Source organism: Cetorhinus maximus, chromosome 18 (genome assembly GCF_964194155.1).
Source record: "Cetorhinus maximus chromosome 18, sCetMax3.hap1.1, whole genome shotgun sequence".
NCBI classification, from domain to species: domain Eukaryota; kingdom Metazoa; phylum Chordata; class Chondrichthyes; order Lamniformes; family Cetorhinidae; genus Cetorhinus; species Cetorhinus maximus.
In genome coordinates this window covers 90,670,191-90,742,100 of record NC_135896.1, presented here as the reverse complement: position 1 = coordinate 90,742,100, position 71,910 = coordinate 90,670,191, and the positions used below count along the sequence as shown (strand labels likewise).

Here is a 71,910-nt window from a genome sequence, read left to right as displayed (position 1 = left end):
TCTTTCTTTTTTTCTTTTATATATATTGTTTGCATTCATTATAATGCCAGCCAACAGCACAATTCTTGCTTTTTTCCCAGCCTTTTTCACTTGCAATGTCCTAAGACTATGTAACAGGGCATATTTAATGCATTTATTCTATAGTAATTGCATGTTATGAGGCCTATGTTCGCTATATTAATGACATAGATGGATTGGATGGATTCTCCCATTGCTTTGAGGGATGAAGCTAGGAGACCAGTTGTTCACTATCTAGGTTGAAAATCTATGTGAATGACTTAGAAAACCATATATCCATGTTTGCCAATGACACGAAGATTAGTAGCATAGTAACAAAAACAAAAATAGCTGGAAAAACTCAGCAGGTCTGACAGCATCTGCGGAGAGGAATACAGTTAACGTTTCAAGTCCGGATGACTCTTCATCAGAACTAAAGAAATATAGAAATGTGGTGAAATATAAGCTGGTAGAGGGGGGTGGGACAGGTGGAGCTGGATAGAGGGCCAGTGATACGTGGAGGCAAAGAAGAGATTGCCAAAAATGTCATAGACAAAAGATAATATCACCACCGTCAACACCCCTTTGTCCTTTGAAGTCGACCAGCAAGTTCTAGAGATTTGCAATATGCTGTATCACTTAATCTCCAAATTTGTGAGCCCACTTGCAGCTTTCTTTGCTGAACATTGTATAGAGACAATTATGTTTTTATGTGTGTTTGCTTTTTGTTCAAAAACAAAACCTATTGTAAATTATTGAAAAAAATCATAGCCTGGGTTATGTTACAAAACACTACCACGTATAAAGCTTGGTACAAACGCACTTCAAGCTTTGCTCTTCCTCATTACAATGTTATCTCAGTCATTGGATTGTTATTATGTACCAAATGTAGTATTCTGTATCAAATTACAGGCTGCCTAATGTTCTGTATACAACGATTGGGTCACAGCTGGGGAGGAAGGAGGGGGAGGGGGAAGGGGAGGGGGAGAGGGAAGCAGAAGGGGGAAGTGGGAGGGGGGACGGGGAAGGGGAGGGGGGAGAAGAGGGGAGAGGGAAGGGGAGGTGGGAGGGGAGGGGAGGAGAGATGAAAGATGTACTGGCATTGGAGGCAGTCCAGAGAAGGTCCACTAGGTTGATCCCGAGTATGGAGAGATTTTCTTATGAGGAGAGATTGAATAGGTTGGCCTTGTACTCATTGGAGTTTAGAAGAATGAAAGGCGACCTTATTGAAACATATAAGATTCTTAGGGGGTTTGACAGGGTAGATGCTGAGATGTTGTTTCCCCTTGTGGGAGAGTCTAGGACCAGAGGGCATAATCTCAGAGTAAGCGGTCACCCATTTAAGACAGAGGTGAGGAGGAATTTCTTCGGAGTGAATCTGTGGAATTCTTTACCACAGAGGGCTGTAGAGACTGGGTCATTAAGTATGTTCAGGGTGGAGATAGACAGATTTTTAATCAGTAAGGGAATCAAAGGTTATGGGGAAAAGCAGGAACATGGAGCTGAGGATTAGCAGATCAGCCATGATCTCATTGAATGGCGGAGCAGACTCGATGGGCTAAATGGCCTACTTCTGCTCCTACGTTTTATGGAGAGGGGAAAGGGATAAGGAGAGAGGGGAAAAGAGATACGGGAGAGTAGGGGAAATGTTTTTAATGGAGGAGAGGTAAAGAGGAAAAGAGGTTTCCGGAGGGAATTTAAGAGCTAAGGGCCTAGGCAGTTGAAGGCACAGCCATTAGTGGTGGAGGAATTAAAATGAGGACTGCGTAAGAGGCCATAATTGGAGCAGCGTAGAGATCGCTGATGGTTATAAGGTTGGAGGGGGTTATAGAGATAAGGAGGTCGTGAGGCCTTGGAGAAATTTGAAAACAAGAATTGTGGTTTTGACAGACCAGGAACCAACATGGATCAGCGAGCACAGGAGTGCTGGGTGAATGGGACCTGATGCAAGTTAGGGCATGGATGGCAGAGTTTTGGATAAGCACAATTTTACGGAGGGTGGAAGATGGAAGGCTGACCAGAGCATTGGAATGATATAGCCTCGAGTTAACAAAGTTCTGAATGATGGTTTCAGCAGAAGATGGGTGATGGTACAGAGATCTAAGTAGGTGGGCTTAATGATGGAGCCAAATTGAAAGGCCAGGTTAACAGTGCTGAACAGTACAAAGATTCAAAAAAGATAATTAAAATCACAAAGTAGTGGCTTATTGATACCAAGTTTATGCTTTAAAAACTAAAATATTTCAGGATGGATTAGAAGACTGCGTAAGTTAGAAGTTTTGATGTTCTGGAAAGCAGTCACTTAGATTCAGAGATGGTGCAATGAATCTTGATTTCATGAAAAAGATTAAAAGCATGATGCAGCATATTTGGAGCTTGGTAGAAACAATAAAAGGCGCCTGGTGGAGAAATGGCCATTGTAGTATCAATAAAATTGACACAAAGATTGCCTTAGAACTGTTGCAGGCTGGACTGTCCAATTAGATTATTTTTTATTGCATTTGTATTTTCTCCAGAGGTTCCGAATAAAGGAGCAGTAGTGAAATCTCTTACAGAGTTAGACTTCATTTTGCCTGGAGAGTTCTGAAGGGGGGCTGAGAGAGAAAAGCAGAGGGAGAGAGCAGTGTCACTGGCATAAAAGGAACGGAAACTGAACTTTGCACAGCTGGGCCCATAGGACAGATGTTGGACTCACACTGGAGATCCGAAGAAACGGTGAGGAGGAAAATAATGCTGCTGGGGTTGGAAGAGGAAGAGGGGATGAAGGGGGGAAAGAGGGGGGAGGGTGAGGAAGAAGAGGGGGGAGGGTGAGGAAGAAGAAGGGGGAGGGTGAGGAAGAAGAGGGGGGAGGGTGAAGAAGTGGGGGGAGGGTGAAGAAGCGGGGGGAGGGTGAAGAAGGGTGTAAGGAGGGGGGAGGGTGAGGAAGAAAGGGGTAAGGAGGGGGGAGGGTGAGGAAGGGGGGAGGGTGAGGAAGAAGGGGGTAAGGAGGGGGGAGGGTGAGGAAGAAGGGGGTAAGGAGGGGGGAGGGTGAGGAAGAAGGGGGTAAGGAGGGGGGAGGGTGAGGAAGAAGGGGGTAAGGAGGGGGGAGGGTGAGGAAGAAGGGGGTAAGGAGGGGGGAGGGTGAGGAAGAAGGGGGTAAGGAGGGGGGAGGGTGAGGAAGAAGGGGGTAAGGAGGGGGGAGGGTGAGGAAGGAGGGGGTAAGGAGGGGGGAGGGTGAGGAAGGAGGGGGTAAGGAGGGGGGAGGGTGAGGAAGAAGGGGGTAAGGAGGGGGGAGGGTGAGGAAGAAGGGGGTAAGGAGGGGGGAGGGTGAGGAAGAAGGGGGTAAGGAGGGGGGAGGGTGAGGAAGAAGGGGGTAAGGAGGGGGGAGGGTGAGGAAGAAGGGGGTAAGGAGGGGGGAGGGTGAGGAAGAAGGGGGTAAGGAGGGTGAAGAGGAAGGGGGTGGAAGGGGAGGAAGAGAGGATGGAGGGAGAGGAAGATCAGGGGAGGATGGAAATCCCCCCCACCTCGGGGTGGTCTCCACGGCGACGGGCCGGCTCGGGTCCGCTGCCCCGCATCCCGGAAGTGACGGCACAGAGAGAGCGCGCGCGATCTCGCTGGGAGCGTCTGCGCAGGCGTGGCCTCCATTTTGAGGTGAGGCTGCGTTGAGACGGGGGGGAAGAGGCATCATCGGCGGAGCAGAGAACCGAAAGCGAGCGAGCGAGAGTAAGAGAGACGGGCCTGGGCTGGATCGGGCCGTGGAGGGGAAGGGAGGAGAGGCTGGGCAACCGGGGATAGGATCGAATGGGACACGAGGCGCCGCCGGTTGAGGGGCCTTATTGTCTGGTTATTGTTCGGCGGTGTGGCCGCCCCCTCCCCCAAGGCCGCACGGAGCTGGAGCGGCCTCGGGGCCAGAGGAGCCGGGCAGGCCAGTGTTTCCAATGGGGGAAAACCAACCACAGCCGCTCCTGAACTCCAGCGGGGATTATTTCTGCCCCGTCTTTCTAAGGCTAATAAATTTATGATGGGGGATTGGGGGGGGAAGGGGAGAAATGGAAGAGACTGGATTGGGGACGTGTTGGTGCAGGTTATGGTGTTATTTTTGCCTTGAGTTTTATTGTAATCCTTTTAATTTTGAGTTGCCACGAACAGGAAAAAAAAACAAGTTCATTTAAAAAATGAGTACTTGGTGCCAAACAAAATCTATTTTCACGATTTCAGGGCTGACAATTATGTCATTTAATTAAAAAATGCAAAATTATTACTATTGCCATTTAAGTACAGTCGTGTGAATATTTTAACCCTTTAATATGAGCTTTAAACATTGATTGTTTTCAAGCAGGACTATTTTTCTGTTCTGGATGTCACATCTTTCATTGTTTTGTGCTTTGTCTGGCTAGGCAGTTGAGGGGTGGGGGAGGGTGTGGGTGGTGGGAGGAGATGATTGATGTTTCTGTGTGTTCCAGTTCAAAGAAGTGTTTTACAGCTTCTGCTATCCAAATGCTGCTCAATTCTCAGCCTGCCCTCAAACTAGATTGATTGGCTCTCTGTCTGTCTCAGACCTGGAATTCCCTGAGCTTAAATCTCTATGGCTTTGTGCCTCTCTATATTAATAATGTACAGGAGGAAAATTCTGCTGAACTCATCATTACCTGGAACTGTGGCCTCTTATCTGCTCTCATCCTTTCACTCTAGCACTGTCGGATGTCACTTTTTGGCATGGCTCATGCCCTAAACTCTGCTAATCTTATCCTTTAATGCTATTTTTAAAACCTGCCTCTTTGATCAAGCTTTTGGTCATTTTCTTTGTCCCTGTCTGTTTTTGTCTTTTGTGCTTCTGAAATGTCTTTCTCTGTCAAAGATGCTACATAAATGCAAGTTGTTGCCTTAGCAGATGGTATTCCAGGTTTGATTTCATTATTTGTTTTGGCAGTTGTATTCTAGGTCAGCAAAGATGAGTGCCCGAGTATTCATTGGCAGACTGAGCCCTTATGCCACTGAAAAAAATGTGGAGAGGTTCTTCAGAGGATATGGACGAATTAAGGAAATTGATCTGAAGAATGGATTTGGATTTGTGGTAAGTTATTTTAAGTGTATACGTTGTAATTGTTCGTGTGTGTGTGTGTGAAGTGACTTAACTCCTCTGCAACCAATTACACATTTATATTGCTTACCTAAGTGTCGAAATCAGTGGCAGATTAGGATTGCCAATGTGATTTTGTTACCTTTGATTTGCTGACGAGTCAGCTGCTCTTGTTTGGAGCTGCAAACCTTTGTGACTTTTCCTGAGAGAAGCGACTAGAAGCAAAGGCACTTCCACATGAGTAGCTGAAGCCTATTTGTCTTCTCCATACAGATAAAAATGTAGTTTTGCTATCACTCATTAGTATGGAGCTTATCTAGTAATTGGGGATTGTTTTGGGGCTAGGTAACATTTTAAATCCACACTGTTGCAACAGTGAAAACCAAGATAGAGATTTTTTTTTTTTTTTTTTTGTTTTCAGGAGTTTGAAGATTACAGAGATGCAGAGGATGCAGTTTATGAACTGGATGGAAAAGAGTTGTGCAATGAAAGGTGAGTGCTCCACTCCCACTCCTCCACTCCCACTCCTCCAGGCCCTCAAAAACAAGAAGGCCGATAAGTTACTGTGTAGTGTTTTCAGATGTGTAACCAGACATTTTGTTTGTGCAGAGTGACGGTTGAGCATGCCAGAGCACGCAATCGGGGAGGACGAGGAGGTGGGGGACGTTATCAAGGTCGCTTTAGCCAGAGCTATCAACGCAGTGGAGGAAGGTGAGTCCATTGACCCAATTTCTTAAATTGAGAATATTACAGTAAAATTATATCAATATTATCTTTAAAGAATCTATAACATCAATTCAAATAGACTTTGACAAATTTAGTTATGTCAAATCATACACGATCTTTTTTCATAACCTGATAAGTTGAATTTGTTAGCCAATTTTATGCTACTCTGTTCAAAAGTATTAATTGGAAAAACGCTTGTCCAGTGTTTATACTGAATGTCATATTAATTAATTCGTTAACAAAGTAAAGGTGTTGCTTACATTCATTCAAGGATCAGCATGGTACTGAGCCATATGAATCTTGAAGATCCCAACTTTAATACCTGGAAATGCTGATCTAGGTTGCAGCAGTTACTACTGTTGGCTTTACAAGAATCAGAGGACAAAAACATTGGTCCTTGCTTGGGTGACTCTACTAGAAACTGAACACTCGCTGGTGGGTGAAGACAGAAATAGTTGCTTTAACATTGAATAGCCCGATGACCTGCAATCTTCAGGCTCACGCTATGATAGGATTACTTGTTTCCATGGACCCATCTTCGTTGCTGCCTCTGTGACAACATTTTGAAACCAGAGTTCTCATGTCTGTTATATGGAGGGGAGGAAAAGGGTCTGTCAATTTACTAAAGGGTAAATTTCATCCTTCTCGCTGATTAAATGCATGATTCACCAACTGAAAGTAAGAATTATATTTTTGAGCATTATTTGGTATTTTAAGAAAAAGCCATGTATTTGAGTTGTGTAAGATAGAGGAAATGTTTAGTTCTAGTGTTTTAAAAATAGTGGGGACTACAGATACATGGAGAACCTTGAAATCTTTTCAATGCTTCCTTGCTATGGTGTGTCCAGAATAAAGTGCCTGTTGACTCAGCCTCTGTAATGCACTATCGCTATCCGTTTCAGAAATGGGCCTCCGGTTCGTACAGAAAACAGAGTGATTGTTGAGAACTTGTCTTCGAGAGTTAGCTGGCAGGTATGTTGCATGTAATATCTAGTCATATGTACGGCAACTTTTGTGTAATTCATTAAAACAAATAAGTGAGATTGAATGAAAGTGGTACTGTTTAATTGTAAGTAGAGCTTTCAAGGTTAACTTAAGAGTCATTTTGCATTGTAGGGTGTAGGTGTATTACTGTATCTGTGCATTTCTGACAAGTTAGCCACAAACGTTAGATTCAAACAATGAATCTGAATGGAATATAAAGAAGCTGTTAAACAGTAACATGATGTAGGAGAACAAGAAGAAGTGGTTCTCAACAAGTTGGCATTAAATCTGTCAGAACAGTTCCTTCCAAAAGGAATGTAACTAGCTAACAGTGGAAACATTATACATGATGTGACTAATTTTGACAGAATAGTATAATAACTTGAGCTGCTGACAAAGATAAACTTGAATTTTTATTTTTAAAAGAATCGCCAAGTTTCCTCCAAATACATATGCGGACAATTCTAAAATGTCCATTTGTTGTATATTTACTGTAATGCTAGACCTTTTATTGTGAAAATGGCTCTTAATAAAGTGTTACCAGTTATCTACAGCTAACTGATAAATGTTGCCATTCCTCCCAAGTCTTTCCATAAATTGAAAAACTGCAGTCAAAGGTGCTATACTTAATGTCATTGTCTGGGTCTAAGGTAAAGTGGAAGATTTAAACTTCCTTAGACTTATAGAAAACAATGAATTCTGACTTTCAACTTGTTTATAGTCCTGTGGTATTTTAGAGATTTTGTCACTCCCATGTACCAAGCTGAATTCTTGCCCCTCTTAAAGAAACAATATTTAACAATGTCTTATGAGTGCCCAAGTGGCTAATTTTGGAAGGTTGACATGTGGTTTTGAGCAGCACAGATGGATATACCTGGTCTGTGTTAAGTTAGATGATTGCAGACAGTATACAAGGGGTAATGCTACAATTTTGCCTCGGCTACCCGGCTAGAGAGGGGGAAATATAAGCCAGGGTTCCTGGTCCAGTAGCTGTAAAGTGCATGTGTAGATGTGTGGGAACTTGATGTGGGCTTGGCTTTGATGCCTGCCACTGCGCCCCCACCCCCAACTTAGCCCCCATGATCAAATAGCTTGCCTGCATTTGTCCAGACTTTCACAATAAATGGTTTGCTGGGGAACTACCAGCACATGAAGAACTGTACTCCAGTAAGAGTCAGCACCTTTGACAGAAGGGAATGAAGTTTGGCTTAGGGAATGTCCTATGTTCGCCATTATGAAAGAGGGAATATGCTGAGACTTTCAGTTCTTTTCTTTCAATAAAATTAGCTTTGTCTTTTTTTTAAAAATCTATCGTTGACCTTGATGAGAAAATGAAAATCAGATAATCCACATAAAACAGGCCCATCCTCTGAAACAATGGGTTAAGCTTTAATTGTCTTCCAAAATTAAGTACTGCTCCTTTAACTTGAGAAGTTAACGTTAAATACACAAAAAAATTAACCTTGATTGCCTACTAACCTTGAAACTAAAATGTGTGTTCATTCAGTTTTGTGTTTTTGAAATTTAACCAAGTGTTAAAACCTTTATTTACCAGCCTCTCGTGTCGTTGGCCTTGTGACGTGGAGTGCCGTTGGTTTTCCTATTCGCTGTGCCTTGGTCTCTTGGGCCTAGTTGAAATGCCAATCTGCTCCTACCTTTGTCAATTGATGATCTAAATCTGTGTTGTGGTGGTCTGACCAACACTGGTGGGCACTGGGTTTAGTGCCATTTACCTTGCTGCATCCCTGAAAATGATAACAAGGTGTCCTAAAGTCGAGAGTTCTGAGAGCCTGCTGTAAAATGCGAGGTCCTTGATTGGGAGAAATTCGCTGGTAGGGTTGTTTGGAAGCTCGATTGGAGTGAGGCGAGGAGTCCTTGGTCACGGCGCAAGAGTAGCAATCCCTGTTCCTATGGCAATGCCCAAGTCTGCCTTTAAGGGAGGGTGATGTCCGGGAAGGCTCCCATCGAATGGGTAGTGTCAGTCAAGCGGGTGGTGAAGAGAACCATCTGGTCTTCGGTCGTGGTGGTGCCTCTGCGAACACTTGTTACATTTGGCTGGTTGAATAGCCTAGGGAATTGTACAGGAAGGTAATATAAATTTTGAAATTAGATTTATGTATTTTTTTGCTTGCTTTTCCAGTGATGTTCATTGGAAATTGATAGAGAAAGATGTTAATATGCTTTGATTTACCTAACTGATCTGATCTTGTATAGGATCTGAAAGATTTCATGAGACAGGCTGGAGAAGTTACCTTTGCGGATGCGCACAGGCACAAAATGAATGAAGGGTAAGTTACAAGAGATTTCAAGTAGCTACTGCCTGAAGTCTCTTGATTGCTGGGGATAGAAAGCGTGACAAAATCTCGTAACTATGCAACCATTTTAATTTAGCGATGAAGCTTTGGTTTGGCTGTGAATGTAGATCAATGACTAAGATCACATTTTGCTTTATAATGTACATCTTGAAAAAAAATGCACATTTCGCTATAACAGGACAAATATGAAAAGTTAAAAGGTTTTGAAATAAATGATTGGCTAGTAAAACTTGGCAACCTTTGTACTCCTTCATCTGTTTGATTTTGCTCTTAACATTCTGAACTTTGCTCATTATGCTAAGAAAAGCCCAGTTTTAGTAATTACAAAGTTAATAAAATTACTCTCCTTTTCTGCCTAGAATTGTTGAATTTGCCTCCTACAGTGATGTGAAGAATGCTCTTGAGAAGCTCTCTGGCACAGAGCTCAATGGAAGAAAGATCAGGGTGGTTGAAGAACGTAAACAGCGCAGGTAATTGCCCTAGGCTGTAGTGCAGGTCTTTGGTTGCATTGATTGATGTTTGTTCCAAATACATTTGAAATACATTGAAACCATGTATCTTGGGCCTAATTCAGCATTTGACAGGAACATATATAGGTTAGAGCAGCTGTAATATTAAATATCACAGTGCAGGCGTCAGCATCATTGGTTGTTTTTTTTGGTTAAACATTTGCTTATAATGTCCTATCAATTCGGGGTCATTTGGTTGGGTGTGAACTAGGTTGAACTAAATTGAAAAAAAAATCGTAACAAGTATGTTTCTAGAGTTAGTTGTAAAATAGTGTTTATATTGTGACTGTTCAAAGTTTTGATTTTTTTTCTTTTCACCCCCCCCCCCCCCACCTTTTCAGGTCTCGTAGCAGGTCTCGTTCCCGTAGCCGAAGCTCTTCTAGATCTCGCTCCAGAGGCCGTAAGTCTTATAGCCGCTCCAGGAGTAGGAGCCGCAGCAAATCCCGATCTGAGAGTAGATCGCCTGTTCCTGCCAAGGAGCAGAGAGGCCATTCCTCTATGGCATCTGGGGATCATGTAAGATCACGCACACGTTCACCTTCTGGTGAGAGTACAGACTAAGCATGTTAATGTGGACTTTTACTTGAGTGAGTGAAAGTTTATGCAAAGGAATGAATTAGAGAAACACAAATCTTAAATTTGTTAAAACCGCAGTACTGCATTTACTGAGCTTTATTCATTTAACTTGTCACATGCGGAGTTGAGTTGCTCAATTATTTCTTCTTGACATTGGTTTCTTTAGCTATGAATCCAAATCTTTTTTTTTACTTTTTGGTATTAAATGTAATGGTGTAAATTACATTTCTCTTATGTACTCCTTTGAAATAAAGATTGTACATAGTTAGTATTCTGTGTTGTCGGTTTCATAAATTTCATGTTTCTGAACTTCAACATCAGCATTTCAAACACAGGCGCTCTTAAGAAATGACAATGAGGATAATGAGAACTGTGTGCTGCAGTTGGAAATCTGAAATGAAGGAAAAAGAAAATACTAAAACTACCTTTAGCAGTAAAAAGAGAAGTTAGTAGCTCAAGTGTTGCACCTCTTTTTCCCAGCTTGCTGTGTGTCTCAGTCTTCACTAAAAATTCTATGCCAAAATTATTGCAAGTGGTCAGTACAAATATCCAATATTTAAATTCACCTATGCCCTCCCCCTACCTCTGACGTTCAGTTGCTACAAAATAGAGATCTGTTTATTTGCAATAGCAGATATAGGCATTTCAAAATCTAAATTCTTGACATGTAGAATCATTTTCATCAGGCTGCCTTAATTTTCTGGTCTCCAATAAAACCTGTGCTTTTTTAAATTCATTCATGGGATGTGGGTGATGTTGGCATTTATTGCCTATCCGTAATTGAAATGTTGGTGATGAGCCATCTTTGAGTTACTGCTGCCTGCAGAGTGACGCTCTTCTAACACTGCTGTTAGGCCATGAGTTCCAGGATTTTGATCCAGTGATGATGAATGAATGAAGATATGTTTCCACGCCAACAGCCAGCTTTCTGTTTAACTCTTTCGAGTTATCAACAGTCACATATTGCAACTCATTCGAGTACAATCACAGTTCTTGGTTTCCGGGAGTGGGATATGAACCCACAACCCCCTGATTCAAAGGCGAGGGTAAGTGGGACACTACCTCCTGAAGAATCACAGACCCTTCTATCACAGCTGAGCCTGACCTGCATCAACCAACTTTATAGCTATTTTATTTTGGGTTTCCAGCATCTGCAGTATTTTGCTTTTGTTTTAGCAAGGATAATTGGCCTTCGTAAGGTTTTAGAAACAGGAGCACTGAAACTAATTATAGTGCCCTTGTTAAGCTCAAATAATGGTAGTGGGAATTTAACCTTCTGTTCCCTACAGATGACTTGTAAACAGCAGCTGTGGTTCATTTCTCACTCAGGCTACTGAATCAAGGATGTGGATTCAGGTGTCATTCCAGAGATTCATGCACAGGGCCATAATCCACGAGGGGTTGTAAGCATCTCCCTCTTTGTTCACTGCCATTCTGCATGTCTCCCTCTGGCCAATTTAATGTCCACCTAACTGTAAACTGGATGCTGGAGGAGATTTCCATGCTTGCCCATTGTATACAAGAGATGTGGCTAATAACATGAACAAACATCCAAGTTAATAGCCTCTGGCACAAGGCAATTTGTATGACCAGATGTTCTGGTAAAAGGACACATGTCTTGCTGCAATTTGCATTCTCCTTCAAACATCTGTTTTTAGCTGCAGTGTTTGACTCCAACACAGCCGTTTATGGAGGAGCCATTGTTCAGAAGAGACATTAAACAAAGGCCCTGTCCTCTCAAGTAGCAGTAAAAGATCCCATGGCAGAATGTTCTCCCTACCTTGGTAACATCTATTCCTCAACCAACTGCAAAAATGGATCACCTGGTCATTTATATCATCGCTGTTTGTGGGACTGCTGTAAGTTGGATGTTGAATTTTCCTATGACAGTGATAAAAGCTTTCTAACAGTGAAGTGTTTTAAGCATCCTTTTTGAATGTGAAAGGTGCTACATTAATACTTGGAGCGTGTTCTTGTCAATTGGGTTGTCAGAAATCTTTTTCAATCTTTTACTAAAGATATTTCTAATTCAGAGATAGAGACATACAACATTGAGCTATGAGATTCAGTATAAATGACATCTTGAAATAGCTTGCATGTTCACCCACTACATGTTCATATAGGTGAATACTTTCTTCTGTTAGAATATTATTATCCACTAGACCATATATGAAATCTGCAGTTTTAACCGCTGTAATCCCAGTAGTTTTCATAAAAGGTACGGCTGTTATTGTACATCCATAATCCACGTGGGGCTGTAAGCATCCCCCTCTCTGCTCACCGCCATTCTGCATGCCAGTTTAATGTCCACCCATCAAGTACTCCTCCAACCTGGCCTGTTCTTTCCCGATGTTTTACTTTCTATTGTCGCCAACCAACATCAAATGCTCTCACTGCCGCTTCCACTGGTTGCACTCTCAGTTTTCAGTTCAGCTAAAGCCCATGCGATACTGGGACTCGGATTTTCCTGCAGACAAATTCATTGGCTCTTCACTCTGTCCAGCTGATTCTAAGGACCCTTTGCCAAGGCTGCATTTCAAAAGCTGGAATCCTCTACTCATTGGTGTTACTGAGGGGCCAGCTCTTGCACGAGTACAGCACAAAGCTCCGTACCAAGGATTGAAAATCAGTGTGTATTAAAGTAACTTGGCATGTTTTAGATGTCAGAAATGGCTGTGTTGGGAGTCAAATGCTGCAACTAAAAACAGGTTTGAAGGAGATTGCAAGTTGCAGTGAGTCTCGATAGGTATTTGCATTTTGCTGAACTTGCAGATGTGCAAAGTTTTAAAATTGAGCCTGTCAATGAATGAGGCCCCGCTTTGAGGCATCTATCATGTTAGCATATGGCTTTTAGCCTGGGCTCCCTCAGCGATCTGTTTTGGTCTCCCTCTATAGTCTCAGGTTACCAGTCCATATTAAAGTAGCTGTTGCCATAACGCCCATTGCATGAGCTCTATTTCATTGCCTTTCACCTCTTAAGCCAGCTGGACTGTGGAAAACTTTAAGATGTGCTTCAACTTTTTCTTAAATGCTCTTTGAGAAATTTTTCAGTAGGGCTGATAAGCTAAAAACAATGAGAGTTCATGATTAAATCCAAAAATTATAAGGAATTGGAAAGGATTTGGGTTCAAAAATTCAGTGGCCAGAACTCAAGATACAGCCAACAATTTTTTGTCAAATTTGATGAGACAGGAGGTGAGGAAATGGTGGACTAGTGAACACTACTATCATCAGTTGTCTAATAATTGTCTTGATTAATATTTTTAGGCCAGGATCAATAATCAGTTACCTCTATTTTATAAGAGTGTGAAAAAGTGCCCTAATTGGCAGTACCGTTAAAAGCATCGTTTGCCATCCAAACTGGCGTTTTCTCCTCCGCACAGTGAGTGATGAAATTATTTTACAGTGATCCCGATGGTTCAATGAATAAATGCATGCCATGACAGTCCTGAGCCACACAGGCAAGGAAGGTCCCTTTTCTGTGCTGAGTTAATTGATCTCAGTGGGAAGTATTAAAATCAGACCCCTTGCCTTTGGATAAGGAGGGCAAAAATCAGGCAAGGTTCTTGATAATTCTTCAATGAGAAATGTTCAATCTGACATGGTTTCAATTGCTGTCACTGAGAGGCAGCATGTAGATGAAAAATAGGAGGGCCAAGCATAGATCCTTGGGGAACTCCAGAGGTAATAAGTGCAGAAGCTGGATGAGAAACCATTGCAAGGGATTCTCTGGCTATGACTGGATAGATAGGAATGGAATCAGACAAGCGCTGTCCCACCCAGACGTACAAGGGCAAAGCAGTGTTGGGGGAGGGTGATGGGAAAGGTTGAAGACAGATTGAGAAAAGTGAAGAGGGGCAGATCACCACGGTCACAGTCACACAAATGTTCAACATTTGCCAAATTAGCACATCGGATTTATCAAGCTTATGGAATTGCATAACTTTGCCAAGGCATTATGCACTGCAGAGGAGACAGGTGAGAATGTAACGAGTTCATTGAAGAATGATATAATGAGAAAGATGAAAGGAAATAAACCTGGGGTGAGGTGGAAATGCTGTGAAGTGGGTGGTTTAATTTGACTTCGGCTTGTAAAGCCAAACCTAACTGGATACTGGTGGAGATTTCCATGCTTGCCCAGTGTCTACAAGAGCCATGTGGCTAATAACATTCAAAAAACATAGAACTAAAAATAAGAATCCCTGGCACAAGACAATTGATATGACCAGATGTTCAGGTAAAAGGATACATGTCTTAGCACAATACGGGAAAAACAAAACTATTGGACTTGAGGCTACTACACAGAAAATTGCTGACAAAATGAAGTACACACACCTATGGGCAGCAAAACAAGGATGGTAACCCAGTCAGAATAGCGATTAATATGTGAATGTGAGCTGTTTTGCTGCTGTGCAAAACACAGGCTGTCAACTGATGCCAAAATTTAGCTGGCTGGGTGGAACATAACACTCTTTGTGGGAGGCGGTGGCATAGGGGTATTGTCACTGGACTAGTATCCTAGAGACTTAGGGTAATGCTCTGGGGACCCGGGTTTGAATCCCACCATGGCAGATGGTGAATTTTGAATTCAATAAAAATCTGAAATTAAAAGTCTGATGATGACCACAAAACTATTGCCAATTGTTGTAAAAACCCACCTAGTTCACTAATTCCCTTTAGGGAAGGAAATCTGCCGTCCTTACCTGGTCTGGCCGACATGTGGTTCCAGACCCACAACAGTGTGGTTGACTCTTAAATGCCTTCTGAACATGGGCAATCAATGCTGGCCTAGCCAGCGACCCCTGCATCCCATGAATGAATGAAAAAAAAACTAGAGCACTAACACGATTTGCTTAATGGACCTCAGGCAAAATTCTTGTCTAGCTGGTGTGCGGTATGGTGTATTCTAAGTTTGAATTTTAGGGTTAAATTGTATTGCTACATTTTCTTTTGATGGACATTGAGAGGAAAATAGCACAGTGGCTCAGGAGATTACAGAGCATGAAGTCTAACACTTCATCCAGGAGTCTGTCTGAACTTAAGGATAAAAACAAAAAGCTACTGCGGATGCTGGAAATCCAAAACAAAAACAGAATTACCTGGAAAAACTCAGCAGGTCTGGCAGCATCGGCGGAGAAGAAATCAGTTAACGTTTCGAGCCTTCATGGCCCTTCGGCAGAACTGAAGCATAGTTAGAAGAAGGGAGAAATATAAATTGGTTTAAGGTTGGGGGGGGGGGGGTGGGGGGGTGGGTGAGAGAGACACATTGAGGGTGTGGTGATTGTGGAGATGAGCAGATAATCAAAAGATGTCACAGACAAAAGGGTCAAAGAGGTGTTTTGTCTGAGAAAAGTGCTAATTAAGAATGGAGGACAGGATATTCAAAGTACAGCTCTAGTGGGGGTGGGGTGGAAAGGCTAACAAGGTTTTAGTTTTAGATTTAAAAATAATGGAAATAGGTGGGGAAAGAAGAATCTATATAAATTATTGAAAAAAAAAATAAAGCGGGGGGGGTGGTGGGGGGGTGGGGAAGAAACGGGGTGGGGATGGGGGGAGGGGGAGTTTAAGATCTAAAGTTGTTGAATTCAATATTCAGCCCGGAAGGCTGTAAAGTGCCTAGTCGGAAGATGAGGTGCTGTTCCTCCAGTTTGCGTTGGGCTTCACTGGAACAATGCAGCAAGCCAAGGACATTGTTCCAGTGAAGCCCAACGCAAACTGGAGGAACAGCACCTCATCTTCCGACTAGGCACTTTACAGCCTTCCGGGCTGAATATTGAATTCAACAACTTTGGATCTTAAACTCCCCCTCCCCCCATCCCCACCCCCCCGCTTTATTTTTTTTTTCAATAATTTATATAGATTCTTCTTTCCCCACCTATTTCCATTATTTTTAAATCTAAAACTAAAACCTTGTTAGCCTTTCCACCCCACCCCCACTAGAGCTGTACTTTGAATATCTTGTCCTCCATTCTTAATTAGCACTTTTCTCAGACAAAACACCTCTTTGACCCTTTTGTCTGTGACATCTTTTGATTATCTGCTCATCTCCACAATCACCACACCCTCAATGTGTCTCTCTCACCCCCCCCCACCTTAAACCAATTTATATTTCTCCCTTCTTCTAACTATGCTTCAGTTCTGCCGAAGGGCCATGAAGGCTCGAAACGTTAACTGATTTCTTCTCCGCCGATGCTGCCAGACCTGCTGAGTTTTTCCATGTAATTCTGTTTTTGTTTTGTCTGTCTGAACTTGTCTGATTTGCTCTATAAAACCAGCCTAAAAGTGGTTGTTGGATTATTGTAGAAAGACCTGACAGTGCTAGATACTGACGTTAGATACAAAAGGAAAAATGTTTTATTCACCAGCATAATTATCTCTAATTCTAATAAGCACAGCAAAACAAAACCGATATTTGTCTGACTTCAAGCAGTCTGAGTTTGGATTACTAGATGTTACAGTTCAGAACTACCTCTATACTTCTGCAGTCATCATTTTAACGTGCAACTCTCTACTACAATGTTTAGTTTCCATTCAAATGTCGTTAAGATTAACTAATCTGTATGCTTTTACTCCAAATTTGACAACAAGAGATACTCACCCTGTTTATCCAGAATGAACTTGTAACTACTTATGCGCTAAATTACCGCAATTACTCCCCTTGTTCTAAACTTAATGTCTTAAGGCTGCGTTTTCCTGTCATTTCAGGAGGTGATTAAACAGGGTAATGAGTCCATTCATATTTCTAAAGATAATGAAACTTCACTTCATGGCCACAAAATAGTTCATTAGTATTTATCAATTAAATGTAATTTGGACAATATGCTTCAATGTTTTATCCAATCAGTAAGCACGGAGTTATGCAAGCTGGCTGGAGAAAATTTACTGGAACCCATTGTATGTCTGCAGATACTGAAGTTGTCCGTACCACCATGCAGTAAGACCTGGACAACATTTGCGCTTGGGCTGATAAGTGGCAAGTAACATTCACACCACTGAAATGCCAGATAATTACCAACTTCAGCAAGAGTCTAACCACCTCCATTAGACATTTAGCTTGATTACCATCGCTGAATCTCCTACTATAAACATCCTTGTGGTTCACCTGAACTGGACCAGCCATAAATGTACTGTGGCCACAAGAGCAGGTCAGAGGATGGGTACCTTGGTGGCAATTATCTCATCTCCTGGCTCCCCAAAGCCTGTCCGCCTTCTACAAGGCAAAAGTCAGGAATGTGATGCAACACCTTCCATTTCCCTGGATGAGTGCAGTTCCAACAACACTCAAGGAGCTCAACACCACCCAGAACAAAGCAGCCCGCTTGATAGGCACTCCCTCTACCACCAATGCACCGAGGCTGCAATGTGTACAATCTGCAAGATGCACTGTAGGAACTTACAAGGCTTCTTCGACAGCATCTTCCAAACCTGCGATCTCTGGAAGGACAAGGGCAGTAGATGCATGAGAACACCACCATCTGCAAGTTCCCCTGCAAGCCACACACCATCCTGACTTGGAACCATATCGTATTCCTTCACTGCTGCTGGGTCAAAGTCCTATAGGAAAGGTGATGGCGCAGTGGTATTGTCGCTGGACTAGTAACCCAGAGACCCAGGGTAATGCTCTGGGGACTGAATTCAATAAAAAAATCTGGAATTAAAAGTCTAATGATGACCATAGAACCATTGTCGATTGTTGTAAAAACCCATCTGGTTCATTAATCTCCTTTAGGGAAGGAAAGCTGTCGTCCTTACCTGGTGTGGCCTCACTTGACTCCAGACCCACAGAAATGTGGTTGACTCTTAAATGCCCTCTGAAATGGCTGAGAAAGCCACTCAGTTGTAACAAACAGCTACAAAGTCACAAAAAAAGAATGAAAACGGATGGACCACCCGCCATCGACTTAGGCACTGGAAACGACAACGGCAATCTCAGCCCTGTCGACCCTGCAAAGTCCTCCTTACTAACGTCTGGGGGCTTGTGCCAAAATTGGGAGAGCTGCCTCACAGACTAGTCAAGCAACAGCCCGACATAGTCAGGCTCATGGAATCGCACCTTACAGATAATGTCCGAGACACCACCATTACCATCTCTGGGTATGTCCTGTCCCACTGGCAGGACAGGACCAGCAGAGGTGGGAGTACAATCGAGACGGAGTTACCCTGGAAATCCGCAACATTGACTCTGGACCCCATGAAGTCTCATGGCGTCAGGTCAAACATGAACAAAGAAACCTCCTGCTGATTACCATGTACCGCCCTCCCTCAGCTAATGAATAAGTGCTCCTCCATGTTGAACACCACTTGGTGGAAGCACTGAGGTTGGCAAGGGCGCAGGATGGGTGGGGAAATTCAATGTCCATCACCAAGAGTGGCTCGGAAGCACCACTACTGACCGAGCTGGCTGAGTCCTAAATGACATATCTGCTAGACTGGGTCTGCGGCAGGTTGTGTGGGAACCAACAAGAAGGAAAAACATACTTGACCTCATCCTCACCAACTTGCCTGCCAATGGACAGATGCATCTGTCCATGACAGTATTGGAGACGATATCCCACCTTCACATTGAGGATACCCTCCATTATGTTGTGTGGCACTACCACCGTGCTAAATGGGATAGATTTCAAACAGATCTAGCAACTCAAGGCTGGGCATCCATGGGGTACTGTGGTCCATCAGCAGCAACAGAATTGTACTTTTACACAATCTGTAACCTCATGGCCCGGCATATCCCCCACTCTACCATTACCATCAAGCCAGGGAATCAACCCTGGTTCACTGAAGAGTGCAGGAGGGCATGCCAGGAGTAGTGCTACGCATATCTAAAAATGAGATGTCAATCTAGTGAAGCTATAACACAGGGCTACTTGCATGCCACAGCATAAGCTGCAAGTCATAGACAGGGCTAAGCGATCCCACAACCAATGGATCAGATCTAAGCTCTGCAGTCTTGCCACATCTAGTCGTGAATGTTGGTGGACAATTAAACAACTCACTGGGGGAGGAGAATCCACAAATATTCCCACACTCAATGGTGGAGGAGCCCAGCACATCAGTGCAAAAGATGAGGCTGAAGCATTTGCTACAATCTTCAGCCAGAAGTGCCAAGTGGATGAGCCATCTCGGCCTCCTCTGGAGGTCCCCAGCATCACAGATGCCAGTCTTCAGCCAATTTGATTCACTCCACATGATATCAAGAAACGGCTGTAGGCACTGCAAAGGCTATGGGCCCTGACAATAATCCGGCAATAGTACTTGAAGTCATGTGCTCCAGAACTTGCCATGCCCCTAGCCAAGCTGTTCCAGTACAGCTACAACATTGGCATCTACCAGGCTATGTGGAAAATTGCCCAGGTGTGTCCTGTACACAAAAAGCAGGATAAATCCAACCCAGCCAATTACCACCCCATCAGTCTCCTCTCCATCATCAGTAAAGTAATGGAAGGGGTCATCAACAGTGCTATCAAGCACCACTTGCTTAGCAATAACCTGCTCACTGATGCTCAGTTTGGGTTCCGCCAGGGCCACTCAGCTCCTGACCTCATTACAGCCTTGGTTCAAACATGGGCAAAAGAACTGAACTCCCAAGGTGAGGTGAGAGTGACTGCCCTTGACATCAAGGCCGCATTTGACAGAATGTGGCATCAAGGAGCCCTAGCAAAACTGGAGTCAATGGGAATCGGGGGGGAAAACACTCCGCTGGTTGGAGTCATACCTAGCACAAAGGAAGATGGTTGTGGTTGTTGGAAGTCAGTCATCTCAGTTCCAGTACATCACTGCAGGAGTTCCTCAGGGTAGTGTCCTCGGCCCAAACACCTTCAGCTGCTTCACCAATGACCTTCCTTCCATCATAAGGTCAGAAATGGGGATGTTTGCTGATGATTGCACAATGTTCAGCACCATTCGTGACTCCTCAGATACTGAAGCAGTCCATGTCCAAATGCAGCAAGACCTGGACAATATCCAGGCTTGGGCTGACAAGTGGCAAGTAACATTCGTGCCACACAAGTGTCAGGCAATGACCACCTCCAACAAAAGAGAATCTAATCATTGCCCCTTGATGTTCAATGGCATTACCATCACTGAATCCTCCACTATCAAAATCCTGGGGGTTACCATTGACTAGAAGCTGAACTGGGCTAGACATATAAATACTGTGGCTACAAGAGCAGGCCAGAGGCCTCCCCAAAACCTACCTACCATCCACAAGGCACAAGTCAGGAGGATAATGGAATACTCCCCACTTGCCAGGATGAGTGCAGCTGATACTCAAGAAGCTTGACACCATCCAGGACAAAGCAGCCTGCTTGATTGACACCACATCAGCAAATATTCACTCTCTCCACCACCGACGCACAGTAGCAGCAGTGTGTACCACCTACAAGATCCACTGCAGGTATTCACCAAGGCTTCTTTGACAGCACCTTCCAAACCCATGACCATTACCATCCAGAAGGACAAGGGCAGCAGATAGATGGAAACACCACCACCTGCAGGTTCCCCTCCAAGCCACTCACCATCCTGACTTGGAAATATATTGCAGTTCCTTCACTGCCGCTGGGCCAAAATCCTGGAACTCAGTTCCTAACAGCACTGTGGGTGTACCTACACCACATGGACTGCAGCAGTTCAAGAAGGCAGTTCACTGCCACCTTCTCAATGGCAACTAGGAATGGGCAATAAATGCTGGTCTAGCCAGCGAAGCCTACATCTCGTAAATGAATTAAAAAATAGTCCCTTCAGCACTGCGGGTGCACTGGCACTGCATGGACTGCATTGGTTCAAGAAGGTGACTCACCAACACCTTCTCAAGGGCAATTAGGGATAGGCAACAAATGCTAGCCTTGCCAGCGATGCCTGCATCCCATGAGCAATTGGTGAAATTAAAGTTAGCCTGATTGTTCAAGTGACTCCTCAGCAAACCTTCAACCCCAAATCATAATTCGGCATACTGTACTGCATAATAGTTTTCCCTATGAAGACTTTCCCCTAATACTTTATTCATAACATTTGTAAAAGTACATTATAAAACATTTCACCTTGAAAATGATAGGAAGTGCAATAAAATTCAACCTGTCTCCATACAAGTGCAGTCTTAATGAACAAAAGAAGTTAAGAAGGATGTCACAGCATCAAAGAATATTGAGGCCAATTTGCTATTGCCTCCGTGGTAAAACTTACTAAGAAATTGGTTAGGAGCTGTAGCTTCACAGGCATTGATTCAGCGAGGAAGCCCTAGAGTCACTCTGACAGCTTCTGTACGCCGACCTGTAGCCCAGGTCAACCGCTGCCATTGCTATCACTATGGCTCTCAACTTTTATAGTGTAATCCTTGCAAGTTGCGATGTGGGACTTCTGCATCCTGACTTACATTTGTTAGGTAATTGAGATCATCTTCAGGAGAGCTGGAGAATCCACCCATTTTTGAGCTGGCTCTGAGTGTGACTGGGGCTTTCAGTTCTGTTGTGTTATTGGCTACCCCAAAGTTCAGGAGGAAATGAATGGCATCCATGATACACTACAGTCTCCCACTGTGAACCCACTCAAAGTGCTGAATAGCAAAGGAGTACACTCTCTCAATGTTCAAACTGACCATCTTGACAATGAATCCCCAAGGTCAATACTAACTTTGCGGAGAGTAAATCTGACATATGTATGGCAGCCAATTGCTAACACCAGTGGCATAAGATTGAGGTGCCCGACTTGACTCAGTGGTAGCACTCTTACCTCTGGATCAGAAGGCCACGAGTTTAATTTCCACTCCAGAGGTGAGCACAAAATTTAAACCAGTGGTTCTCAAATTGGAGTCTGTGGACCGCTGGTTGTCTGTAGAGACTTTCCGAGGTGGGGGGGGGGATGTGGTTGGTCTGTGAAATAATGTCACCAGACCCTAGTAGTGACGATGTCCCAATGATAGAAATGCTGCCCCCCACCAGGCATTGTGTGGGTGATACTCTAGTGGCAATCCTCTAAACAGCAGAGGTGAGAGGGGGGAGGTGGTGGTTAGTGGTGGGTTGCACCTGGAACAGGAGCCTTCGAACCTAATCTCACGCCACAAAGGATATAAAGTGTAGAAAGGTCATACGGTGATGTATTGAACACGTATGTTACTGAACCTAAAGGGTTATCTTTCAGCTGAAGAGAAGAGTTTCACATCAATGCTCACTCTATCACACAGATTTCATGCAAATCCCTTTAATGGTATGCTGATGAACTTTATGTTCAGAAATGTAAAAACACACAAAGAGTTTATAGTATAATCATTTAGATAGAGGGTCCATGATTACTAATTCATTTCAAAAGGAGTCCTTCAACTAGAAATAAATTTGAGAATTCTAAAGTGAATGCAGGGCCAGAGAGATCTGGGGGTGTATGTGCACAAATTGTTGAAGGTGGTTGGGCAGGTTGAGAAAGTGGTTAAGGAGGCATACAGGATTGTGGGCTTTATAAACAGAGCCGTAGAGTATAAACCCAAGGAGGTTATGGTGAAGCTTTATAAAACACCGGTTAAACTTCAACTAGAGTATTGTATCCAATTCTGGACACCACATTTTAGGAGGGATGTGAAGGCTTTAGAGAGGGTACAGAAAAGATTTACGAGAATGGTTCCAGGGATGAGGGATTTCAGTTACATGGGTAGTTTGGAGAAGCGGGGGCTGTTCTCCTTAGAGAAGAGAAGATTAAGAGGAGATTTGATAGAGGTGTTCAAAATCATGAGGGGTCTAGACAGAGTAGATAGCAAAAAACTGTTCCCATTGCAGAAGGGTGAAGAATGAGAGGACGCCGATTTTAGGTGATCGGCAAAAAAACCAATGGTGACATGAGGAAAATCCTTTTTTATACAGCTGGTAATTAGGATTGGGAATTCACTGCCATGAGAGTTTGGTGGAAGCAGGTACAATCATGGCTTTCAAGCTGTGGCTGGCTACACACCTGAAGAAAAAAAGTTGCAGGGGTGTGGGGAAAGGATGGCGGAGTGGGACTAGCTGATAAAAACAAAAAACTGCGGATGCTGGAAATCCAAAACAAAAACAGAAATACCTGGAAAAACTCAGCAGGTCTGGCAGCATCGGCGGAGAAGAGCAAAGTTGACGTTTTGAGTCCTCATGACCCTTCAACAGAGGGTCATGGGGACTAGCTGAGTTGCTCTTGCAGAAACCCAGCATGGACACAACAGGTTGAATGACCTCCTTCTATACTGTAACCATTGTGTGATTCTAACCACTGATCTAAGCTAACACATTAGTGCAGGGAGTACTGCAGTTTCCATGATGCTATCTTTCAGGTAAGCTGTTAAACTGTTGTCCCGTCTGTCCTCTCAGGTGACTGTACAAGATTTCGTGGCACTTACTGAAGAAAAGCAGGGCGTTCTCTGTGCTGTGGCCAACATTTATCCCTCAACCAACATCGCTAAAAGAGATTATCTGACTGTTACCTCCGCTGTTTATGGGAGCTTGCTGTGCAAAAATGAGCTGCCACATTTCCTGCATTACAACATTGACTACGCCTAAAAAGTAATTGGCTGTAGTGCTTTGGTGTGTCCTGAAGTCGAGAAGGCATTATATAAACATATGTTCTTTCCTTCCTAATCATTTTAGCTTTTTAAGAGCAATTAAGCAGTTACTAATGTGCTTAGTCCTATCCCTCTGGCTCCCAGTTGTTGTCTGTGATCCATGTTGTCCTCTCTGTTTTGTTGTCCTGTTGGCCTGTGAACATTTACACTATTCCCTGTCACCATGTGTGTTGTTCCTCTCTCCTGGTGTTAAGGTTTGTTGCACCATTTACAGGCATGTGTAAATTAAGTTTCAAAAACTAAAAGCTTATTTTAGAGCAGAACTAAGAAAGAGGCATTTGTTAAGATTTTTTATTGCTACACAATCGTATAATACAAATGGTTGTAAGTGGTACAATGCTTAAGGCAGCTCCAGTTTGGTAGAGAGTTGGTACGAGATCTTTGTCACTTGCAGATAGAAGACCTGAAGCCTCCACTGCCTCGAAATTCTTATAAAAATAACAAAGGCACTCTTTTTTTTGCCTGTGGAGAGTTACAGAGAAATTTAGGGGGCATTGGCTGCATCAGCAAATTGGTATAGATGCACCAACCAGATCACTGATGCATTTTTTGTCAGGTCCAATGACTAGATATATTTTCCAGTTCACCAGTGAGTACTGCAGTGCAAATCCACAAAGATCTCTAGACCTATTGTGCTCTCCATAAAGCCTGGCTATTGATGGGGGCTGCCAACCGGAAGGTACAGAAATGGATTCGGCTTATGTGACTGAGAATGACTCACAGGATGAGGAGGTGGAGAGAGCAGAAGGCAGCCCAGGCTCAAACTGGTAGAACTATCCCGAGGAACCTTATCATGCCGACAGTTTCTGGACTGTTTCAATCATTTAAACCATTTCATTGCTTCTCCCTTGTACAATAAAACATTCATGAGAAGCTAAACCATTATCCATTTATTACCCTTCCATCAACATTGCACAAACAACAGGAACCTCATATCCGGGTTTTATAAAAACTCTCTGCACAAAGCATCATCACAGAATTTCAATATTTCACTTTCACTCTAACCCCTTCCATCATTACATTTCCTCTTTCTAACATTGTGTGTCTTGTCTCGGGTGAACCGACGTGGTGTATTTGCCTAAATGATTCCTTGAGGCAGGGGGATGGGCAGATGTGCGTCACTAACAGGCTCTGAGGCCAAATATCTCTCTCGCTCTGTGCATTTGTGCACAGGGTGGGTTGGCTTCAGGCCACTGATGCAGGGGCAGCCTGCTTCTGCCTGCTGTTAGGCTCCTATAGTGTCCTTGGCAGAGGAGGGGAGAGCGAATGGCAGCTGTGGAACTGGAGCGTTCTAGATTGAGAGAAGCACCGTCCACAGCCTGTTCCAACCTTCTCCTGCTCCCAGCCACTCTACCCATAGGCCTGATGGCTCTCAGGCCCGTGCTAAAGTTGCCATGTTGGGCATTATTTCCTCTTTGGAATTTTTCTGTGAATCCATCCACACAGGCAGTCACAGAGGGCTTGTATCTCAGCAGCCTGAGAATTCCAGGCTCAGCTTTTGGGAACTGTCTAGGAAATGGGCGCACCAGGTGACCATGGAGCAGCCTCTGGCTTCAAGAACCCCGAAGGCAAAAAACAGTTTGGACCAGTACTCTTATTTCCCAATTTTTACTGGTGTTCCATTTTAAGGTATACAAGACCAATTTGGACCAGTACTCTTATTTCCCAGTTTTTACTGGTGTTCCATTTTAAGGTATACAAGACCAGCATGAACCAATATTCTTATTTCCCAGTTTTTACTGTTTTTTTTCTTCTGGGAATATCTGTGTGGTTTTAATACTGTAAATCAGCACCTCATGCATGTGGGATGTTCTGTGGTTTATCACAATCCTAGCCCCTTTTGGGACTATTCTAGATCAGGGGTATCTCCCGATTAACCCCTCTCAATCTCAGGTAGAGAAAGCCAGAATCCAAAGACACTTAATTGAGTCTGCAGAATTGAACAGTCTCTCCCCACAGGAAAAGAGTCGCTCGAGATTATGACCTTCCTCTGGATAGCTTTTTATTTTTTAAAGTTACAGTCAGATTGTAATTTTTCCCAAATATTAAAAGGGTCCGGGTGAAAACTCTACAGTTAAGTACTGCCCCAACAATGGGAGGACGGGTTCTTTGAGTTATTGATACAGACATCAATGTGAGCCAATAAACTTATAAATATCTAAAACTTCATTAAAAGAACCAAACATGCAATACAATATTTAGGTGGAAAACGGAAATCGCAACATTAGACAGATCTAGGAAAAGAGGGGAAGCGAAATCTCATTTCTAACAGAGAATCCCTGTCTAAGCTCTGATTGCTATAGAGCTGTTTGGATATATCCATCACATATTAAAGTAAGGTTACCTTAATCCCTGAGTGAGATTCATTCAGCCCTTAAAGCAAAGCTAAATACGCCTGAATTGTTCCCAGATATTTCTAGTAAATTTCTTTTAAATTAAACACATAAAGAAAAGTTTCTTTTAGTTGTCATGAGGTCACCCCTATTAGCTTCCATGTTTGGTAAAACGATCACCAATAATGATATAATTCACAGAATCACACAGTGCGGAAGAGGCCCTTCGGCCCATTGAATCTACACCGACATGCAAGAAACACCTGACCTACCTACCTAATCCCATTTATCAGCACTTGGCCCATTGCCTTGAATGTTATGACGTGCCAAGTGCTCATCCAGGTACTTTTTAAAGGATTTGAGGCAACCCACCTCCACCACCCTCCCAGGCAGTGCATTCCAGACCGTCACCACCCTCTGGGTAAAAAAGTTTTTCCTCACATTCCCCCTAAACCTCCTGCCCCTCACCTTTGAGCTTATGTCCCCTCGTGATTGACCCTTCAACTAAGGGGAACAGCTGCTCCCTATCCACCCTGTCCATACCCCTCATAATCTTGTACACCTCGATCAGGTCGCCCCTCAGTCTTCTCTGCTCCAACGAAAACAACCCAAGTCTATCCAACCTCTCTTTATAGCTTAAATGTTTCGTCCCAGGCAACATCCTGGTGAATCTCCTCTGCACCCCCTCCACTGCAATCACATCCTTCCTATAATGTGGCGACCAGAACTGCACACAGTACTCCAGCTGTGACCTCACCAAGGTTCTATACAACTCCAACATGACCTCCCTACTTTTGTGATGTATGCCTCGATTGATAAAGGCAAGTGTCCCATATGCCTTTTTCACCACCCCACTAACATGCCCCTCTGCCTTTAGAGATCTATGGACACACACGCCAAGGTCCCTTTGTTCCTCAGAACTTCCTAGTGTCATGCCATTCATTGAACACTTCCTTGTCAACTTACTCCTTCCAAAGTGTACACTTCACACTTTTCAGGGTTAAATTCCATCTGCCACTTACCTGCCCATTTGACCATCCCGTCTATATCTTCCTGTAGCCCAAGACACTCAACCTCACAGTTAACCACCCGGCCAATCTTTGTGTCATCCGCAATCTTACTAATCCTACCCCCCACATAGTCATCTATGTCGTTTATATAAATGACAAATAATGGGGGACCCAGCACAGATCCCTGTGGTACGCCACTGCACACTGGCTTCCAGTCACTAAAGCATCCTTCTGTTATCACCCTCTGTCTCTTACAACTAAGCCAATTTTGAATCCACCTTATCAAATTACCCTGTATCCCATGTGCATTTGCCTTTTTATAAGTCTCCCATGTGGGACCTTGTCAAAGGCTTTGCTGAAATCCACATAAACTACATCAACCGCACTACCCTCATCTACACACCTGGTCACCTCCTCAAAAAATTCAATCAAATTTGTTAGGCATGACCTGCCTCTGACAAAGCCATGCTGACTATCCCTGATCAAACCTTGCCTCTCCAAGTGGAGATAGATTCTCTCCTTCAGAATTTTCTCCAATAGTTTCCCTACCACTGATGTGAGACTCACTGGCCTGTAGTTCCCTGCTTATCTCTACAACCCTTCTTAAATAGCGGAACCACATTAGCTGTTCTGCAGTCCTCTGGCATCTCCCCCGTGGCCAGAGAGGAATAAAAAATTTGGGTCAGAGCCCCTGCGATCTTCTCCCTTGCCTCCCTCAGCAGTCTGGGACACAAATCATCTGGACCTGGAGATTTGTCCACTTTTAAGCCTGCCAACACCTCCAATACCTTGTCACTCCCTACATCAATTGTTCAAATTCGTGCCCTGGCATGTCCCTGTTAATGGTCACGCTGGTCAATTTTTTTCCTTATTCATGGGAAAGTTTCATGTGATATGATTTGGAATCTATAGTTATTCCGCTCAAATGTGTTTTTAGTTATCAATGCCTTGCTCTCTTCCACCTGATTGAGCTTTAGTTAATCAGTGAATTCACATTGTTATGGAATAGGCTGAACCTCAATGTGTCTTGTAAGCTTGTTCATATAATACCTTCTGTGAGTATTTACAGAAAAATAACTCTTTTAACCACATATTTCAGCATTATGATCGTATCTTTCCCCTTATTCCTTCACAGTGCGCTCTATCTCGCTTGTCACCACAGTGTGAGGCTACAGGCACATCATTACCAATTATTGCACCAGCCTATCAAGCACTGAAAACATTTCTCTCAAATGCAGGATCACGAAGACCTGGCTCCACAATCCGTGTAGCTGCTGGAGGAGGCTTCCTTTGTGCTCCAATGAGGATCCTTGTATTCTTCCAACTTCTCTTAACGTTCCTGCTCTCCAGCGTTCAATAATTCCACACTAGTGTTCTCCTCATACTCCATCCCTACACACCACCAACTGTTGCCCTCAACGTTGAGCATGCCAGACCTTGAGATTGTGATGGGATGTCTAATGAGTTGCCCCTCGCATACATCATAGAGGGTCTGGCCTCTGAATGCTCTGCTGTCTCAGTGACGATCATAAAAAGGCCAAATATAAAGATAAACTAATAGTCAGCGGAGTATCTACCCAGGAGCTTCATCACTCACAATTGCGTGGGAGGGTCTTGAAATTTGATCGATTCTGACACATTCACCAGGATTGGGAAAGAGAATAACAAACACTGGTTGGGAACTTGCTGTTTCACTATCTCCTGCCATCTCTCTCAAGTTGTGTTGTTGAAACTCTACTAGCCTCTTCTCTAATGCCTTCCTGAACTGTAGCAGGTCCTCCTCCAGTAGCTGTAGCCTGACTTGCCATCATGATTTAATACAGCATCACCCCCGACAATAATTGCAGTGCTTCTGCTCATTCCATTTTGAAGTAGTTTTAGTTACTGCACTGTGACTTTGCTCTATTAGATCATTGGGACAGTAATTAAAGCAATTGGAAGCTGGGAGGTACAAAGAGACAGAGACAGATTAACCGAGTGAACAAAACTGTGGCAAATGCAGATCAATGTGGGAAAGCACAAGGCCATCCATTTTGGATCTGGCAAAGACAGATTGGGCACAAAAAGACAAATGGAATGTTGTCCTTTAAGAGGTTAGAATACAAAAGGGTATGCTTGAGGCATGGTTAGTCCACATTTGGAATACTGTGCTCAGATCTGGGCACCGCACGTCATGAAGGATGTATTGGCCTTGGAGTGGGTACAGCTCACATTTATCAGAATTATATCTTGGACTGAAAACATTAAGTTATGAGGACAGTTTGCATAAACATGGGTTGTATTCATTTGAGTTTAGGAGGCTGAGTGATGACCTAATTAAGATATTTAAAATGAAAAAAAAAAGCGGATTTGATAGAGTACAAACAAAGAAATGATTTCTTCTGGTGGAGGAATCCAGAACAAGAATTAGACACTATTCAACATGAAATTAGAAAACATTTAATTTGGTTCAAAAGAAGGGCTCTGGAAATGTTTAATTCTCTCTCTCTCTCTCTCTAAAGGCTGTGGATGCTGGGCCAGTTTACATTCTCAAGACTGAGCTGATTATTATTTGATAACAATATCAAGATCATAAGTGGGTAATTGGTTTCGAGATGGAGATCAGACATAATCTAAACAAATGGCAAAATAGGCTCAATAGGCTGACTGACTGAATTCCTGTTGTCCTGATCCTTGCAACTCCTTGTGTGCAGTGGGTTTGGCTTAGAGTCAGTCCCTTGTGTTTCAGATGGCACCATTACTACATCATGCTCCTTTAACTGCTTCATTACACTCAGTAATGGAATGTAGGTAGCTGCCTAACATAACAATATAGCCAACAAAGAGGGTATTTTCAGCTTTCACCCACTGGGATGTAAACTGGCAGAAAGTGTCACTTATTCATCACAGAACCTGCCCAATTTTCATTTCCGTTAGACCTACCATATCAATTAACTACCCAAAACTGAAAATGATCCCCAGATATTTTTAAACCTGAGTATAAGTTTACTCCCCCTTCCTGATGAGGCCATTAGACTTATTTCAGTACCACACCCATGCCCTTGGCTGGGTTCTCCTGTTACCTCTTGCCATGCCCTATTTTTTAAAAAAAATGATTTTATGGGACATGGGTGTAGCTGGCTAGGCCAGCATTTTTATTGCCCATCCCTAATTGCCCTTGAGAAGGTGGCGATGAACTAGCCCCTGAGGGGCTCTCGTGGCAGGTTCAATCGAGGCATTCAAGAGGGCATTACATGATTATTTGAATAGAAACAATGTGCAGGGGCACAGGAGAGCCGGTGCAGAGAAGAGGGGCCGAATGGCCTCCTTCTGTGCTTTTAAAATTCTGTGATTCTGTGAACTGCTGCAGTCCAGTTACACACTACCCACAGTGCTGTGGGTAGGGAGTACCAGGATTTTGACTGATAGCGACAGTGAAACCATTGCCTTAATTTCAAAGATTAGGGCAGCTCCCTCTCTGCTCTATTTCCTACATGAGCTGTAATAGCCTTGGCATCAAAGCAGGGTCCACTTAACTGACCAGCCCTCTTTGCATTGCAAACTGCTTTTTTATTGTTGCTGATGGCACCACTGCTTTAAAAGATTCTCCTCTGACAAAATTCCCTTTTGACAAACCCTCCAGGTTACTTGCCTGCACACACACAATCACAGAATTGTTCTGGCTCAGGAGGAGGCCATTCAGCCCATCGTGTCTGCATCGGCTCTCCAAATGAGCATTATGACTCAGTGCCAAAATCCTGCCTTTTCCCTTGCACATTGTTTCTATTCAAATAGACATCTAATACCCTCTTGATTGAACCTGCCTCCACCACAGTTCCAGGCAGTGCATTCCAGACTCGCACCATTTGCTGTGTGAAAAAGTTTTTTCTCACATCACATTTGCTTCTTTTGCAAATCACTTTAAATCTGTGCTGACCCATTCTCGATCCTTTTACAAGTGGGAACAGTTTCTCCCTATCCACTCAATCCAGCCCCCTCATGATTTTGAAAACTTCTATCAAATCTCCTCTTAGCCTTCTCCTCTCCAAGGAGAACAGTCCCAACCTCTCTAATCTATCTTCATAAATGAAGTTTCTCATCCCTGAAACCATTCTTGTAAACCTCTTCTGCACTCTCTCCAATGCGTTCACATCCTCCCTATAGTGTGGCGCCCAGAACTGTACACGATACTCCAGTTGAGGTCTAACTACTGTCTTATATAGTGTCTCAGCATAACCTCCTTGCTCTTGTAGTCTATGACCCTATTAATAAAGTCCAGGATACTGTATGCTTTATGAATTGCTCTCTCCAAATATCCTGCCACCTTCAATGATCAATGCACATACACATACCCAGGCTCAGGCTTCTTCCCTTCCTCCACAGACTCTCCCAAAACCCCAAGATACTTCAGTCCCTAGCTGCTGGAGCCTGCAGCCGTGTTTTAATCACCCATGCCCCAGTGGGAGGCCTGAACACCTGCTGACGAAACACCCACAACAGGACAATTAGTCCCAAGGTGAAACTGGGATGCAAAGAAGTGATGTGTGTTGCCCATGCCTAGGCTGGTTTCAAGAGCTGCAGGGACAGCATCTGTATTAAGTTAAGCAAAGTAACTATTGCCTGTGTTTCACTCTTTACCATGTGGGTGGTCTTGTGGTGCAGTGGCAGTGTCCTTATTTCTGAGCCAGAAGGTTCTAAGTTCAAGTCCCATGCCAGGACTTGTTGGTCATAGGAGTGGTTCAACGGGTTGGTAATCTGCTGGGAATTCTTCCACTGCCTCTCCACAGCAGAAACAAAAATGTGTGTGATAATATCCTTTGAAAAAAAAATCTACTTACTTGGTTAAACCTATGCCTTGTGGGTAGGGCAAGTGATTAGGGAATAATGTGCAAAACATTGTAGGGCATTTATTGGTTGCTTGTGGTGTGGGCAGTTCAGCCTTGCAAGATAATTCAAGCTGTTGGCAGGAATGTTTAAATCTATCTGGTCGATGTTTTGCTGGCTGTCTCAGAAATTTGAGTGCAAATCTCACACTCATGCTGAAATTACATGTGCTGGGGAGGGCCAGAAAGCGCTGCACACAGCCCTTCTCTAGCTCCTATTCACTCACTACAACGTGGGTGTCCAGTGTGTTTAGTCTGCCCAGTCTCTGATGTCATTAATCCATTGTTGATTGCAGGGTTGGAGTGAGATGTTAAACTTATTAGTAGAAAAACGAAAATGATTCCATATTCTTTAGTTGTCCGACATGTATTGTAAAGTTAATCTGGGTTGCAGAGCTATGAAGACAAAGTACAATTGATCACAACTGTTGAGTACTTTCAGTGCAGGAAAGTAATGTGGTCTGGGTTGGCAAATGGATCAGGTACTGTCTATACCTGAATAAGGATTAAAATGAGGACTATAGAGGTGGGTAAAGTGGATTTTCTGGCAATTGTACCCCCCCCACTGCCAACAAAAAAGAGGAACTTGTCAAGGGACCACAACTTAATTATAAACTTATAAACCTGTGTTATGGTAAATGTCCATTATGTATATTGTAGCAGATATATTTAGAGTGGCTAATGCTTCAGGATGATCCTGAAGTCTGCAGGATCAATCAATCTTCAATCAACCCTGGACAAATGCCATTGGCACAGTCAACAAATTGGATGCTTTTTCACATTTTCTTTGCTCTCTTTTGTTTATTAGTTGTTAAGAAAAAACATTGGCGATGGGAAAAGGAGCTGTTTGATTGGAGCTGAGAATCACCCAGTCAGGAGGGTAATGAATTGCTTCTGAAGATGAGCTTTGATCTGCACTGGCGTTGGGAAGGTGCAATGTGAGGTTGGCACTCTTGCTGGCCCAATGGTGGGGTCAGGGCTATGAGACATGGGCGGTTATGTGATGAAACCTCCAGGAGTAGGTCCAGCCAGAGTTGGATATCTGAAGTAGGGTAGAAATGGCTGTACCATTAAAGAACCGTTTCTCTGTTTTCCTTCAGTTGTATTAAAAAATATGAAAAACTAGGGGCATTCACAGCTTACACCGCCTTGAGATAGAGTTTTTAATTTGCACCATGGTTGGCTGGAAGTTTTTGATCCCCCTTCTCGCCGATAATGTAGACTGATGGAGAAGACGGTTTGAAAATCTTGCCATTTATAACCCTGCCTTTCTAAGGCCTCAGCACATCCCAAAAGTGCTTCACAGCCAATGAAGTGAAGTGAAGTCCCCATTGTAAATTATGCAGCGGCCAATATAGTGTTGAACTATTCCCACAATATTCCCACATATTCCCACAATGGCCAAATCATCTGGACTTTTAGTAATATCAATGGGGGTGTGTGTAAATATTGAGGAAAATACCAGGATAACTTGCATGCTCTTCTTCAAATAGTGCCCAGGGATCTTTTATGTCCAGGTTATAAAGTAGACGGGGCCTCAGTTTAACATCTGAAAGGGTAGTGCTCCTTTAATACTACATTGAAGCATCCATGATTAGTTCCTCATCACCGGACTGGGACTTGAGCCAAGAATTTGCTGAGACAAGAGACCGGCGATTGAGCCTGCTTGACACCTAGGCTAGGATTACACAGCCCGCCATGGCTTGTCTCCCTCCGGTGGATGTGGCGAGCCATTTAAATCTCCATTCAGTTCGGCGGGACTGTAATGTCCTGCTGGGCGGGAGAGGGGCCGTAAAGATCCTGGCCCTAAAGTCAAGCGAAAAGCTTGGGAGAAACACACTGTCAATTAACAACATATATGTACTGAAACACTGGACAAGTCCACCATATCTTGATTGCATTATTTTTCTAACTGCATTCACTGACCACTTGGAAGTCAAATCCATATTATGTGACGTAGGGAGTATCTAAGAAAAATGACATTTTGTATAAGAACAAATAGTTGCAATTAATTTATGAACTTCTCATTGTTTTCTCTGCATCCTTATATAGAAGACTCCATTTTACTGCTCTGGGAGGTGTCGGCAGGGCCACAAGGTTTCGCTAATTCAGAAGCTGTAAGCTGTTTCATTGTGTCCTCTACAGGCACGTAAATCATTTTGGCACCTAAAAGAAACCAAAAATTATTCTCAGCAATTTTGCTTGAGGTAGAGAGCCACTGCTGCAAATTGCTCTTCCTTAGTGTTCACATGTAACCCGTGCTTTCTGGGCTAGTCCTGCAGCTGTTCATCTGCAGATGTAAATACAACAACAATCTTGAATGGTGCCCGAAATCCTGTCACAATGTCCATCATCTACTGATGTATTTGCCGAATTTATCAAAGACGTTTTCAGTTAACACATCAGACGTTTTTGGGATTGTGAGCGAATTTTCAGATTTTTTTTTCTGTTTACATTTTCTCCCATTGCCACTTGTCTATTGTCTGAGGTACTGTTTTCTGGTGGCTGGTTGTGTTCCCTTGATCGCTTCACCTAAAAAGCCTTTAGCCTTGCCAGTAAATTCCAATAGGACTTTGTGCAGTATGATCTCTTCCTATAGAGACACCAGGCAGGCTGGTTCCTCTGATGCTCCAGGTTACATGACCCTGCACGCAGTCTCTACAAGAAGGGTATAGACCAGTCTGAACAGAGTGAGTACAGAGCAACAACATTTTGCACCAAACTTTGAAAAGAACAGCAGCCTGAATCAGTGCCACCCCCAAACACCCTCTCTTCCTCTGCCTGATTAATCACTGCCTACTGTTGATGAAGCAGTGCATGCCAAGTAAGTTCAACTATGGTGACGACAAATGACTGTCTCTGTGTGACACGTGAACAAAATGATGATAAAAAAGAATCCAACTGAAAAAATGAACAAGGAAGTGAGGTTAAATGAAATATCATGATTGATCAGAAATGCTTATTATTTTGGGAAGAGAAAGAGACAAATAACATCAAAGTTCAAATCGCTGCTACCTGTACATCTTAAATCCACCACCCTGCCTTCATACTGCACCTCTCTTGTCACAAACCCTATAGTGGGAAATGTACATTTGTCATTCTTGCCTGTAAAACTTAGGCCAGGGTTTTATGGTCCCTACCGCCCAGTTGGATATTACTGTCCCGCCGAACTAAATGGAGATTTAAATGGCTCACCGGCTCTGCCGGGGTGGGGGGTGGGGAGGGTGGATGGTGAGAGACAAACCGCGGCAAGGCCATAAAATCCTGGCCTTAGGAAGGTTGTTTTATATCAAATTATCACCCCACCCCCACCTTCGATTTCCCCTCAATGCCGTAGTCTGTTACTTTCAAAGTAATTGAGCCCTGTCTCAAAACCAGTTTGGATATTTTCCATGTCTTAGTTCTGCTCCCAGTCCTGATCTGACCCTTATCATGGCAATGCAATCATGACCACTCACTTTTTGTTTAAGATCTGATCGCTCTTACTGCCAGGCAATGGTTATAAGCTGGACTTATCCATATGGCATGTGTGTTGACAATGGGAAGGGATTAATTTTACAAACTAGCTCTTCCCCCTCCTTTCCATATGCTCCCTGCATTGGTTGACCAATAGTGTGAAGTATTTAAAGGTGACTAGGCAGTAGCTCTTAAAGGGCTGTTGTTTGCCATTAAAGGGAAGAGAACTCTTTCCTAGCATTACATGGCAGCAGGAGAAGCACAAGCATTGTTGTGAGAAGATAGACAGGAAGCAAATTCATTGTCCAAAATGTGTGCAATTAGGGACCTTGGAGGAATCACTTGGCTTCTTGTTGCTGGAGGTGGTGCAAAGGAGGATGGCTCTCAGAAAGCCCTTCCCCCCTTCCTGTTAATATACAGGTTCAAGGTCGGAGGTAGAACAGTGAGCTAAAATGCACCGGAAGGATTGTTTCAGAAGTGCAAATGTTAATGCAGTCTTTGCTTAGTTATCGCTATTGGGGTATGGAAGGCATGCTACAAACGTTAATGTTCACCTGATCACTCTCAAGTGAACAGCATGGAGATAATCTTTTTACTATTTCTGCATTTATGTTTAATGTAATAAAGTTGACACACATTCCTATTGGGGTACAACAGTGCAAGGTGGTGCTGTGATGGAGTACTGATACCACAAACAGCGTGCATTATGCATTGCAGTGTCCTCATACAGGGCAGGAGGTAGACTGGGCACTCAGGTAGGGGTCGGGGGAGAGGGTGGGTTTGGAGTGCTCTGGCAATTTCTAGTGTCTTCATAAATTGAGTTTGCTTCCATGCCAATATTGGCTATAAGAGGGAGGACCAAGAGAACAGATGCATCAAATCAACTTGCACAATTTCTAGAGATGACCTTGGTCCTCTTTGGTTATAAATCTATGGAGGTTATGGACGAGAATGGGTTTGGAGGAGGGTGTGAAGTCACAGTAAGTATTCTCTGTTTATTACTATAATTCATATTCTCGACTCAATCATCAGTCCAGGATCAAGCAGATGGAGAATGATGCACAATAGGATTTGCCACCTCCCCTCTCAGTGATGGCATTGCTTGATTACCAATTTCATTTCTCCCTTGTTCTGGGCTATTGCCAAGATCACGATCACAGATAAAGGTTTACCTTGGAACTCGGAACAACACAGCATCAAAAGCTCCACCTGTCCGATGCACCCAGGCAGAGCCTGGCCACCTGTAGAATCGAGAAGGAACAGCAGGAGATGCACCTCTCCCCAGTGAGGAGGAGCAGCCAGAGGTGACGGGAGAACAGGACACCTCCAGACAGTCTGCATTTCCCTGCAGTGTGAAGCAAAGGGTGGCCTCACATTGGGCCTGCCTTTAGGGGTGAGTTAAAGGAGAAGCGAAAGAGCTTCTTTAAAAGAGATCCTTTAAGCCCACCGACAACAACAACTTGTGGCTGTCGGTGAAGATAATGCAGCACTGTGTCTCAATATCATGGTTATGAGGGAATTACATTGATGTAGGACACCATGGAGCAGGTGATAATTTTATCGATATCTCCAGCGATGCCTCCAAGGCCAAAGCAATCAAACGCAGGCCTGGTTTCTCTCTACGATGTCGTGATGGCTGCAGTTGGCACCTTGGGCTTCCAATTACAGATTTCCCAGGATGGGGGGAAATCAGGTGGGAACTGCTAATAGTTGTAGGCTCCATCCAGGTCTGACAGGTCATTGCAGGTCATATCAAGTCAGCAGGAAGAGGATGAGGAAGAGCATGAGGAGGAGGCCGATGTGGAGTGACATGACGCGCAGGCCACAAGATTTGCTTGTTAACTCGTGATCAAGATGGACTTCCAGTAATGGTTGTGCCTGCCCTAAGCACTGTTGCCACTTCAGTGAAAACAGAAGAGTTTTTCATTATCAAAGGACAGTCAGTGCATTTTCTGCTGTTGATGCTCAATGGCCATCTTTCAGCCTCCTTTCATCATTTGTCATCTTTCCTGAACCTCCCCCTGCACTGCATAATAAAATGACCATAATGAATTTTTTGATACTTATGATATGCTGTGCTCAAATTTCTATCACTATTTCTCTTATAAGGGAAACCTATAATATGTCTTTCTTCTACTGTCTAATCTCGTGTTGCACAAAGTCTTGGTTGAGTGGGGTTACCTGTCATGACAGGTTGCTCCAGGTTAATGTGTGTCTAGACATGGTAGCAGCATTAAAATTCTGGATTCAGGGTCCGAGATGTATTCGGAACCCAGGATGTAGAATTCATTCTCATTTAACAGATTAACAGACAACACTCGTGGGTTACACATTGGATACCTCCACGTTGGCTTCCTCCTTTTCTTCATCCTCTTTTCGCTGGCCCCCAGACTGCTCGTCATCCTAACTTCACTTTTGATACAAAGTTATGCAAGATGTAGCAGACAGCTCTTACGCTGCAGACCTTGGCTGGAACAACATGCCAGCTGAGCAGTTCAAACAATAGGATCGTTGTGTTGACAGTATTCACCGCAGTAGCTTGCTTCATGGCATGAGCCTGTTTTGCGTGATCATTTTTGAAGTGGTAAATATTGAGAAGACTAAGGCCAGTGTCCCCACCACGAACTCCATTAGCCAGCTGCTGATTATGTTCTTCTCCCTGGCCACTGCCTGAGGTTGAAGCAGACCATTCACAATTGTGGCATCTTCCTTAACCTTGCAATGCTGGTGCAGTGGCAGCTGTCACTTAGCTAATGCTGTGGGGACATGGGTTCAAATCCCACCAAGGCAGCTGGTGAAATTTAAACTAAATTAATAAATCTGGAATTAAAAGATAGTCTCAGTAACGATAACCATGAAACTATTATCGATTGCTGTAAAAACCCAACTGTTTCACTGATGTCCTTGAGGGAAGGGAATCTGCCATCCTTACCTGATCCGGCCTACACGTGACTCCAGACCCACAGCAATGTGGTTGACTTTTAACTGCCCTCTGAACTGGCCTAGCAAGCCGCTCACTTCAAAGGCAATTAGGGATGGGCAATAAATGCTGGCCTTGCCCGTGATGCCCACATCCCATGAAAGAATAAAGATAAATAAAGCTTCCAACCCGATACCCTTTCCACCACTAAGACCACCCACTTCCACCTTCATAACATCACCTTCCTCCGCCCTTGCTTTAGCTCATCGGCTGCTGAAACCCTCGTCATTGCCAGTGTTACCTCTAGGCTCGACTATTCCAATTCTGTACCTCCCACGTTGCACCCTATGTAAATTGTTTGGTCAATGACACTGCAGCGAAGCGGAGGCAGCAAAGATTTTCTGACAGGCAGAACAGGTCATTTAACATGAGTTCTTGCCCAATAAAGATGCACACATACCACCTGAGGTGTCAATGTGCCTGAAAATTTCATCCCCTCATGAAATCATCCTTCTCATGATAGTTATGGACCATTAGTGATACAGCCAAAGCCTCAAAACATTGTTAGTTGTTAGTGGCAACATCCAATAAAGATTGCAGGATAGTTTGGCCTGCCAAAGTGAATTGTTTTGCAATAATGTGGAAATGCGCAGACCAAAACACTGTTCAAAAGTATAGTGCCCAATGCAAAAAGAAACAACAGTTTACTGCCAACCCCCAGAGCGCCAACCTTGCTTTAAGGATTGTACTATAGCAGGCCAGAAGAGAGGTGCAGTGGTGAGCCTTTTTCTACAGGAGAGCTACACAATGGGGGCAAAGTTTGGCAAAACACTCATGAAATATAAGCTCAGTTTGTACCTGACCAACAAATTCCAGGTTCACAAAACCTGGAGGGGTACAAATTGGGTGCATGGAGGCACATTTCTAATGTTGAAACTGGCCACCCAAAGTGAGACGCTAAAGTCAGAGCTATTAAGGAAAGAAGTAGTTTGCAAAAACAAAAGGCACTGGGTGTCACTTTGGGCTAGAATACTATCCTTCCTCCAATACACAGCCAGTATAGAGACATAAAGGGGGACAAATTAGATAGGACCAAAGAAATGGGTGCGGGCATCGCAATGAGGGATTACCTTGCTTGCCAGCTGCTTCTGATGTAGGCAGAGCAAACACAAGTTAAAACTAGCCTACACCACTTATACAGTCAAGGGGAGGTGCACTCTGGCTGGAGCAGGTGCTGGATGTAGGGAATGCTCAATAATATCATAACATGGGTCAAAGGTTTCTGATGCTGCACCGGAGGCTTTGGTGAATGAGATGGGCAGGAGAGAGACATGGGGCCATAATGTCCGAGCTCCAAAGCATCCAGAAGAATTAAAAGCTCTTCTAACTTCTGGGTAATGATTGCACAGACCTATACCAAAACCCTCCGACCCCCCCAGGGGTCTCCCTCCATGGGACTCCTCCCACTCCCATGGGGACTTTTTCCATAAACCCCCCACCCCACCACCCCCCACGCCAGGGCCGACTCTCACCCGTGCCCCCACCCCCAACCCCTGAGGCCCGAACCAAAGCTCCTCCCCCACCCTCAAGGTCCAACCGACACCCCTAGACACCCCTTCACCTCCAGGCCTGGCCTGACCCGGTTTGACCCAACAACCCCCCCCACCTCCAACTTGAGGGCTGAATTGACCCCCACACCTTCAAGGCCTGACCTACCCTTAGGCCCGATACCCTGCCTCCAAGGCCCGACCCAACCCCCCTGAGGCCTGACACGCCCTCCCTGAGGCCAAACGCATCCTGACTCCTCCCTCCTGGAAGGCCCCCCCAGAGGCCCAGCCCCCACACCCCCAGAGACCAGATCCACACACCCCCCTGAACTCTGATCCCCCAACCCCCAAGGCCCAATTCCCACTGCCCCCCCCCGAGGCCAATCCCCCTGACCTGACACCACGCCATACCCCCACGTCTCCTGAGTACCAACACTGCTGGCCCCACCCCCTTGCCCCCCCAATCCTCCCACACTGCCCTAATCTTACCCACTTACCTTCTCCCTGGCCTGTCAAGAAGCTTTAAATTTCAATGGACCTTTAAACTAACCTGGTTTACAGCAGCTAGTACTGTAAAAAAGGGGCATGGCCTCCTTCCCTTCGACAGAGCTGCACTCAAAACTAGGCCCTAAGGATGCGCTGCACTGCCCGGGTCTCGCCCAGCCTGTGTTGGAAGGTCGGGCGAGACAGGATTTCGGGTAAGAAGCTGGGATCGGAGTGGCAATCCGATGCTGATTGCCACTCCAAGGAAGTTCAGGCCCATGTTCTATACAGAAGGGACAGGAAGCACTCCAGACAAACTATGCAAAGGCAATGGGACTAGATAGCGATGATGGCCAACGTCAGTGAGAACCTGGATGCAGTGCCTCAAAAAGTTCAACATCCTCACACGAGTAGTTAAGGTCAGTGACTGTATCTTCAAATGCCATATCCCACCAACTTCCCCATTAACCTCACACACTGCACAATGCACCACACCCCCATTAGACACCTCCCAACAATCTCCATCAATTGCAACTAAAGCCTAACATTCATGGCCTCGCTTCACCTGCACACAATAATCGGCACAGCTGGAAGCCTCAACCCACATCTCCCAGCTTACACATACTGCCACCTATTCAACCATGACAGGCAAATCACCCAAATACATTGTATCACATTCACCGGCACTCTTCCCTCTCTCTTGCGGGACAAGATGGAGGATAACTGGAGACAGCAGGCGCTAAACAGCAGGGGGCATACACGGTTGCATGGTTACCATAACTGGACCTGCCATTGCTGAGGGTGTAGGGGTTGAGAACATTGAAGGTGACAGTATCTTCCCACTGAATCCTCCTTCTCGCATCTCACTTCCCCCTCATCCTGCACACTCTTCTGATTTATAAGCTGCAGATGCTGTAAGCCTGCACCTTTTGCTATTCCCCCCTCCCCTCACCACAACCCTACCCTTGTGCCTTTCTCCTTTCAGATATCCAAAATCTGGCCAGGCAGTGGTGGAAGAGAAGGAGGTGGAAGAACAGGAAGACAGTGAAGAAAAGAAACCATCACTCGCTCTCACACTCACAGAGAACCAGCTCAGATACTGGCACAGCAGACACTTTCGAGGAGAGCTTAGAGGAAAGATCTGGATGTGGTGAGATATTGGGCACAAGATGGAGGGGATAAATATAGCACAGGTCCCCGAGGGTGAGGTTGCACATGAGTCCTGCTGCAAGGGATTCAGATGAGCACTTTGATAGGGTGGTCTACAGAGGAAGGTTGATGCGTAAGCAGACAGAAATGCTCGGTGTACCAACAGATCTGCCAGGAAGCTTGTGGCCAATGTCAAGGGGCATGGAGGAGCCTGGCATCAACTTGGTACAGGGCATTGCGCAGAGCTTGAAGCTCATCTATTCCAACATGGAAGTGGTGACAGGCTCCATTAGCACACTTGTGGATCTAACAATGAAGCAGCGTCTGATGGCAGATGTCTCAGCTTCCATTGCAACGCAAGTAAAAACCAACTCCAATAAAAACAGAAAATGCAGGAGAAACGCAACAGGTCTGGCAGCACCTGGGGAGAGAGGAACAGAGTTTACGTGTCGAGTCCATATGACTCTTCTTCAGTTCTGAGTGTTAACTCTTTTTCTCTCTCCACAGATGCCGCCAGGATTGCTGAATTTTTCCAGCATTTTCTCCTTTTATTTCAGATTTCCAGCCTCCTCTGTATTTCGTTTTAAATTTAGAAACCTCCTGATGTCTGTGCGCTGTAGCGGAAGCTCAGACTGAAGTCAGGCAAGATCAACTTGCTGCCACGAAAGCTCAAACTACTGTAATTTACGAGGGATACTTTGGGCAGGATCGTTCAAGGCCTTTGGAGAGAGAGTGTAGAGATGTAGCAAAAATGGTACCAGAGATGAGGGACTTCTGATTTATGGAGAGACTAGAGAAGTCTGGATTATTCTCCTTAGATTTGAAAAAGGGAAGGAGAGGTTTAATGGAGGTGCACAAGATTATGAAGGGCGTTCATACAATTAATGAGCAGGAGCTGGAAAAAGAACCAGATGGGATATGAGGAGATTTTAAAAAAAATATATGCAACAGGCTATTATAACCTGGAATGCACTGCATGAAATTGTGGTGGAAACAGGCCAATAGTAACTTTCAAAATGCAATTAGACATGAAACTAAAAAGGAAAAAAAAATGCACGAAGACACAGAAAGAGCAGGAGAGTGGGGCTAATTGGATAACTCTTTCAAGGAGCTGGAGGGATGATTCTATGAAAGAAAATTGGTTACTCACTCTGTTCCTTAGATTTTTTTATCCTTTGGTAACTTTGATAGATCACTATAAGAATTAACGCTTCAGAGAGTTGGAACAACAAGAAAATGAACGGAAACAAGTAAAGGGCAGCTATATCTTCTTGGCGAAAAGCAACTTTGAGGATGGTAGCACACAGCTGAACATTTTGGCATCCAGTTTCCATAGAAACTGTCCGTTTACACCTGTTAAAAGAGAGCAAACATGTTGAAGGAGACTTTCTGGAGTTTGATCTTCAATGTGCTACTACAATTGGATGGCCCATGATGATGGTTCAGGTAGTTGTGCAGTTAGGGCTAGCATTGAATTTACGTAATGTGAATTTATGGCAAGTAAAATGACCTAGCAGCTTGGAGGTGGTGCGGTCTGCTTCATAATTAATGGCTAAATTCAAAAGTTTATACAAACTATTCATAGTCTGAGATATTAACATTCGAGTACTTAGTGCATTAACACCTACATTTATACGACAGAGGAAGGAATTTGATATGAATATTGCTGAAGAGAGACATGTCTCTGAAACTGTTCATCAAACATGAGGCCAAAATCAAGAGTGCCAAATTTCAAATGATGACAACAATTTATACTACAGGAGAAAAGGGTGCTGATTGGTTGGGAAATCAACTCTGATTGGCCGAAGCATTGCCGTGGAGAAAACAATAGGGATCTATAGGCTCCCTAAGTTCCCGAGTAAATCAAAAAGGCACAAGGTTTGAACATATCCCTTTTTACTTGCAGAGAACACGTCCCTGCATATGAACGTGTGCCAGCTTTTTTTTGTATTCGCTTGCCAACCAATCAGCAGTCTCTTCTCATGCAGTATAAATTGTTGCTCCCTTTACTGTTGTGATCTGTCCTGATGAGTGCAAGATGAAAAGCTTAGACAGCATGTCTCTTTTTTCAGCATTAACCAGGTATTTGTTTCTTCCGCATCTCAACCTGAAAGGTGTGTTAAAGCCTCTGATATACGCTTCCATTGTAATTAGCACCCAGTTGAAATATATGCAAAATATCTGTTACTCCTCAACTGGTCGATCCAAAACAGCGGCGTAAACAGAAAGGGCAAAAGGCCACAATTTTGATTGTTAAGACAAAAACTATTTGCACTGCAATTAATTCCGCACATTACCTTTCTGGTAACCTGCATAAGCACGACAGGGCATAGCCGAAAGTATATCCAACAGTGGGCATTAGTGCCGTGGCGATAAGTAGGCGAGGGGAGAAAAGCATCCAGACAGTATTCCCGATTGACATTCCTGACAAGATGCCAATTATTAATGCTGCGCCGAGGAGAATAAACAGGCCTGTCTGAAAGAGAAACAATGTGAGATTAGTAAAACAAAATACTTTCAGTGACACAATCTCTCCAATGCCCAGCAGTTGCTGCAGTGACGCCATCAGTTCCCGAGCACGACTCAGATGAGCTGTGCCAGCTTCTCAGCGGCCACTCCTGCCATTGCTGCAGCACGGTCAGTGTTTGGGGCAGTCGGCAGGAATGAACCATTAGTGTGGAGATCACTAATGGCTCTGTCAGTGGGCAAATGCATCTTGAATTCTGCTGTCTGCTATTTCAGTCCATTTATTTTAAGTGGCTTAATGCCACCATTAAAATAGTAGACAGGCATATGATACACACACGCTAAGTACTTGTCTGCTAATCTTGCCAGCAGCAGCAATTTCTAGGTCAGTGCATCTTGTCGCCTTAACCCTCAGGGCAAGTTTTGCATGTAATAAAATCATGGGCCTTCAAAATCTTAATATTCAAAGTTGTTAGAATATTAGTTAGAATATTGGGTCTTTTATGGTTCCTATGGGGTGAGGGACGGAACAGGAAGTGTGTGGTCCACTCGCCCCCGTCCCACCAGCTCGCCACGGCGAATCAAGCATCGGCCGGCCAATCAGTGGCTGCCTGGCCGGAAGGCCGGCCAATTAGCATTGGGGAGAGGGATGCCCTGTGCCCAACTGGGGGTCTGGGGGGGGGAGAGGGGTTAGGCCGTGAACTGGAAATCAGCCACAGCCGCCAATTTAAAGGCCCCCTGCCCTCTCACTCTTACTTGCGTCAGCCAAAAAAAAACAAAGAAATCGAGTACGCGAGTAGCAAAACACTGCCACGTTCAGCAGCAAACTCTACTGCTACATGCAGCCATGGTCCTGTCTACAGGCCTTTATATCCACTCTTGTGCCGCCTCCTCATACCTGGACCACTCCCAAACAGTTTTCCCCTGTGACTAGCGAAAAACAGAGTGAGCAACAAAAAATTGCAGCCAATTGGCTCCTTTAACAGGTTCAATTGCTTGTGAACTGTTCTTCTCAAAGTACTTCCGATTTTGGGTCCAGTTCACCTTCCGTATTATTGGAGACTGGTGGGATGATGTCGGATATCCAACCTGACGTCATCAGGCTGCATTTTACGCCAGCGTGTGTTTGGGGGGTGAGGGGTTGTATGTGGGAGGGGCGGGGGTCTGATTTGTGGCCGTTAAAATCCAGTCCATTGAAATTCTTGATCGTCGCCATGAAAAGGGGATCGACACATTGCACCTTACCTTATATGTTTTGTGGGAGGAAAAGATATTAAGAGAAATGTCTTGAACCAGGGCAATGGTCAGCACAGAGCATTCAGGCATATTTTCGAAAGTACTGAATCCTGTTTTCATTTGACTATTGTGATTATTCACAACTATTTGAATGTGCAATGGGCCTAATGCCTGATTTGAGCCTGGGTCCAGGATTCCAGTATTTTTTTTGCCTATACCAAATTTGCCTCCCAGCATGCACTTCCTTGCCTGCCGTATTGGAGGCTGAAGTGAAGTGCCCGATAAATGGGCACTGCAAATTTGTAGGCCATTGCTGTTTTTTTTTTAAATTCCCGTCTAGAGAGGAATGAGACTGGCAAGGCCTGCCCCACACGGTGGTAGTGTACAGATAATTAAGAGGCATTGTTTATGTTGGCTGTGGCATAAATCCAAACACACCCCTGGACACAAAAGATTTAGAAGGTACAAGAAACAAAGGTCATCAAATTTCTGAGGGCAAAACGCCCGGTGATGAGTGGTGACAGAAGAACCCTAAGAGTAAATAAAAAGAGGCCAGAGAAACAAAGCCAACTTCTCCCCCACAGGTCAGAGAACCAAACATTTCATTATTTTGCGAAGGATGCTGTCAACTAAATGATAGGCAGATTAAGAACTGAAACCGGACATGAAGAGAAGTACATGATAACCAATGAAAATGTGATGGGGCCAAGATCGACCGCAAAGGAATAGGGTCACAATTTGGGGAATGGCCTGCTGTGATTTCACTTTTTGTAAAAGTTGGTTCAGATACCAGACAGGGACAGTGGGCAAGGGTTCCTCCTGCCAGCCTGGACAAAGCCCAGGGGATTCCGATCAGGACACTCTCTCCTCCCCCAAAATCCCCATGCCCCAGTGCCCATTGAAACACCAGCTGAAAGCTGACTCAGATCTTGCACTGGGCTCGATAACAAGATGACTGGTCATTTTCCCTTTCATAGTGTTCCTCTTTGGCCCATTAAGGACTCTTGACTCTGCCTTTGGAGTGCCAGGCACAGGTATGATTTCTCTTAGGTCAATCGGGGTGGTGTCTCTGTTACACTCATACAGGCCGCAATGGTCAGCTGTGATAGTTTAAATTACCTTACCTCCGAGACTTGGGAAGGAGCTTTAGCTGTTCAGAGCGGGAACGTGGGCTGAGGTCCCGTTCCACAGCACCTCTGGACACAGTGCTGGAATCCTGGAATCACTGGCCCAGAGAACCATGCAATAAGTCCATGTTCAAACTTACCTTCAGCATTAACTCTGTGGTTGTGTCCAACTTGCCTTCAGAACACAGGAAGAATCATATTGCGAGAGAAGACGGAACATTAATGTTTCCTAAGGCCCTGCCCAACCAGCAACCTAAGTTTGCTAAAAAAAAGTTTTCACTTGGGTTACTGAATCCAAGAATTTGAAGCAGCTTACTGATCAATTATATCAGTGACTGTGATCTCCTCATAATCTGTGTCACATTCAAGGAAGGCAAAAGCTGAGACTACAGCACCATCTGGCAGAGTAATTCGAACCCAATGTGACAATACCTCTGGCTGAGCCAATCATTCCTTATTGACTTTAGCCAGTGCACTAGTGGACAGAAATGGCTGCCAGACCCCGTTTTTGCTTTGTTCCTTTCTTCCGACCTGCCTCCCTTACCTTACACTTAGGCTGGGATTTTTCCTGTCCCACACGTGATGATGTGCGCTGCTGGTAGAACCGAAAAATTTGGAGAGCCCCAAAAGCCTGTTGGCTTTGGGCAGGAACTTCCAATCCCACCAGTGGCTGCATCATTGTGGGCAGATGGAAAAATCCCTCCCTTAGAGTCAGTCGGAACTTAACCTCTCCTTTCTATTTGCCACTCACCATTTCACTTCCTCAGCTCTTTATTCAATTATTTTCCTGAAACTGAAACTGAACTGGACCAGCCATATAAACACAGTGGCTACAAGAGCAGGTCAGAGGCTAGGAATCCTGCAGCAACTAACTAATCTCCTGACTCCTCAAAGCCTGTCCACCATCTACAAGGCACAAGTCAGGAGTGTGATGAAATACTCTCCACTTGCCTGGATGAGTGCAGATCCAACAACACTCAAGAAGTTCAACGCCAAACCAGGACAGAGCAACCCGCTTGACTGGCATCCCATCCACCATACTCTCTCCACCACTGACGCAGTGGCAGAGTATGTATCATCCACAAGGTGCATTGCAGAATCACACCAAGGCTCCTTTGACAGCACCTTCCAAACCAGTGACCTCTACACCGAGAAGGGAAAGTGCAGCAGATAGATGGGAACACCACCACCTACAAGTTCCCCTTCAAGTCACTCACTATCCTGACTTGGAAATATATCACCGTTTCTTCACTGTCGCTGGGTCAAAGTTTTGGAACTCCCTCCCTAACAGCACTGTGGGTGTACCTACATCACATGAACTGCGGTTCAAGAAGGCAGCTCACCACCACCTTCTCAAGGGCAATTAGGGATGGGCAATAGATGCTGGCTTAACCAGCAGTGCCCACATCCCATGAAAGAATAACAAAATTCTGCTTCCTTTTTAAGTTCTCACCTTGCTCAGTTTTCCCTTCAGTCTTCAGGTTGCCATTACCTAACTATTATGTGCTCCTGGACTTAATCTGAGTTTATCACGCTATCCAAGCTTGGAGACATCCTGCATTCTGGGCCTTGACTCTCCATCCAGGTCTCTCAAAACAAAAACCTCAGCAAATTCTCCGTTTGGCTTCAAAATAAAAACATTCATTTCATCCAGAGTGAAAATTGACTGTAAAAACACTCCTAGGGATCCAGAATTTTGAAAATACTAATTTAATCTCCCAAGAGTCAAACAATGGTTCCAGGGATGAGGAACTTCAGTTATGTAGATGTATTGGAGAAGTTGGGACTGTTTTCCTTAAAGAAGAGAAGGTTGAGAGGAGATTTGATATTCAAAATCGTGAGGGTTCGAGACAGAATAGATAAGGGAAAATTGTTCCCATCGGTGGAATGATAGAGAATGAAAGGGCACAGGTTTAAGGTAATTGGCAAAAGAAGCCATGGTGACATGAAGAGAAACTTATTCACACAGTGAGCGTTTAGGATTTGGAATGCATTGCCCGAGAGCATGGTGAAGGCACGTTCAATCGAGGCATTCAAGAGGGAATTGGATTATCATCTGAAAAGGAAGAATGTGCAGGGTTACAGGGAGAAGGAGGGGGAATGGCACTGGGTCAATTGCTCATTTGGAGAGCTGGTGCAGACACAGTGGGCCGAATGGCCGCCTCCTGTGCTGTAAGAATTCTATGATTCTGTAACAATGTGGTGTTTCATTAACCTTGGCCTGATAAGTTTTAATGGTAACTTTCCTCCCAATCGCAGCAGAACCAGAGGGATCCCTATCCACAGCAAGGCTTCTTTCCCTTTTGCTTCTTGCAGATCCCAACAGTCCATCTGTCTCAAGGGCATCTCTTTGCCTCTGGCCTGCTCTTACCCCCAAGGCTACATACGTCTCTCTGTATGTTTCTCTCTTTCTCTCTCTTTCTCTCTCTCTCTCTTGTTTCTTCTTTCCTTGGGCCGCATCACTTAAATAAAATTGGTCCCAGGTTTCTTCACAAGTGTATATCACCCTTCTATGTTATTTTCTCTTCTCATCTCTCTACTCCTTTATTTAGCTTCTTGTCTTATTTCTCTTGCTTACTATTTTTCTCCCTGTTCCTTTCTTGCTCTTCTGCTCAATTTGCTCCTGCAACACTTCTCTTTTCTCGTATACTTCCTGTGAGGACTATAATAACAATGAAAGAAATGAGAGGAGGATATGGGAAAATAGGAAAAGTGACCAAGACCTGGAAAGCCAAAGGGTATGAGGGGGAAAAAAATCTCTAAAAACGTCAAATGGAGCGGGTGAAGTAATTCACAAATATGGCAGTAAGTTGAGAATTGTTGATGTTGAGGTAGGACCTCTGAGAGGAGAGGGTTGCCAGTTTGTAGAGAATAATCAGAAAATGGTGGCTGTATTTAATAAGGAGTTCACATCGGTCTTTAGTAATGAGGAGGTTATTGAGGGGAAATGAATCCTGAAGTGACTGAGAGCGAGATGAGCAATATTGCAATGGATATAATGAACATTTTAGGTAAGTTAGTTAATCCAAGGGAAGATAAAGTGCCAGGACCTGATGGGATGTATTTTAGGATTTTGTAGGGATTCAGGAAGGAGATGGTCGAGGTCCTAGGAATTATATCAGTACTTTACTGAGAATGGATGTCTGCCAGAGGACTGGCAAGTGACAAATGTAATGCATGTTCTCCAAAAGGGAATAAGTACTAAATCCAAGTAATTCATATCTGTGATTGGAAGCATTTTAGGGCCTTTAATTAAGCATGAATTTACCACATGTATGGATAAAAAGAGAAAGCGAATAGAAGCAGCCAACACAGATTTCCAAAAGGGCAGTCATGCTGACAAACCTCATAGAATTTTTTGCATGGGCTGAATGGCCTCCTTTTGTACCATAAGCAGGTAGCACAGTGAACGTAGGGAACATAAACTTTAGAAAGGGCTTTGACAAGGCTTTTTTCCCCCAACATCACATTGATGATTGCTAAATAAGTTTAAGGGGTATAGGATTCAGGAAGAATAGCAAATTGGATTAAAAATTGATTAGAAGGGAGAAAGCAGAGAGCTAAGGGCATGTTTTCAGAGTGTTTGGAAGTGGGTAACATTGTACCTCAGGGTTCAGTTCTAGGGCTACCTCTCTTCACAGCGAATATCCATGATTTGGATTTGGCCTAGAGGAAGGGGTGTTGATATTTGGAGATGATTAGGAGGGATAATTAAACATCTGGAAGACAAAAGCAAACTGCAAACAAAAGCCTGGCAAATTGGGAGAATGGGCTAATAAGTGGCTGGTGGCGTTCAATGCCAGTGAGCGTGTGATGATGCATTTTGTTAAAAAAAACAGTAGTTATACACTAAATGGAAGCAGGCTTGGTGCTGTGGATGGGTAGAGGGGTTTGGGGATATAGGTTCACAGGACATTAATGGAAGCATCTAAGTGTGATAAAACAAGGTAATCTAGTTCTAGGTTTTACCTCAAGAGACACAGAATATATACGTCAAGAAGTAATGGTGAGCCTATATAAAACCTTAATAAGACCTGCATGCACACTGTAGATAAGATATTGATGCTATGGCAAGGACATAATGGAGGTTGTGTGGTGCAGTGGCAGCATACGTACCTCTAGGCCCAAAGTTCTAGGTTCAAGTCCCATTCTGGGACTTGATGGCCACAGAATGTGTATTCATAATGTGGCCTAACAGGTTGATTATCAGCCTGTCAATCTTTCTGATATGGCAGGTGGTAAGAGCAGGAGAGTTTCTTGGTCAGCCATACTGCAGAAGGCAATGGCAAACCATTGCAGTACTTTGCCAAGCATAATCATGGACCAATCCAATGGAAGTCCATGGTTGCCAACAGCCTCTTCGGGCCTGGTACGAGTATTCTCCAGGTTACGGTCTGATATGTGGACATGCTAATACAAAGAAAGAAAACGTGGGATTTTTTTTAACAACACAAATTACCGGTTAATATGACGTAAGCGTTTAAAATTATAAAAGGATAGTGTAGGCAGAGACTGTTTGCAGGAGTTAAGCAGTCAAAAACAAGGAGACAGATTAAGAAATTTAGAACAGAAAGCAGGAGAAATTTCTTCACGAAGGGTTTATGAAGCTGTGGGTTTCACTTCCAGGGTTAGTAGTGGAGGCAGAAACAATGCCAACATTCAAGAGTGCACAGAGTAGCTGGATGAAGGAAAAGCGTTTGAACTTATGTGGTAACAAGGTGCTTAAATATGACTAGAACAATTTGTTTACATGGAGGGTAAACATTGACGTGGGCTGGTTGGGTCAGATGGCCTCTTCTTGTTTTGTGCCTTTTATGTAGTGTGCACATGAAGAGATAGCCTCAAGGGTGGGCAGGTCGCCAAACGCCTTCCTGGCCCCCTGTAAAATTTCAGACATGTTGGGGGTGGGCGGGTAGGCGATGGGAAGGCCATCTGCTGGATTTTACGTGTCCCTCCACCTTTAAACCCACCAGCAGGGGAATGTAAAATCCAGCCCAAGGTTAATGTTACAAGTCAATAATTTTTTGTCAGAACTTTATTTCAGATTTGCAGCCATCACAGTACATTGCTCTTGCAAGGAGATTACAAGCTACCATCTGTCTATAAAATTGACAAGGATTGGCTGTCGTGGTAGTAACCGCACCCCCGCCCCCGATCTTCATTTCCTGTGAAACCAAAAAAGTGGAAATTGTTGGTTCGATACTGGATCTGTCACGGCAGATACACATTTGGATGCAAAGATGAACATCTACCCCTGCAAATCTTAACCAATGAGAACGATTGCCACAACAGTTGCAATAAATGTTATCTTTCAAAGATGTCATCAGTGCGAGCATTCATTTAATTTGTGAACATTTTGTGACAGAAAATAAGCAGAAAGGATAGCATGCAGCAACACACTGACAAATATCTTACTTTTGTTATGGTCTTTGAGTACTTTGGGTACTTGCTATTGAGGAAAATGCCAATGCCACAAGGAATGAGGGTTAAGACCAGGGTCATGGATATCTCTCTGTATGGGACTTTACTTGCCAGCGAGAGACCCTTGCAATAGAGATAAAGTAGGAGGGGCATTATGCCAAGTGCCAGCCCTGTAGAGCATGTGGTCATCACAATACTGCAAGGAGAATAAGGGAGACAATATTAGATAAAGCTTTAGCAAAGATCAGGCAAAGACAATTTTGTTGCCATTTCTAAAATACAATGTTACTGGGTAATATTTATCCCTTCACTGATAGTGCAATCTGTACAGAGGGATTATTTCCTGTAATACCTATCCAACGGAATGGGGCAAACATGCAGTGAACATTATCTCTGAATATTTAGCACCCTGATGCTTGCTCTATTCCTACCTTGTGCCACTTTAACTGGACTCTCTCTCTGAGTGGCTGAGGACCTGCCTGACTCAGGTGCAGTTACTGGGACAATTCTACGGTGCATTTCAGAATCTGTATTTTTTTAAAAATTATGCATTCTGGCTAATTTTAACATTCATATACACTGCAAAGGATAGATTTTTAATTTTAAGGAAGAAAAATAGTGATATCTGAGTTTTCAGTCATATCATTTACCCAAAAGATACCTTGACAACCGCTCTCCCATTCCAGCACACCAGACTAGTTCATGGAGACACTGGGCTGAATTTTCTGGCGGACTTTGGGACGCCCGGTGTCAGGACCAAATGGGGGTCCTGAGTCTGTACCTGCCAGGAGCTAGATTGACTCAGCCATTTCACCAGAGGCCTACTAATTGACTTCCTGTGGGCTATTGTCCTATTGAGGATGTTAGGGGGACTCTAGATGCTGACAGCCCAATTAGAAGGCGCGCAGTGCTGAAGTCTCAGCAGCATCGGGAGAGGTGGGTACTGCTGAGGCAGGTAGGCGACCTTGGAGAGGTAGGAGTTATTTAAAACTCTGGCATTACCATCGCTGAATCCCCCACTGTCAACCATTCTCCTGTGGTTACCATTGACCAGAATCTGAACTGGACTAGCCATATAAATACTGTGGCTACAAGAGCAGGTCAGAAGCTAGGAATCATGTGATGAGTAACTCACCTCCTGACTCCCCAAAGCCTGTCTACCACCTACAATGCACGAATCAGGAGTGTGATGGAATACTCCCCACTTGCCTGGATGAGTGCAGCTCCCACACACTCAAGAAGGTTGACACCATTCAGGACAAAGTAGCCCGCTTGATTGGCACCCTGTCCACAAACATTCACTCCCTCCACCACCGACACACAGTAGTCGCAGTGTGTACCATCTACAAGGTGCACTGCAGGAATTCACCAAGGCTCCTTTGACAGCACTTTCCAAACCCACGACTGCTACAATCTAGAAGGACAAGGGCAGCAGATAGATGGGAACACCACCACCTGGAAGTTCCCTTCCAAGCCATGCACCATCCTGATTTGGAAATATATCACCGTTCCTTCACTGTCACTGGGTCAAAATCCTAGTAATCCCTCCCTAACAGCACTGTGGGTGTACCTAAACCACATGGACTGCAGTGGTTCAAGAAGGCAGCTCACCACCACCTTCTCAAGGGCAATTAGGGATGGGCAATAAATGCTGGCCCAGCCAGCAAAGCCTACATCCCGTGAATGAATAAAAAAAAAGCCGAGGGTGGAAAATCACACTGATCGGAGGGGAAACCCCTTCTGGCGGGATAGTTGGGGTCATAAGAACTGCCTCTCCTGCCCGGGCTGCCGCAGGGAGGCCGTCCCCATGAAGCTGGGCAGCCTCCTGATGTGGTAGGGGTCTCCCGCCATCGGTAAAATAGCCGCTAATGGGGGCCTTAGATATGTAAATTGGCTGCCCCCTACTCCTGCACCCCAGCCCACCGCTAGGAAACCTTCATGATGGGGACTGGGTCAGGAGCCCTCCTGTCATGGAATCCCCACTATTTTATTGGCCCCCCGACTGCCTCCATTCCTGCCATCCCTGGGCTGGTAAAATTCAGGCCACTATGAGCTGAAAACTTCATTGCCCTTTTATTCGGGCACAAGGAGGGGGCATTGTTGGTGGGAGGTGGCCATGATTAACAACTTGCCCATGCCCGTTCTGATCAAGGCGGGCAACACGTTAACTAGGTGTACCCATCTCTTCTGCATGATTGTAGCAATGACCCAAGCAGCTCCTGTGCAGCTTTCTGCTGCCTAATGCTGCCTGCAGCCTCTGTGAACAGCAGGAGGGCCCAGCAGCATTGTTTGCAGACCATGTAGTGCAACCAGTCTGCCCTTCTTAAAGGCAGGCTGTCTCTGAAAGGAAAGCTACACTCAACAATATTGCTGCAATGTAAATTATTTCAAAGTGAACATCAAGACAGACATGGTTCCAGAGTGAGGGATGTGGTTCATGGTGTAGGTGGGTGGGAGGAGATGTGCCATGGGTCTAAGGGAGACCAGGAGACTCTCAAAGGCCACTCTCAGAAGAGGGTGGAGGAAGTGGCCAGGAAGGTGAGCTGGATTTGGGACCTGAAAACCTAGCAGCAGTGCCACAACAAGTCTAATGACCCCACATTAGTGGTCAAGGTCAGTCAATGCATCTTCACAATGTCGTCATCTATCCACCACACTACTAATCTCTCACACTGCTCAATGCACCACATCCCCATCACTCACCCAGCAACACTCCCCTGCACTCAGGACTTGAGCTTAACATCCAGATACTCCACTTCGCCCTCACATACCTGCCAATGCCGCCAGCCTCACACCCACCTCTCACTGCCTCCACATACCTCTAGCTATTCAGCAATAGCAGGTACAACACCTGAACACAGATCAGCACAATCACTGCCAGCCCCCTCTCTAGCAGGACAAGGTGGCACACAAGGGAGTAGAGCAGGCCCGATGGAAGACAAGGACACTGACATGTCCTGAGCCCTACAGAGGAGATGGTTCTTAGTATTATGAGTCCGGTTGTAATGGGGCCCATGCTATCCAACATCACTCAGATTATTGAGCGTGATGGCATGTTCCAGCTTTATGTCTCTTCTCAACTTCCAGCTAATCCTCATTCTGCTATCTAGCCTGATGAACAAGGTGTGATCATGGGCCTCTTGGTTCCCACCCTAACTCCCTTTCCTCACAGAAACCTTTTCCCTGTTCTGGTTATGCCTGCCTTTTTTGTAGGATATGTGGAAAATTCTTTGTTCCAGTCCTACCCAGGCCACAACCACCCCCACCACCCCCCGCGCCCACACCCCCGACCCCCGACCCCCAACCCCATCTCTTTCTCTGGTACAATACCTTTATTGGTGCTATTTCCTGCTCTTGCCCAAATTGGAAAATGTAATTGACTTTGCTTCCAATGTCCACTATTCTCTCACTTTCACATAAGCTATAGCTGAATCTTCCCTTCCATTCCTTGAATTCCCTGTCTCCATTTCTGGGTGTAATAGGGATCTCGCATTTCTGTTATTGTTGTTTTGGTCTTAGAAGAGGTTGTCATGGACCTGGCAATGCTGGAGGCAATACTGTTAGCAAACTCCATCCTTTATTCAACATAATGCTGACTATTTACCAAGGTAGACTCTGCATGAGGCTCTACATAGAACTATCCCTCTCCATGCTCTGTTATCATGTGATCCCACATCACTGATGATGTGGACCATATATTTACATATTTAACATTAACCCTTTATACTACAGCGCTGTCTTCCCGACTTTCACGCTTTTTCCCTCACTTGCACCTGGTCCTGCAGTTGCCATGGCAGCGGTCAGCTGCGTCCCCGCCAGCAGGTGGCGATGGCGGCGGGAGAGCACCAGGGAGCAGAATTGTTCAGCCTTTGTGGAGGATGCTGAATACCGAGCAGTTAACTTGGCTATCAAACATCGTTAAATGTTCACTTGAACTCAGGTTCCAAATTTAAAAGGTGCTGTCCTCTTGGCAAAAAAATATTTGGCAAGCGATATTTTGGCTCGGGGAGGAGCAAAGGCAAACGTTTCATTTTTTAGCACAGTGACAGTGCAAATCAAGTAAAGGACACTGAGGTGGAGACTATGTTATTGTACAATACATTTGTAAACAAACACGAAACAGGCTGGCTATTTTTTAATGAAGACAGCATTCTTTGAAGTTTAAACGAGCAAAACTGGTCTTCAGCGAATGCGTTACAGGACAGATTGCAGACGGGCATGTTGTTTTACCCAGCACCTTTTCAAACATTCTGCATTTTTACCGAAGACCAACTATAGCCCCTGGATCACTAGAGAAGCCAAGCTTCAGTTGACCCGGCTGTTCATACCTGAGATTCATGTCTCCATTCAGTGCCAGTGAGAAGATATTGGAGAGTGTTCCACCAGGACAGCAGCCACAAATAAGGAGAGTCAGGGATTCAATGGAGGACAGACCGAACATCTTGGCGAGGCTGAAGGCTGTAAAGGGCATAATCCCATATTGAGAAAACACTGCAATCAACACCCCCTTAGGTTTCAAGATGTGTAGCTTGATCATTGGTAATTCCATCGTGCAGCCCAGTGAGATCATTGTGATGAACAAAGCAATGACTGAAATGACGGTAATGGTTTGATCTATTAGCTTTCCAGTTGGCTGCTCCATCCATCCCACAGTTAGGTTTGGGGTAGGTGTTGAGCTGCCATTCGCAAGCACATTCCAAGCATCTTTCGCCAAACGTTCCTCACCGGTGACATTCATTTTGATTCCAATGTTTGTTGCTTAACCCCCAAATCTCTTCTGCTTTGTAGGTGAGAAGTAAACACCCGCACACCCAGAAATAAAACATTTACTGCACTATCGACGTTCAGAAGGCGATTTAGTGTGATATAAATCCGCAGGGTACTTGCTTCAAGTGCTTCCAGGTAGCAGGGTGTTTCTACAAAATCTGGCAATTCCTCTGAACTTACAACAGAACAAGCTTCCTAAGGTCATGTTTTGAGGTTGGGCTGTGGGTATGAAGTGACTGTATTCAGCCCAGTGTCTGAATAGCAACAAAGAACTAGTCATTCAGCTCTTTTTTGGATGGCAATTGAAAATCCTCGGTAATGTCTCTGATTTAATTACTTGGGAAATGCAGAGCAAACAAAATATATGACCCTCCACTAGTGCAATTATTGCATGGCTGCATTTCTTAAAATTCTGGAGCAGCACAGTAAGAGAAATCTCATCACCAAAGTTACAAATCACCCCAGCATTACATATTTTCTCTACTTATTCCTTTAATTTTCTCCCCTCCCTTGCTGAAGGCCATGGTCCACACCGGGACATGTTTTGGATCCACACTGGGACATGTTTTGGATCCACACTGGGACATGTCTCTTTGGGTCAACACTGGGACATGTCTCCCTGGGTCCACAGCGGGATATGTCTCCCTGGGTCAACACCAGGACATGTTTTGGATCCACACTGGGACATGTCTCTTTGGGTCAACACTGGGACATGTCTCCCTGGGTCCACATTGCTATTTGTCTCCCTGGGTGCACATTGGGAAATGTCTCTCTGGGTCCACACTGGGAAATGTCTCTCTGGGTCCACACTGGGAAATGTCTCTCTGGGTCCACACTGGGAAATGTCTCTCTGGGTCCACACTGGGACATGTCTCTCTGGGTCCACACTGGGAAATGTCTCTCTGGGTCCACACTGGGAAATGTCTCTCTGGGTCCACACCGGGACATGTCTCTCTGGGTGCACATTGGGACATGGCTCTCTGGGTCCACATTGGGATTTGTCTCTCTGGGTCCACACCGGGGCATGTCTCTCTGGGTGCACATTGGGACATGTCTCTCTGGGTGCACATTGGGACATGGCTCCCTGGGTCCACATTGGGATTTGTCTCTCTGGGTCCACACCGGGACATGTCTCTCTGGGTGCACATTGGGACATGTCTCTCTGGGTCCACATCGGGATTTGTCTCTCTGGGTCCGCACCGGGGCATGTCTCTCTGGGTGCACATTGGGACATGTCTCTCTGGGTGCACATTGGGACATGGCTCCCTGGGTCCACATTGGGATTTGTCTCTCTGGGTGCACATTGGGACATGGCTCCCTGGGTCTACATTGGGATTTGTCTCCCTGGGTGCACATTGGGACATGTCTCCCTGGGTCCACATTGGGACATGTTTCCCTGGCAGAGGTGACTGAAAGCACGGCCAAGTTGATCTTGAGGATGCTTTTGACGCTGGGGCAAGAGACGTGATTAGTCACTCCAGGACACTGGCATAACACTTCATTGTGTGATCAACTGAGTTTCAAGGGTCAATTTTAGATTGAGGGCCAGCATTGTAGAAGTGTAATTGTGACTGAGGAGATTAGTAAAATCTTTAATTTCAACAAATATACTGATTGTTCTGCATTCTGTCCATTTAATGTTGATTGAGGTTTCCTGTTGATGTTAGCCTGAGCAACTGGTGTCCCATTTTTGAAGTTTAGGAGATCACGTGGAGTCATGTGCTACCTTCCAACAAGCTGAGGACTTAGACTTCCGTGAACAACATGGCATTATGGATTTCATTAAACATTTATATCTGAACTTTGCAAAGCAAAATTTTAAGGTCTTAAGTGGCAGTTAATGTTGATACTTTTAATACACAACTGAGAACTCTACAATACACAAACTCCTACAAAAATATCTGAATGTAGTAACAATTTTAAGTGCCAAGGGCCTGCTGTACAAACCAAAGCAATGACGTTGTCAGATTGCTAATTTAAACATTACTGTATAACTATGAAGAAATAACACATTACAGAAAACAGAAATTTCCTTTTTTTCTTATTTGCTGTTTTATACATCCCTGCATGAGAGCTTTGGGAAGAATCTTTAGCTGAGATGCCATTCTCAGCAGCCATAGTGCTGTGTGACTGCCCAACATTCACTTCAAGGTCGTGTCCCAATTAATCTATACAGACCTGACCGGCATTTTCAGCTGTGTACCGCCACCGACTATGTACATTTTTATGGAAGTGCTGAAACTGCCCTTCTCAAAAATTATTAATTCAAAAATTGCCCATTCAGACTCATTTAAATGCCAATGAAATTCATGGTGCAGAGTTATTGTGAAAAATGATTATTTTAAACAGAACGTGTACCAGAGCCTTTCATCCTCAAAGCAAAGTGAGGCTATGTCTCTTATCTAATCCCAAGCTCTAGCGTACTTGAAGCATTTTCCACTTTCATTATGATGACATTGCCCCTTTAAAGTCGGTGTTAAAATTCTTTGATTATTCAAAGGGGTTCGCCCAGTTGGTGACAATCTCTTTTCATCTAGAATGTCTTAGCGTCATAGTGTGCTGGAGCCCAGGCTGAACGTTTGCCCAGTTTTCTGTTGACAATACATTGTGTTTTCTCCCCTGGGGCGTGGGAACATGCATACAAAACTGTTTTTCTTATAGGAAACACAATAATGATTTTGGCGTGTGAAGTGGATGCAGTGTTGCTTGGAAACCATCCAAATTCGCGTCCTTTATGTGCTGGAACAACTTTCAATTCTTCAGCAACAAAATAACAGTTATGTAACACACCGGATAAATCAAGTGGACTTTTCTGGGTTATAATTGCTGTGTTGACTGTAAAAGAGCCATGTTTTCACTTTTTAATTATACACAATAATGCTGCATCATTCTAATATGACAGACACCCTTAAGTATTAATGTAGACACACTCATGTGAATGTAAGATTCAAAGGCATGCCAACCTAATCAGTAAACAGAATTCCTCTCTAATTGTTGGAATATTGGTGAGGGAATAGCTCAATTCTAAATAAGCAAAAAAAAACACATTTTTCAGGATGTAGGCATTGCCAGCTTATATTGCCCATCCCTAGTTGCTCTTGAGAAAGTGGTGTTTGGCCTTCTCCTTGAACCCCACTGAGGTCTCTGTGGTATGCAGCCACAGTGTTGTTAAAGAGGGAGTTCCAGGATTTTGAGCCAGGGCCCATGAAGAAGGACCAAATCAGATGCGGTGCGATTTTATTGCCGTTCTCACTTGCTGAGCTGCCTCCTCACAAATCCAGTGAATTGGGTGTGAAATCTATCGAGGCTTCGATGAAATGACTTCCAGTAGATTACCGCACTTCGTGAAACTTGGTTTAGCTAACTGGAGAAGCATTTAGTACCTCTCTGATGGCCTTGTCAAGGGAGTCAACATCTATGACAACTTGTCTTTCCACGTAGTGAACACTGGGCCACGTAAGGAGATATTTGATCAGGTGACTAACAGCTTGGTCAAAGAGACAGGTTTGAAGGAGTGTCTTATAGGAGGAGAGACAGATGGAGAGAAGGAAAGGTTTTGGAATGGGTTCCAGAACTTAGGGCCTAGGTAGTTGAAGGCCAGCCGCCAATGATGAAGTGATTAAAATCAGGGATGCTCAAGAGGCAAGAATTGGAAGAGCGCAATGATCTCAGAGAGTTGTAGGAGTTACAGGGATAGGGAGAACAAGACCATGGAGGGATGAACCTCTGTCCTCATCAACTATAGCACCACATGCTGTTGTACACATAGATATCAGTAAAATTCCATAGGTCACACTACTGTGACCAGGTAAGAAGGAATGAACTGGCCCCCCCTCTATTCAGCCTCCTCGGTTGGTCACAACAAAGGTTTAAGGGCTGAATCTTCTGGTTGGCATGCAGGGGCGGGCTGGACATGCCGATGTGTAAAATGGCGCCGATGACGTCGGGCGTGCATCCCCACGTCATCGCGTGTCATCTCAATATTTCATTGGGCGGAAGGGCCTATTAAGGCCATTAAGGGATTACTTAAAATACTTTAGAAAGCTGCCCGTCCAACCTTAAGTTTGGTGGGCAGACGAAGAGCCCAAGCGGCCTTCGCGTTTTTCAGGAAACCTCATCCACGGGCGGGATGGGGCTTCCTGAAGCTTTTATAAAATAAATAAATACATTTTCCCAACTTCACAAACATATCCCAGCCCATGAGGAGACATGTTTAAATAAATTTTTACTTCATTTGTTAAAATGTTTTATAATCTATTCAGTCTCCCCAAGGCAGCTCCGTGCCTCAGGGAGATTTCTGCGCTCTTTCACGCGCATGCGCAAAAGAGCACAGGCCCCGACTCTCCCTCCTCCCCCCGCCTGCACAGGTAGTGCTGAGCGCTACCGGCCGCGCATGATGCTGGGTGGGCCTTAATTGGCCGGCCCGCATAAAATGGTGGCACGCAGCCAATCGCGAATGGCGATCAGCTCCGCGCCCGCTCCCGCCCAGCCCGCCCGCCATAAGTAAAATCCTGGCCCAAGTTTCTTTCTCACAAGCATATGCCATTCCTGAATCCAAATGTATTTAACTCTTTCAGCTGGAAGCAATAAGAAGCCAATCAAACAAGGTATCCTTGAGTTAAAGAAAAAGCAAATTTATCAACCACTAAATCTGAGGGAAAAAAATAATAAAAATGCAACGTCACACACAAAGATATCAGAAATAAGGGAAGTTAGAGTCCAATAAAAAGTTAAAGAATATATGATTGTCCTTTGAGGTATTCATTTTTAAACTTTGCTGATTTGGATTAGCTGGTTTCGTGGGTGTGGTCAGATGTAGGAGATGTTGTGATTATTATGAGATCTTGGTTCATTGGTAGATTTCTAGTAATGTTGGCTTCTGAACCAGTAATGCATTTGTTCCAAAAGAGAGAGAGAGAGAGAGAGTGCAGCTTTCAGCCTGTTTCCTCTGATTAAACCTTCTTTGCAATCTCTCTGCAGCCTTTCCTGTTATACTTCACCCATTGTGTATTTCCAAGGATTTTGGGTGGGTCTGTCTGTGGCAGCCATCATTTCAATATCCAGCACTTTGCATTTTAATGTCTCTTCCTTAGACAGTGACGAGTTTCAATGGGATTATAGGAAATGTCTCTCTCTTCACAATCCTGAAGGTGACTTGTTTGTTTTTCACCTTCACCTTGCAAGATGGCCGTGCATTTTCATGTAGTTTGTTCTGACTCAATTCAACTTGCAAAATTACTAGTCAGTGGAAAGTTTGAAAATAATTTTTTCAAAATTAAAGGGGCATAGCCTCGTGACAATACTTTTAGATGACAGAAATAAATGAACACAGTCTGAAAAATACAAATATTAAGCTGGATTTCTTTTGTTTAATGATCTCTGTAACACCGCCTGACTTCACCCATGAGCTTATCTGCTGCTGAAACCCTCATCCATGACTTTGTTATCTCTAGACTGGACTATGTCGATGCATTCCAGGCTTATCTCCCAACTTCCACCCTCTATAAACTTGAGTTCATCCAAAGCTCGGCTGCCTAAATTCTAATTCATGCAAAGTCCCAAAACCCCCAGAAATAAAAGCAAAACACTGCAGATGCTGGAAATCTGAACTAAAAGCAGAAAATTCTGGAAATACTCAACAAGTCAGGCAGCATCTGTGGAGAGAGAAACAGTTCCGAAGAAGAGTCATATTGGACTTGAAACATTAACTCGGTTTCTCTCTGCACAGACGCTGCCAGACCTGCTGAATATTTCCAGCACTTCCTGTTGTCATTCCCGATAAAACCCTGGTACTTGCTGACCTACGTTGGCTCCAGGTCCAGTAAGACTCGATTTTAAAATTCTCACCCTTATTTCCAAATTGCTCCATGTCCTTGCATCTCTGTAATCTCCTCCAGCCTTACAACCCTCCGAGATATCTGTGCTCCTCCAATTCTGGCCTCTTGTGCATCCCCTATTTCTTTGGCAGCTTTGCCTATGGCCACCAAGGCCCTAGACTCTGGAATATGTGCCCTAAACCTCTCCATCTTGCTACCTCTCTGTCGTCCTTTAAGGCGTTTCTCAAAACCTACCAATTTGGCCCAGCTTTTGGTCATCTGCCCTAAGTCCTTATGTAGCTCGATGCCATATTCTGCTTGGTAACGCTCCTGTGAAGCACCTTGTACAGTTTTATGATGTAAAAAGTGCTATACAAATACAAGTTGTTGTTGTAGAATTGGCTTGTTTGTTTTGTAGATGACAGCAAGACACGGGGCCTTTCCATTGTGGACAAAAATCCAGCATGTCCAAAATTCCAGGGTGCACAAAGCTCCTCTCCAGTAGCGCAAATTTGTAAAATCTACCCTTTCAAATCTCGTCAATAAATCAAAAATTGCATTGGGCGGTCAGCGTCTTCTAAATAACGTTCTTAATTCTGCACGTGCCTGAGCACCAAGGCCTCTGCCAACTTCACTGCGTCATGAGCAGACTGGGTGAGCGTGATGCCCATCATGCAGAAAAGTGACCTGGATATAAAGGCAGTGCGCGACTTAAATTAATCATTAAAGTTCGGGCTTAGGAAAATTGGAGCAGCATTCGATTAGGATCATGGCCAATCTCTACCTCAACCCACTTTGCCCACTTCTGTGAATTTGCCATTAAAAGATTGAAAGATTACAAAGTTTGCAATGAAAGTTACCATCAAGGGAATGAAGAAGGATCCAGGACAAACCGAAAGTGGTATTCCCAGTCACTTTAAGTTGGAAAGTGCCTGAAATGGCAGCTCAGGAAATGGCCTCGGCCATGTTTTTATGGGAACAGTCTTTTCCTGATCCTCCACTGCTGTGCTATTTCAGGAAACTTGCGTGCACTCATTTGCATATAATTTACATTGTTATACTGCACCTTCTTGGGCACAGCTAGGTGCTGATATCATGGCAGCCATAGAGGAAGTTTAAGTGCAGCACTAACTGAGAGCAGAAGTGGGGAAAAGAATTGGAGCCTATTTTTGTCTGTCTGTCACACCCAGTTTTTGACAGCATTTATGAACAGGTGGCGGTGTGTTACAGTACACTCAGGGAGTCCAAGTTGCCGTGGCAACATGCACTTGTGGTCTAGAGCTATGGACAGTGACAGTAGAGGTCCACTGCTCTTTCCACCAAATGGCTCACCAGGAATCTTTCCCATTCTTACCACCTGCCATTGGCATGTGCTGGAAGGATTGGCCAGTTGATACTTGGCCTGCATTTTGAATGCAACTTCCTTGATCATCAAGTCCTGGAGTGGGACTTGAATCCAGATCTTCTGGGCCAGAGACAACAAGTCTACCCTCTGCACGACAAAACCTCTTTTGCATCTGTAAGGTGGGGTAAAACTAACACTAATAGCTCTAATTTTAACTTTGGGTGCAAACTAAGTATATGATTGACTAGCTGATATGAGACCAGGCCATTTTGACTCCTAGGTCTCATTTCAATAAATAATGTCTGACTGCCCCCCAAACCCAGCATCGATGATGCTGCGCCAGCAGACGGAAGCAAGCGAGTATGGCAGAGGGCACCCCGAGAATGATCTCTGACAAAGGCAAGTCTAGAAGGGGTGTGATCTGAGGAGCTGATGGGAAACCAGGATACAGCCAAGGATTTCTCGTTGGACCCTGAGGAAAATCCCCATTCTTCCGACCCTTAACGAATGAGCTTTCCCTTTTTTTTAATCCTCCTCTAGGCCTGCTGCGCCTTGGCACTGGATTTCAAAACTGGAGAACCTGGCTGCTGCAGGCTAGAATGTCATTGGACCCCAACTGTCGAATGTCAATGAGGCTCTCTCCTGCCTGGGCATGGGGTGCATATGCGGTGTGGATCTGGTGAGCGCCCACTGCTTTTGCTTTAATCCCTCCCCTGCCCCTCAGCACCCCACTCATCCCCCAAACCCACATGGGAGGGGGGGCCCTTTCCACGAGATTTCAACAAAATAAATTATTTCAACGAATGATACTCAACCTGGACATTGGTGTACTTTTCTGCCTCTCTTATTTCATAATAAAGCCAGTTGTCACAACATTTATACATTATTTATACATTCTTCCAATTCTTGCTCCTTTTATTCATTGCAATGCTTCCTCCCTTCTCTTTCATGGATCGTCCCAAAACCTATTGATTCCAAGATGAACCATCCCAAAACCTATCGATTCCTCCCTTCTCTTCCATGGACCATCCCAAAACCTATCTATTCCACCATAAACCACCCCATAACCTATCTATTCTACCATGAACCATCTCAAAACCCTATCAATTTCACCATGAACCACTCCAAAACCTATCTCTTCCGCCATGAACCATCCCAAAACCTATCTATTCTACCAAGGCTTTAAGTGCCCTCCACCTTCCCCCACCCACAGCCAATTCAAGTCCTGTAAAACATCTTGGAAAGCTTTTCTTTGTTAAATTGTAAGTAGTAATAGTTGTTGTTCCTTCCCCTGGGTTTATTCGCCCTATCTTCTTGGCCCCTTTTAGTTAGCTCCTGCCCTTCCACTCTTTGTTCTCCAGTTTTGATGGAGATAAGTGCATGGCTTGCAATGCTTAACATTCTTCCCACCCTCTGTTTGGTCTGGTCAGAGCTCTGTCTCCTTGTTTCCTTGCTGGTTACTGAACAATTTTGTTTTGCCTTGCCGTATGCGTCAAGATTCCCAATAAGGGCAGAGTGGGCCGTGTATCCCTGGAATGGAAGAGGATCATATAGTTTTCTGGGTGTTTAGTGAAAGGCCAATTTTCTCATATGCTACAGAAAAGGAGTCGACAGTCACCAGGAGTTCAGTGTCTAAGTGAACACACACATAAGCATCATCATATATACTGAAGCTCATTGGCTGAGGTTGGAGTGATTTTGGTTTTGGATTGAAGGCGATGGAGACTGAACAATTTCCTGTCTGTTCTGTGGATAACCTCCATGCATGTGGGTAATTTTCTGGGGGTGTGGTGAAGTATACAGTGAGGAAAATGGAGAAGAGGGTCGGTGCAATGACACAGCTTTGTTTGACCCCAGTCTTCACTGAGATAGGGTCTGTGGTGATTCCGTTGGTGAGGATCTTGGCTTGTATATCATTGTGGAGTAGATAGAGGATGGCGGCAAATTCCTGAGGGCAGCCAAATTTGAGGAGGATGCTCCATGAGTCTTTGCGGTTGACAGAGTCAAAAATTGTCATGAAGTCAAGAAAGGCTATGTACAGCAGTTGATGGTGTTCCTTGCATTTTTCTTGGATTTGCTAAATTTCCAACCAACTCTTAAAGCACAACGCCTCCCCCCATCTATTAAGATCAATGGCGAGATCCTGGAAACTGTGGACCATTTTCCATATCTTGGGAGATTCCCCTTGGCAAAGACAGACATGGATGATGAAATTCATCGTTGCCGCAATGTGTCAGCTCAGCCTTCAGCCAACTGAGGGAAAGTGCATATGAGGACCAGGATCTCAAACTCGAGGCTAAGGTCACAATTTACCAGGCAGCAGTGATCCCCATCCTCCTACATGTTTCAGAGACTTGGACAACTGACAGCAGGCACCTCAAAGCACTGGAGAACTATCACCAAAAGTGCCTTTACAAGATCCTCTGAGTCCAGTGGCAAGAATCTTGGTCCAACAACAGTGTCCTCTGTCAAGTCAATAAAACCTGTAACGAGACGCTAATCAGTTAAAACCAGCTCCGCTGAGCGGGACACGTTGTTCATATGCCTGACACCAGACTCCCAAAGTAACTACTCTACTCAGAATTCAGTCACCATAGGAGACTCCCAGGAGGACAAGGGAAATACTTTAGGGGTGTCCTCAAAGTCTCCCTGAAGAGGTCAAACATACTCACTGATTCATGGGAAACTCTGGCTTGTGACTGACTGAAACGGAGAAGATTCATTCCGGAAGGCACCGAACATACTGAGAGGCTTCGATGGGAATGTGGAGAGGCAAAGTTGAGGTGTCAGAGGGAGTGCACTAACCTCTCAACAATTCATCTGCCCGACCCTTCAACATGCCCAACCTGTGGCAGAGTCTGCAGATCTTATCAGCCATCTCGGAACCCATTGAACTGGAGTGGAAGCAAGTCATCCTCAATCCCGGGGGATTGACTAATAAGAACAGATATCTCTAGGATGTGCTGGAGAAATTTACAGATGGTCATCCAGAATGCCTCCTGTGTGACAATGTGTGAAGGAAGTTTCCTTTCATCCATTCACAGTGGGGGTGGGTGGGCAGGGACGCATGTTGATCTGGCGAGCAGCCAGCAGTGTGCCGCTGTCTTGTAGTAGGTGTTGAAAGTGGGTGCTTTGTGTCTGCTTGAGATAAACACTGGTCTTTGGCCCAGGGTGTCCTTCATTCCCATTACATGGTACGTGTTTGTTTATTACAAATTGTTAATATTAGAGATGCACTATTTTCTGATGTGATAAACATTGGTCAGGACACTGGGGGATAGCTCTCCTGCTCTTTGAAATAATACCATGGGATCTTTCACATCCACGTGAGCAGGCAGATGGGGCCTTGGCTTTAAGGCCTCTTCCAAAAGACAGCACCTCTGACAGTGCAGCACTCAATTGCAAGCTTTGATCTTTATGCTCAGCCTCCAGAGTGAGATTTGAACACAACACCTTACAATTCAGAGGTAAGGGTACTACCAACTGAGGCACAGGTGATACATAGGATGGAGGCTGCCATTAGCATTCACATCCACCAGTCGCTGTGACTTTAACAGTCAAAGGGTTTGATGCAGATAGGTTTGGTGGTTTATTACTGGCAGTGCTTTCTCAGCTCACTCATTCGCTTTCTTGAGCAAACATTGAATGATGTTATTACTGTTGCCCCTGAAAAATGATCAGTTGGAAATCAGGTGCATCGCTGGCACCCCTTCAACTGTGTGTGCAACAGCAGGTCAGAGGCTGGGAATTCTGTGGAGAGTAACTCACCTCCTGACTCCCCAAAGCCTGTCCACCATCTACAAGGTGCAAGTCAAGAGTGTGATGGAATACTCCCCACTTGCCCGGATGAGTGCAGCTCCAGCTGGACAGAACCCGGGACAAAGCTTGATTGGCACTCCTTCCATCACCTTCAACATCCACTCCCTCCACCACGGGTGCACAGTGTACCATCTACAAGATGCACTGCAGCAACTCACCAAGGTACCTTAGACAGCACCTTCCAAACCCACGGCCGCTACCATCTAGAAGGGCAAGGACAGCAGACACATGGGAACACAACCACCTGCAAGTTCCCCTCCAAACCACTCACCATCCTGACATGGAACTATATCACCGTTCCTTCACTGTCGCTGGGTCAAAATCCTGGAACTCCCTTCCTAACAGCACTGTGGGTGTACCTACACCACATGGACTGCAACGGTTCAAGAAGGCAGCTCACCGCCACCTTCTCAAGGGCAAATAGGGATGGGCAGTAAATGCTGGCCTAGCTAGCGATGCCCAGGTTCCACGAACAAATGGAGAAACATGCAGTTGATTCTAATGGAGTCAGTAGGCTGAATTCATCCGAAACCAATTTTGAATGGTGTAGGGCCTCAAATCCACTGCTAAACATTACTGAATCTTCCCAGAGAATAACAAAACTGGCATTCATCTTGAATGCGCCCTGGAGCTCACACTTAAATGGAGGCAGAGGCGGGCAAGTTGGGTGGGGGTGGTGGGGGAGGGGGGGGTGAGGCTGTGTGTGCTCCCATTCCAGTTCCCTCAAAAGTTGACCCAAATTAACACCCCCACTATAACTGGTGGTCTAAGTGAGATAGGTACCACAGTGAAGAGGCCATTCTGAAGGTTTGTGTTCCTTTGTCTGCATATCAACAAAGGTGGTGCCAGAAATAACTAACAGATAATTTATACACCAGTACTCTCAATGAATAAATGTTATCACACCAGATAGAACCATTTCTCACCTACCTGTTCTTCCTCTCCCAGCCTCACACTATCCTTCACAAACTATAGTCTATTTCCTCATGAAGCTACATTTCACGTCACCATGCAACTTCAAAAGGTTGCAAGCTTATTGAAATGAACTCCAAAGCCTATTTGGTGAAGCTGCGCTTACTTTCTTGAACAGCATTTGGGAAAGACGTCAACAAATCCATATACAACTACTTCTTGGTATTCTAATAAATACAGAAAGTGCTGGAAAAACTTATCATCTGTGGAGAGAGAAACAGAGTTAACATTTTGAGTCTATATGTCTCGAGCTCTGAAGAAGAGTCATACGGGTTTGAAACGTTAACTCTGCTTCTCTCTCCACAGGTGCTGCCAGACCTGCTGAGCTTTTCCAGCACTTTCTGTTTTTATTTCAGTTTTCCAGCATCCACAGTGTTTAGCTTTTTACTTCTTGCTATTACCTTTCTGCAAGGCATCGTACTTGTTCTCCCTGCGAGAGTTACTCTCTGAAATTAGGTCCCGAGTGATGTGCGACTGGAAAGGTTTCCCTGCAGCCTTTGTGACTCTAAGGTGACTCTTGTCCCAGTGAAACAGATGTCTGCTCCCAGCTTCATCCTTAGTCTATCTGGGATGTCAAATGTCATCAATGGTTCTCTAGCTTGTTTAACTTGGTACTCGTTACAAACACCACATTGGCTGATGCGGTCTTTAATTTCATTGTCCATGTTTGGCCAGTAGAGCACTTCTCTTGCTTACTCAGACTTGATTCAATTCTTTGATGGCTTGCATGAATGCTCTTCAGCATCTATCCTCTCGTCTCCTTCAAGATAATGATTCAATTTCCTTTGTACAGGATGCCATCTTGGGCTGTCAGTTCATCTCAGTATGCCCAATATGCTCTTGTGACCAAAGGTGTGTCCTTGATACCCTCAGGCCATCCTTTCATCACGACTTCTTGCAGCATTTGGAGAGTTGCATCTTGTTGGATAGTTCGCTTGATTTGAGCAAGGTGCTTGTCTGTGAGATTCGATGTCTCTGCTGGGTTCATGACTTCCAGAGCATGTCAAGCTGCTGTTTCACATTGAATCTGGAAGATTTCACATTCTGTTGTAGCATCGTCAACTTTCTTCATGGGGACCGCTGCTCTCAACAGCGTGTCTGTGGTGTACATCTGTTTACTTTGCTTGTATGTCATGTCCAGATGATATCGCTGTAAGCAAAGTAATGTTCTTTGTTGATGCTTTGGAGCAGATAATAGCGGTTTGAGAAAATGCTTTTAAGTGGCTTGTGGTTGGACTCCACTGTTACTTTGTCTCTCCCAAGCAGGTATTGATGAAAATACTCACAAGCAAGAACAATGGCCAGGCCCTCTTTCTCGCTCTGAGCATAGCATCGTCCAGTTTGCATTAATGCCCTGGATCCAAATGCAACTGGTTGTCCTTGCTGCATTAGGGTTGCTCCAAGACCTGTCTCGCTGGTGTCACACTATAAGGTAACTTCATCATTGATGCCATAGCACGTCAGCACTGGTGTTGTTGTCACTAGTTATTTGATTTTAGTGAATGCAGCTTCTTGTTCTGTGCCCACTGTACATCCTTGGGAGTGAGCTTGCACAATAGTTCACACTCTGATGACAAATTAGGCAAAAAGTTTGCTAAATAGTTCACGAATCTAACAAATCGTCACACTGCTTTCACATCTGTTGGTTTCTGCCTCGCTGCTACAGCTCTCACCTTGTCAGGATCCAGGCGAAGATTTTTTGCTGTCAGTACATGACCTATCTACTTGACTTCAGGCATCTTCAATTGCAATTTTTCTCTTTTTCAGCTTCAGGTTCATCTGGCAAGCTCTCTCCAACAGTCACACTAGATTCTGATCATGTCAACTATGGCTTCTTCCATTGAGTCTCCACATCCATAGACTAGCAAATCATCCACGATAGCTTCCACTCCAGGAAGATCACTGACTAACTCACGCTGTCTACGTTAATACTCTTCTGGAGCTGTGGAAATGCCAAACAACATGCACAACCATCTGTATATCCCCAACGGCATCCAGAATGTGGATAGAAAACTGCTGCTTCCATCCAGTTTCAGTTGCCAGTAACCATCATTCGCATAGAGGGGAGGAAAGAGCTTTGCCATGGCAAATTGTGCCAAAGTTCCTCTGAAGGTTGGCATTGGGTAGTGAGATCTCTTCAAAGCTTTATTTCACACAATCACAGAATCACACAATGCAGAAGAGGCCCTTCGGCCCATTGAGTCTGCACCGACACGTGAGAAACACCTGACCTACCTACCTAATCCCATTTACCAGCACTTGGCCCATAGCCTTGAATGTTATGACGTGCCAAGTGCTCATCCGGGTACTTTTTAAAGGATGTGAGGCAACCCGCCTCCACCACCCTCCCAGGCAGCACATTCCTGACCGTCACCGCCCTCTGGGTAAAAAAGTTTTTCCTCACGTCCCCCCTAAACCTCCTGCCCCTCATCTTGAACTTGTGTCCTCCTTGTGACTGACCCTTCAACTAAGGGGGACAGCTGCTCCCTATCCACCCTGTCCATGCCCCTCATAATCTTGTACACTTAAAATTTAGATCCTTTAGGTCTATGCATACTCTCAGCTTTCCAGGTTGTTTCACTGCTACCATGCTGCTAATCCAGTCTGTAGGAGTTGTCAATTTCTAGGTTACTCCCTTCTTTTCCAGCTCTTCTATCTTGGTTTTTAGGCTGGACTTGAGGGCAGCTGGAACGCTTCTCAGCAGATGTTCAGTTGGTCTTACACTCTCATCTACTTCGAGATGATGTTCAGCAGGAAGACATCCAACCCCTGTAAACACACTTTTGTACTTCTCTAGGATCTGTTCAGCAGTTCATGGTTTAGTGTGCTGCGACACATTGTAAATCTCTGTTGGCATGTTTAAGGTTACCAGGACAAGCTTTAGACTTGCTCTGGCAGAGATGAATGGTTTTTATGCACTGTCTATGGTCTGGAGCTCCAGATCCGCATTCTTGCATTGGACTCTCAGACTAATTTGTCCTCTCGGTATGAGTATTGTGGCATCATTTAGCCTCAACCTTACTTTTGAGGGTTTCAATTTTGGATCGCCATGTTGAGCCACTTTGCACAGGCCTGTGAAGGTCATGATGTTGCATGAGCCACCACTGTCTATCTGACACTTCACGTTCACTTGATGCCCTCCTTCTGTGGTCATCATCCTAACAGTCACCTATTGACTTGACATAACCAACCTGACCTGTTGTCTGGTGTATAGTGCGTCATCAGACTCTTCTACTGACATCTCTCCAGTGGCCATCTCTATAGGTTTGTTCTGCTTCTTTCTAGCCAAACATTTGTGTGTAAAGTGATTCAGTTTCTTGCGGTTAAAACATTGCTATCCCCACACTGGGCAATCCTTCTTTTCCTTTGTGTGTTGTCCTCCTCAGTATTTGCGTCCTGCCCCTTGTCCGCAATTGTTCTGCTCTTTCGGTCTGGAATGTCTCTC

At 44.6% G+C, this 71,910-nt stretch overlaps 2 protein-coding genes across 3 annotated transcripts; one reads left to right on the top strand and one right to left on the bottom strand.

Moving 5' to 3' along the window:
- Window positions 1-3,604: 3,604 nt before the first annotated feature.
- Window positions 3,605-10,437, top strand: LOC144693334 (serine/arginine-rich splicing factor 5-like). Of its 2 annotated transcripts, XR_013579514.1 has the most exons (9): window positions 3,605-3,699; window positions 4,907-5,050; window positions 5,478-5,548; window positions 5,666-5,767; window positions 6,685-6,754; window positions 8,322-8,854; window positions 8,981-9,054; window positions 9,441-9,551; window positions 9,932-10,437. XR_013579514.1 is itself a non-coding variant. In XM_078563144.1 (8 exons), the coding sequence occupies exons 2-8, from the start codon at window positions 4,928-4,930 to the stop codon at window positions 10,149-10,151; spliced, it is 771 nt and encodes a 256-aa protein (XP_078419270.1). In that variant the 5' UTR covers window positions 3,605-3,699; window positions 4,907-4,927; the 3' UTR covers window positions 10,152-10,437. The 2 variants fall into 2 exon arrangements, 1 of the variants encoding a protein (XP_078419270.1); XM_078563144.1 differs by lacking the exon at window positions 8,322-8,854.
- Window positions 10,438-32,748: 22,311 nt separating this feature from the next.
- On the bottom strand, window positions 32,749-56,708 carry slc10a1 (solute carrier family 10 member 1). Its single transcript, XM_078563361.1, has 5 exons — window positions 56,075-56,708; window positions 51,741-51,942; window positions 43,794-43,972; window positions 42,647-42,849; window positions 32,749-34,107 (listed from the first exon to the last, which is right to left on the bottom strand). Exons 1-5 carry the CDS (start codon window positions 56,482-56,484, stop codon window positions 33,986-33,988), a joined length of 1,116 nt encoding a protein of 371 aa, XP_078419487.1. The 5' UTR covers window positions 56,485-56,708; the 3' UTR covers window positions 32,749-33,985.
- Between the last annotated feature and the right edge of the window lie 15,202 nt (window positions 56,709-71,910).

Coding starts and splice junctions, on each gene's coding strand:
- LOC144693334 (XM_078563144.1), top strand. CDS start 4,928: ATGAGTGCCCGAGTATTCATTGGCAGACTGAGCCCTTATGCCACTGAA. Junction 5,549..5,665: donor AAAGAGTTGTGCAATGAAAG/GTGAGTGCTCCA, acceptor TTGTTTGTGCAG/AGTGACGGTTGAGCATGCCA. Junction 9,055..9,440: donor AGGCACAAAATGAATGAAGG/GTAAGTTACAAG, acceptor TTTTCTGCCTAG/AATTGTTGAATTTGCCTCCT.
- slc10a1 (XM_078563361.1), bottom strand. CDS start 56,484: ATGAATGTCACCGGTGAGGAACGTTTGGCGAAAGATGCTTGGAATGTG. Junction 51,943..56,074: donor AATGGAGACATGAATCTCAG/GTATGAACAGCC, acceptor TTCTCCTTGCAG/TATTGTGATGACCACATGCT. Junction 34,108..42,646: donor AAAAAAATCTAAGGAACAGA/GTGAGTAACCAA, acceptor GGTTTCTTTTAG/GTGCCAAAATGATTTACGTG.